Source organism: Pseudoliparis swirei, chromosome 14 (genome assembly GCF_029220125.1).
Source record: "Pseudoliparis swirei isolate HS2019 ecotype Mariana Trench chromosome 14, NWPU_hadal_v1, whole genome shotgun sequence".
NCBI lineage: Eukaryota > Metazoa > Chordata > Actinopteri > Perciformes > Liparidae > Pseudoliparis > Pseudoliparis swirei.
The window spans coordinates 10,409,641-10,481,729 of record NC_079401.1 but is presented as its reverse complement, the minus strand read 5'-3'; the positions used below and the strand labels follow the sequence as shown (position 1 = coordinate 10,481,729).

The 72,089-nt window shown below is 43.9% G+C and overlaps 1 long non-coding RNA gene across 3 annotated transcripts; it reads left to right on the top strand.

The window, feature by feature from the left end:
* The first annotated feature begins 58,495 nt into the window (after nucleotides 1–58,495).
* On the top strand, nucleotides 58,496–61,539 carry LOC130204543 (uncharacterized). 3 transcript variants are annotated; one of them, XR_008833705.1, is made up of 5 exons: nucleotides 58,496–58,791; nucleotides 59,602–59,626; nucleotides 59,866–60,028; nucleotides 60,164–60,245; nucleotides 61,224–61,539. It is a non-coding gene; the product is annotated as an uncharacterized LOC130204543 (long non-coding RNA). The 3 variants fall into 3 exon arrangements; XR_008833703.1 differs by having other exon boundaries at nucleotides 59,705–60,028; XR_008833704.1 differs by having other exon boundaries at nucleotides 59,705–60,028; nucleotides 60,157–60,245.
* The last annotated feature ends 10,550 nt before the right edge of the window (nucleotides 61,540–72,089 follow it).

Genomic DNA, 72,089 nt, shown 5'->3' with positions numbered 1-72,089 from the left:
ATGTCATGTGACCAGATGAACAATAGACGTCATGACCAGATGAACAATAGATGTCATGTGACCAGATGAACAATAGATGTCGTGACCAGATGAACAATAGATGTCATGTGACCAGATGAACAATAGATGTCATGTGACCAGATGAACAATAGATGTCATGTGACTAGATGAACAATAGATGTCATGTGACCAGATGAACAATAGATGTCATGTGACCAGATGAACAATAGATGTCATGTGACCAGATGAACAATATATGTCATGTGACCAGATGAACAATAGATGTCATGTGACCAGATGAACAATAGATGTCATGTGACCAGATGAACAATAGATGTCATGTGACCAGATGAACAATAGATGTCATGTGACCAGATGAACAATAGATGTCATGTGACCAGATGAACAATAGATGCTATGTGACCAGATGAACAATAGATGTCATGTGACCAGATGAACAATATATGTCATGTGACCAGATGAACAATAGATGTCATGTGACCAGATGAACAATAGATGTCATGTGACTAGATGAACAATAGATGTCATGTGACCAGATGAACAATAGATGTCATGTGACCAGATGAACAATAGATGTCATGTGACCAGATGAACAATAGATGTCATGTGACCAGATGAACAATGAATGTCATGTGACCAGATGAACAATAGATGTCATGTGACTAGATGAACAATAGATGTCATGTGACCAGATGAACAATAGATGTCATGTGACCAGATGAACATTAGATGTCATGTGACCAGATGAACAATATATGTCATGTGACAAGATGAACAATAGATGTCATGTGACCAGATGAACAATAGATGCCATGTGACTAGATGAACAATAGATGTCATGTGACCAGATGAACAATAGATGTCATGTGACCAGATGAACAATAGACGTCATGTGACCAGATGAACAATAGATATCATGTGACCAGATGAACAATAGACGTCATGTGACCAGATGAACAATAGATGTCATGTGACTAGATGAACAATAGATGTCATGTGACCAGATGAACAATAGATGTCATGTGACCAGATGAACAATAGATGTCATGTGACCAGATGAACAATATATGTCATGTGATCAGATGGACATTAGATGTCATGTTACCAGATGAACAATAGATGTCATGTGACCAGATGAACAATAGATGTCATGTGACCAGATGAACAATAGATGTCATGTGACCAGATGAACAATAGATGTCATGACCCCAGATGAACAATAGATGTCATGTGACCAGATGAACAATAGATGTCATGTGACCAGATGAACAATAGATGTCATGTGACCAGATGAACAATAGATGTCATGTGACCAGATGAACAATAGATGTCATGTGACCAGATGAACAATAGATGTCATGTGACCAGATGAACAATAGACGTCATGTGACCAGATGAACAATAGATGTCATGTGACTAGATGAACAATAGATGTCATGTGACCAGATGAACAATAGATGTCATGTGACCAGATGAACAATCGATGTCATGTGACCAGATGAACAATAGACGTCATGTGACCAGATGAACAATAGATGTCATGTGACCAGATGAACAATATATGTCATGTGACCAGATGAACAATAGACGTCATGTGACCAGATGAACAATAGATGTCATGTGACCAGATGAACAATATATGTCATGTGACTAGATGAACAATAGATATCATGTGACCAGATGAACAATAGATGTCATGTTACCAGAAGAACAATAGATGTCATGTGACCAGATGAACAATAGACGTCATGTGACCAGATGAACAATAGATGTCATGTGACCAGATGAACAATAGATGTCATGTGACTAGATGAACAATAGATATCATGTGACCAGATGAACAATAGATGTCATGTTACCAGAAGAACAATAGATGTCATGTGACCAGATGAACAATAGACGTCATGTGACCAGATGAACAATAGACGTCATGTGACCAGAAGAACAATAGATGTCATGTGACCAGATGAACAATAGACGTCATGTGACCAGATGAACAATAGATGTCATGTGACCAGATGAACAATAGATGTCATGTGACCAGATGAACAATAGACGTCATGTGACCAGAAGAACAATAGATGTCATGTGACCAGATGAACAATAGACGTCATGTGACCAGATGAACAATAGATGTCATGTGACCAGATGAACAATAGATGTCATGTGACCAGATGAACAATAGATGTCATGTGACCAGATGAACAATCGATGTCATGTGACCAGATGAACAATAGATGTCATGTGACCAGATGAACAATAGATGTCATGTGACCAGATGAACAATAGATGTCATGTGACCAGATGAACAATCGATGTCATGTGACCAGATGAACAATAGACGTCATGTGACCAGATGAACAATAGATGTCATGTGACCAGATGAACAATATATGTCATGTGACTAGATGAACAATAGATATCATGTGACCAGATGAACAATAGATGTCATGTTACCAGAAGAACAATAGATGTCATGTGACCAGATGAACAATAGACGTCATGTGACCAGATGAACAATAGATGTCATGTGACCAGATGAACAATAGATGTCATGTGACTAGATGAACAATAGATATCATGTGACCAGATGAACAATAGATGTCATGTTACCAGAAGAACAATAGATGTCATGTGACCAGATGAACAATAGACGTCATGTGACCAGATGAACAATAGATGTCATGTGACCAGATGAACAATAGACGTCATGTGACCAGATGAACAATAGACGTCATGTGACCAGATGAACAATATATGTCATGTGACCAGATGAACAATAGATGTCATGTGACCAGATGAACAATATATGTCATGTGACTAGATGAACAATAGACGTCATGTGACCAGATGAACAATAGACGTCATGTGACCAGATGAACAATAGACGTCATGTGACCAGATGAACAATATATGTCATGTGACCAGATGAACAATAGATGTCATGTGACCAGATGAACAATAGATGTCATGTGACCAGATGAACAATAGACGTCATGTGACCAGATGAACAATAGACGTCATGTGACCAGATGAACAATAGATGTCATGTGACTAGATGAACAATATATGTCATGTGACCAGATGAACAATCGATGTCATGTGACCAGATGAACAATAGACGTCATGTGACCAGATGAACAATAGACGTCATGTGACCAGATGAACAATAGATGTCATGTGACTAGATGAACAATAGATGTCATGTGACCAGATGAACAATAGATGTCATGTGACCAGATGAACAATCGATGTCATGTGACCAGATGAACAATAGACGTCATGTGACCAGATGAACAATATATGTCATGTGACCAGGTGAACAATAGATGTCATGTGACCAGATGAACAATAGATGTCATGTGACCAGATGAACAATAGACGTCATGTGACCAGATGAACAATAGATGTCATGTGACCAGATGAACAATATATGTCATGTGACTAGATGAACAATAGATATCATGTGACCAGATGAACAATAGATGTCATGTTACCAGAAGAACAATAGATGTCATGTGACCAGATGAACAATATACGTCATGTGACCAGATGAACAATAGATGTCATGTGACCAGATGAACAATAGATGTCATGTGACTAGATGAACAATAGATATCATGTGACCAGATGAACAATAGATGTCATGTTACCAGAAGAACAATAGATGTCATGTGACCAGATGAACAATAGACGTCATGTGACCAGATGAACAATAGATGTCATGTGACCAGATGAACAATAGACGTCATGTGACCAGATGAACAATAGATGTCATGTGACCAGATGAACAATAGATGTCATGTGACCAGATGAACAATAGATGTCATGTGACCAGATGAACAATAGACGTCATGTGACCAGATGAACAATAGATGTCATGTGACCAGATGAACAATAGACGTCATGTGACCAGATGAACAATAGATGTCATGTGACCAGATGAACAATAGATGTCATGTGACCAGATGAACAATAGATGTCATGTGTAGAGAAGGAATCATTATAGAGTAACAACACATTCAATGAATATGACTATGAGACGTGAAGTCACAAGGACTCCGGGGAGAAAGCAGAGTTAGTAACGTGTGATTGAGAGATGAACATTCATCCCTAAGGAGAGAGGAGAGGAGATAGGTACTCAGTGCATCCTAAACGTCCCCCAGCAGCTATCAGCCTATAGCAGCATATCAAGGGGCTGGACCAGGTGAACCTGATTCAGCCCTAACTATAAGCTCTGTCAAAGAGGAAAGTCTTCAGTCTACATGAGGTGACTGTGTCTGCCTCCAGGACTGAAGGTGAAGCTGGTTCCATAAAAGAGGAGCTTTTTTACAGAGATGAGTCCTCTATCTGCTGCCATTAGGAGGTCATTTGTAATTTTCACCAGTGCATTTTGTTGGTGTGGTATTTTATTTATTATATATATGATCGGTCTTCATTTAATCTCTATTTCTTTTCATGCATGTGTATTTCCAATTTCACTTCAAAAAGCGTCCTTCTCATAATTACATTCTGAAATGTGTGTTTCAAGTCACAAACTGGTGTTTCTCAACAAGCGCGTTGCAGAATGTGAAACAGTGCGACGCCGTTGCCTTTGTTTGAGACTCACACAGCAGACCATCCGGACGCTTACAGATCAACAACCTCACCATCCTGTAGAACAGCACAGTGACGTCATCATTTAAATGACTCTTTCATTCTGTGTGTATCTTTCTATTTCTCTCACACATCCTTCTCACATTTCCATGGACACAAAAACAGAAAAAAAGTCCAGAAAAAAAATATACACCAGTTATTTTTCTTTTTCCAACAACATCAAGTGAAAAGTGGAGTACCTTTGACTGTAATCAATACAACATGTAATCGTAAACTCACCGAAACAAACTTGGACTCAAATGACAGCGTATTGGTAAAAAAAAGAAGACAGTATTTTACTGGATGGTTTATAGATCAGGTCCGTGAGGGTCTGCCGCTCTCGTCCTATCATCTCTCTGCTTTTTATTTTTTAGATTGTTTGTCAAGTTCTAATGAAAGATTTCTAATTGTTGTTTTGAGGCTCGGACGGTTTGGGGGTCCAATTGTATGTTTTTTTGTGTATTTCTTCTTCCAATCATTACCAGATATTTAATTATTGAACTCGCGTCTCATGTAAAAAAAAAAAGGATGTAGTGTTTTGCAGAATTGCAAACAATTGTGGTGGATTTGGATTAAACGATAATTCATACATTGAATGTGTAAGTTTGAATTTTTATTCATAGATTGAATGTATGGGTTTGATCTATAATTCATATTAAGACTTTATCATTGTGCGACCAATCAAAGCTCTTCATCCACTCACACACTGATACAATGGGCCACCTGCCCGTCCGTAACGCACTCTCATTAACACACACACACACACATATACCGGCTAAAAGGCTGAGGACATCCTGGTCCGTGATCGCCCTCAGACCCCCTGGAGGGCGGACCACCAGCCCACAGTCCACCAAGAGGCCTGGTCCCCTCTGATGGGGATCCAGAGATGACTCAACCTCCTCATCAGTGGGCCGCTGGTTCAGAAGACCCCCAAAGGAGAGGTCTGTGAGGCCATGTGAGGAGTGAGGCACAGTAACCTTTAGCACAACAACACATTTTGTTATATTGAACTGGAGGGACTGCCGTTGGTTCCCATTCACAACCATGAGTCAGCGTTTTCTTTGAGACATTAAACAGATAATTCCATGAAAACAATATTTGTCCTGAACAAAGTAGTTTTGCAACATAATCCTTTCCCATTATGTGGTCATATTGACATGTGTTTGTTTTTATACATAAATTACAAACTACCCCAAATAGTAGGGGGCAAAAGACAGTTCTGGGGTATGTTTTTTTTAAGGCGGAAGCAGCATGTTGGCACTTAGAGACAAATAAAATGCACATGCCTGTAAATTCCAAATATCTTCCATAATAAAATGTCCCATCGAGCTCAATCCTCTCACGTATCCTTGGCCATTTCTTGGTGGTAGATGTGGATCCCTCACTCAGTCCAGAGCTCCAGACTACTTCAGCTCCAGTGTTGACGTTCCGGAGACGCCTGTCGGGTTCCGATTATTAAATGCATGCAAAACGTACGTGTTCACAGGAAGTGAAGAGTTTAAGCTTATTTCATGTGAACAGAATCCTCTAAAATGAACCTTATACATCGGTTCACATCTTTTTAGGTTTACTTTAAACATCTCGATGAGTTTTAGCATGTTTTCGTTTAGGATTAAATCTGCAGCCCCTATGTGTGTTACTTTGTGTAACTAGTATTGATACGCAACGGCCGCAGAAGCTAAGCAATAAAACAATAAAATGATTCAATGATGTCAGCTGGGATCGGCTCCAGTGCCCCCGCGACCCTAATGAGGATAAGCGGTATTGATAATGGATGGATGGATGGATTCAATGATGAGTCAAACATGTGAGACAAACGGGTTTCCTGGGTGAAAGTCTTTGTTTGGACCATTTGGAAGTGATTCCAATAGTCAGAAGAACATTGAGCGGTTGTTGGATATGAACAAAAATGTGACAACTTTCCAATTCATATTTTTTGCTAATTAAAGTTGATTTGCATTTACAAGACTTAAATACACATTGTTCTATTTATGTATGGTCATTCATCATATTTCTTGTTTTCAATATCTCAGATTTGTAATTGTTGGGGTTCAATGATTTGTTTTCTTGTGTATTATTAGGTATTTTTTTATTTTGAATAGAAGCGTTCTTCTAATCGCGATAAGACGTTTAATTATTGAACTTGCGAGTCTCATGTTTTTAAGACCCAGGATTTTTAAAATAAATGGTTGAGCCGAGGAAGCAGACAGCAACTCGACTGCAGCAGCACGTCTCTTATGGTCCTTTGAGATCTGCCCTCTGAGAAGATTTAGGATGAACAATGAGACATCAGAGAGCTCTTTGGATGACAGACCATCTCTGTGAAAGGTCGTTTCACATTTTTAGGGACTCGTTCCTGATCCGATGTGAGGTCAAAGGTCAGGGATGACGCCCATGTACAGATTGTAAAGCCCTCTGAGGATAACTCGTAATATTGGGCTAGAAAATAAACTGAATTGAGAAGATTTCAAGCATCTTCTTTTGTTTTATCCAAGGATCTGTCTGTGATTATACCTCTCAAGCTTATGGGCATCATCGAGTCATGCTTCGCGTTGTCATGGTGATGCCTGCTCCGTTGTCTTCGTCCTCCTGAGCCGCAGAGTCTCTTCTGCTGGCTCCCGTTGTCGCCGATCCATTCTCCGTTTTCATTACTCACTCATCCACTGCAGGGGGCCGACTCCTCGCCGGGTACCACCTGCACAGGTCACCAGCCTACCACACGGTCTTATAGAGACAACCATCCACACCTACCGGCCGTTATCAACACTAACTAATTATATACTCCAACTAATTATTGACACTAACTAATTATCAACACTAACTTATGATCAACACTAACTAATTTTCAACACTAACTAATTACCAACACTAACTTATGATCTACACTAACTAATGATCAACACTAACTAATTATCAACACTAACTTATGATCTACACGAACTAATGATCAACACTAACTAATTACCAACACTAACTTATGATCTACACTAACTAATGATCAACACTAACTAATTACCAACACTAACTAATTATCAACACTAACTTATGAGCTACACTAACTAATGATCAACACTAACTAATTACCAACACTAACTAATTATCAACACTAACTAATTATCAACACTAACTTATGATCAACACTAACTAATTACCAACACTAACTAATTATCTACACTAACTAATTATCAACACTAACTAATTATCGACACTAACTAATTACCAACACTAACTAATTATTTACACAAACTAATTAACAACCCTAACTAATTATCAACACTAACTAATTATCTACACTAACTAATGATCAACACTAACTAATTATCTACACTAACTAATGATCAACACTAACTAATGATCAACACTAACTAATGACCAACACTAACTAATTATCAACACTAACTAATGATGAACACTAACTAATTACCAACACTAACTAATGATCAACACTAACTAATTACCAGCACTTCTTTGAGAGTGTTGCCTTCATGTCGCCGTGTGTTTGTCCCCGTTCTGTTTCAACGTGTCTCTATGCAACAACAAATGCTTTCCCCCAGTTGGCCGTTGGACATCTTGGCTGACCCGACCTCAACGCCATCCAGAACCTTCTGGACCGCATGTGAGCCAGAAGCAATTAAAACCCTCAGCTGGGTTCCAACGTCTGCTGAGGGCCAGAAGAGTGAAGGCTGTCTTAGCAAGACAGTAAATCATGTGCACTGATTGGACGCCAGGAGCCCACACAAACTCATCTGGACATGACGATGTCAACAGTTTTCTTAAAAGAAGTTCAAAGTGGGGAAGGATAGAAATAAGATTCATCATATTTAAACATCAAAGTTTGGCGTTCTTGTAAATGAGCATAGTTTGTAAAAATACAATTTACAATTAAACCCAAGATAAAAAAGGACTTAAGAGGCACGTGCCTTTTAATGTCCTTCCTTCAATCTATTGGCGGCACCGTCAGTTATTGGACTTTTCAGAATAAGAGAGCTCTTGTAAGAATCCATCCGTCCGTTTAATCCGCGGTCGCAGAGGAAGCAGGGCCCAGCAGGCTGACCCAGACTTCCCTCTCTAGTGCATTCTGGGGGATCCCGGCCAGCTGGCAGACGTCGCCCCTCCAGCGTGTCCTGGGTCTTCCCCGGGGTCTACTCCTAAGAACAGACCTGGCCCCATCACATTTAAAACTGCACATGACACTCTACATCCACACGATGTTACACACAGAACTACACATGCACTCACTGATCGTCTCTAACGTCACCTCAATTTGGATGCACATAAATCATGCAACGTAATTAACTATTTTAACTGATTTAGAGACTCGCCGCTGTGGACGCCACTCCGCCGACAGCTGTTTAAATGAGGTTGTATTGATGTGGAGTTCTATCGACACGTGAGCAGAACAGCTACAACTGTAGGTACAAACAGAGCAACCACAACTCAGATGTAAGCTCCTAAACAAACCATTGAGGTTACGCTGCTTTTTCCATGATGCGTCAACTCACAACTTCCCTCACATGCAGAATGAAGGTTGAAGCATTGGACTAGAACCCGCTGAAGACAGATCCTCCACCCGATGGACCGGCTGCTGCAGCTCCACCGTCTGCTGTCTGACGTTACCATCAGGGTCAATACATCTGTAGCGTCTGATATAAGACGCTACGCCTAGTGTCCCTGTGCACGGCGTATACCTTCATTACGTCACATAGATGCGACAGTCGTGATGTCATCGGGATGCATCGGCTGGGAACCATGAATCTTTCTACAAGTTGAACGGCAGCCACAGTGGATGAGCCACGGGGGCTTACCGAGCGCCCAGGGCTGCGTGCTTTGAGCCGGCTTGAGAGACCCATGACTCCAGCTCTGGTTATCCTTGAATGCCTCTTTGCCGAGTGTCATTTGGGCCGCTGCAGACGGTCATTGATAGGCCGGACCTGGGGAAGCTTCTGGAAGGCGCTCTCAATATATCATCATTCAAGCAAGCCCTCAAAACGCACCTCTTCCAACTGGCCTGCACCCTCCACTAGATAACTCACTCCACAGATTCTCCAGGTTGTATTGATTTTGTACCCAACATGTTGTGTCTGTTAGTTTGGTTTGCTCCTCGTCTTTCTATTTAGTTGTGTTCCGTTTGGCTACGCGGTGGCGGCTGGCACATAGAGGGCCACGGGGCCAGACCCCAGCCACCTTGAGCCCCAACAATGAATTAAAAAGTATTATTAATTTCAATATTTGTGTTTTGGAGAAATGGAATATACTCAGTATTATTAGTAAAAAAATGATATTTTCTTTTCATGCACTTCCTCTCTGCCTCTCTCTCCGCCTGCACGCCTCATCTGGGGCCAGATCATTCTGTCCCAAAAGAGGCGGGTCTAAGAAACCGTTTAGCCTATCACTGATTAAAGGCATATATGAGTGAGATACAATTCAGCCAATCAGCATCCTGGAATAAGCTCAGCTTTGGGCCAAAGTCACCTGGACAGACCCACATGGACAGACCCACATGAACAGACCCACATGGACAGACCCACATGAACAGACCCACATGGACAGACCCACATGAACAGACCCACATGAACAGACCCGCATGGACAGACCCACATGGACAGACCCACATGGACAGACCCGCATGGACAGACCCACATGGACAGACCCGCATGGACAGACCCACATGAACAGACCCACCTGGACAGATCCACATGGACAGACCTACATGGACAGACCCACATGGACAGACCTACATGGACAGACCCACATGGACAGACCCACATGGACAGACCCACATGGACAGACCTACATGGACAGACCCACATGGACAGACCCACATGGACAGACCCACATGGACAGACCCACATAGACAGACCCACATGGACAGACCCACATGGACAGACCCACATGGACAGACCCACATGAACAGATCCACATGGACAGACCCACATCATTTTGTTTTTATCATTCTTGTTCATAATTATCAAACTGCGTTTCAAAGGCAGTGAATATATTTTGCATTTTTTAAAGTTATAGAACTGTTTTAAAATGTTTTAGACACCACTACAATACGAGATCAAAGAGACTAAATAAGAGTCACAGACCTTTATTTTATTACATTCTATTGGAGGCACCGCCAGTTAATTTAGTGTCAAGAATACGAGAGTGACGGTTGTAGGAACCATTAGATTAATTTATAAAAACAGGTAACCGCGCCAACACTTTTAAAACTGTACCCAGGAGTACTATTACACCTATCAGTGGACATCATCTTGTGTGGCTAGTCGGGTTTTCCATTAATTATGTAGAAGTCACTCAGTTATTGCGCAAACCTGCATGGAACGAGAGCCACGAGTTGACATCATGATGATCCGTATCCATGAACACATATCCGCTAGTCGAATTATAGAGCCTCCAGGGCCAACACGGATTCATTTTCATCTCTCAATCACACGTTACTAACTCTGCTTTCTCCCGTCCTTGATTACGCCTCATGGGGTCATCGGACCCTATGAGACGGCATAGATCCTATCTCGCCTGATGGATCGCCTGGTCGTGGAATTCCTGCTCATGACTACGCACTGTCCTGTTGAGACTCGCCACTCCTCCTCCCCACCGCCATCTGCCTGATGGATCGTGGAGGTTCCCATCGTGAATATGCCTACTATGAACTATTCATACACTCTGTCATATTCATTGAATGTATTTTAACTCTAAATCTGTCCTTCTGTACACATTACATCTATTGCATCTGTCCATCCTAGGAGAGGATCCTCTCCTCTGTCTCTCCAGGTTTCTTCCTTTTTTTCCCTGATTATTTGGGAGTTTTCCTTTTTCCTGGTCCGTGAGGTTTTGGGCAGGGATGTCTATGTGTGTACAGATTGTAAAGCACTCCGAGACAAATTTGTAATTTGTGAAATTGGGCTATACAAATAAACTGAATTGAAACTGAATTGAATTGAATTGTGGAGCTCTTGAACGACTAGTGCTGGCCCACCTTCAGCATGTCCATCGAAGCTGAATAGTTCTGTGACCTGCAGAAGGAGCCACTGACCTCGCCGATGTCACGGTAGAGAACTCTAGGACAGGGTCGAAGCCGCCGAGAGTCATTTAAATTAAAAAGGTGGATGAGACGGAGGGAGCTGCCTGGGTCTGACAGCTACAACACCGGACACCGCTGTGGGTGTAGTTGGTGACGGGGGCTCAATCTGGAGTTGGCAGCGTTCTTGGGGCAATGTGGTGCTGAGGAATGGCCACGCATCAGAAAGGTCAAGGGAGACGATGAAAAAGATTACATGAGTAACGGCTTCTCGTCTGGAATTGACGAGACAGAATGACGAGGAGGAGGAGGACGCCGGGATCTTTGGCACCTCCACTCCACCATTTTAGCCAGTCTTCCATCACACACACACATACTCATCTTCCCTTCAACGATTGCCAATTATGAGATACGTTGACTTGGTTCCCTTCACTTGAAGCTGTCAGTCAATGCAGATGGAGTTAGATGAGCCCAATTATCCAACCCCGTCAGTCCTGTAGATGGGAAAGAACACCCTCTCTGTTTCCACCTGCGGACATTTCTCTCATATTTCCATGAGCTCAGAGGTTTGTCATTCATGAATACATCAAAGTCTGATAGTCGTTTTATACTATTATGAGTAAAGACAAAAACAACTTCCTGCACATCTTTGTGAGACATTGTTGCGAGGGGACCACATCCAATAAGAAACGTCCACTTATTCTTGGACAATTATGTATTCCATTTTTTTTTTAAATCACACTAGTTCATCTCTTTCAAGGCATGGATGTTATCAGGAAAATAAAAAAAGGCATTTAAGATAAGCGGTCAATGCAAAAAGTAACGCAAAGGGAGTTTAAAAGTGAAAGTGTAGGTCTTAAAACGTGGAAAACTGGAATAAATATCTTGTCATGGACAATAGTGTTGTGGGGTTTCAATTTATAAGACCACATTTCTTTGTGTCGTGGTCTTGGGTTTTTGTTAACCCTCGTAATGTCCTCCCGTTGGCCATACACCTTTTGTCCTCTGGGGTCAAAAATGACCCCGACTGGTTTGACCGTTATTTAAGGCATATCGTATAAATTGTCAATTAATTCTGTTTTACACCTTTAGTCTTACTTCAGTCCAACCCATAATCACACCTTTTTCTCTTTGTTTCGGCAATTTAGGGCCAAAATACCTTGTTTATAAAAAAGTATTCCCTGTTTTAGAACGGAAATGAAATGTAACACATTTTTTTAAACTTTATATTATTTTGACTATTTTAATTATTACAGAGCGGTACATGTCAACGTTTAGTGAGGATGCTGTTTTTGAATCATTTACATTTTTCTAATGGCAGCACATAATCACACCTGTTGTCCTCTGGGGTCAAAAATGACCCTGTCTGGTTTGCCTGTTATTTAATGAATATAAAGTGGATACTTCCCCCAATTTTGTGTTACACCTTAATAACAGCTTCATTTGAACACAATCACAGCATTTCTTTATTCCATTTTAAATTTAAGGCCAATAATACCTCCTTGAAAAAATAAATAAAATGATCAATTATTCTGACTATAGTTAACGATCAGTCTTCTGTGTTGATGGATCATCACAGACTGGTATATGTCAAAGTATAGTGAGGATGCTGGTTTTAAACCACTTCAATTCTTTGAATGGCAGCACATAATCCCAACTGTTGTCCTCTGGGGTCAAAATGACCCCGTCTTGTTTGACTGTTTATAAAGCATACGTTATAAATTATCACCCAACTCAGTTTCAATATCATATTTATATATTTGATGTGAAGTGAAGAAGTTGTCGCAGGTGATGGTTTTCCCGTGGAGACCTTCTGTCATGTCAAAGACAACTCGCATGCCCTGATTTCTTTCTGACTGGGCACCAGCAGTTTGCCGGTGTCTACTTGTTCCATGCAGAGCGAGACCTGGCATCGCATGCTGCCCATATTTCTATTCCATATTTCCCCGGTTTACTCAGGATGTACTGTTTGAATGGACAGCGACCTCTGAAGGGGACCAGGCGCTCATCCAGTCACATCAGAGCCCGGATCGGACATCAAAGGCAGGAGAGACACCCACTCGTCCCAAACGTCTCGCATGGGAGCGAGTTGGTCTCGTGTACGACGATCTGCTCTGGTGTCTTTGTGTCAAATCAAATCACTCTTGAGATGTGATGGAACATCTTGAGTGTCATGGCAGCACGGGAAACGGCCCTCCCAGACTCGGCATGCCATGAACTAGCTGTAGCTTCTTTACTGGATCGGTGCACGCCAGCGAGAATCAACAAACCCACATCTGCCCGCAGATCCATTGGATCCATCTTCCTCCCCTTGTTGGTCATGTTCGGCCTCTTCGATAGACACAAACAGGTCAAAGGTGGACTTGATGTCATGGATACGAGACGTTGCGTATGCCGTGGTGGCTGGTCTCTCTCGGCCCTCTCTGCTGTCAGCATGTGTCGTCACTGGGAGGGATGGAAGACCAGATCAATGGCTCATCCTTTGACTGGAAATATTCTTCTATCGCAACTGGGTCCTCTTCCTCAGATACTTTGTCATCAGTTGATTCTTCTTCCTCATAATTAGTGTAGTCCTCCACTCCTGACACTTTTTCCATTTCAGATTCTTCCTCAGCAGTTGTTTCTATCCTCTTCATCATGATAAGTGCATTCCTCCACTTCCTCCAATTCTTCCACTTCAGCTTCAGATCCTACCTCATCATGTTCCTTCACTTCAGACCCTTCTTCCATTTCTGCAGTGGCTTCTTCAGGAAAAGAAGGAGCATGTGGTCTGTATGTTGGATCCATCACCTCACCATTCATTTCCTTCTATTCTGACCTTGAATCTTCCCCCACCGTTGATTCTTCCTCCTCATGATGTTCAGCATTGTCCTCCTGGTCATTATTTTCCTCCTGTGCAGTATAGCGCTTCTTCTGCCTGTCTCTAGAAATGAAATGTGTGAAATGGCATCTGCTGCCCAACACCTGTGAGAAAAGACCTATTGTTGTTGTTGTGTTGTTGTCGTAACCATTGCTTGACCCCACGCATCAAACATCAAGATCAAAGTTGTTCTGAAAGCCGTCTGGGGGACAAGTGGACCATTGCACCACTTTGTGCTGCTAGAGGACAACAGGCGCTATTAATTTCAATAAATCACCCATAATTCAATCAAATTATCTAAAATATATTTCAATCATGAAGAGCAGAGTATCGATCAACCCCCGTTATTTTCAGACCTATTGATGAATAAAAAACGTATTTTGACGGAAAGAACAGTTACATTTTTTAATTTGGGGTCATTGTGACCCCAGGACAACAGTCTGTTTTCAGTTTGTCGTAAAGCCAAACACACTTGTTTGGTCATTGAGGGAGGAGGAGGGGGGGGGGGCTCGGTGTACGGGCGATGCACTCTTTCCATCATCATCAATGAGTACTCTGTCAAACTGCTGGCTCAGAGAGGGAGATGGAGACTCGTCAACCCAACATGCATCCACCAGCTCCGTGGGCCTCTAGAATGAAGTCCATGCCTCGGTTAGGCAGTCCTGGACCCCATAGACATTTAAATCCATTCCCATTCCCTGCATCAGAATGATATTCAGGGGTCAGAACCTAAAAAGGCAGTATATACAATTCACAATGAATTAATTCAATAACCCCACCTCCCTGTCTCGTCACTCTGGTACCTTGACCGCACGGCCCTCTAATGACACATGGCGGACAGAGCCACTTCAGAGTCCACGTGTTCAACGGTAGACATAACACAGGGAGAAATAATAGGACTGACATTTCAGACTCGAGCCGGAAGACTGACATGTCGACTTTATCTCTGACAACCCACTTTAAGCGCTGGACTTAACAGGGCATCTATCATGCGCCCTGCCCTTTCAGTAAATGGCAGACTTCAGCTCACCTTAAGCCGCAGCTGACTGCATCGGGGTTCATGGTGAAGATAGGGCCACCATTGGGCTATCATAGGGCCACCATTGGGCTATCATAGGGCCACCATAGGGCCACAATAGGGCCACCATTGGGCTATCATAGGGCCACCATTGGGCCATCATAGGGCCACAATAGGGCCACCATTGGGCTATCATAGGGCCACCATTGGGCCATCATAGGGCCACCATTGGGCCATCATAGGGCCACCATAGGGCCATCATTCGGCTATCATAGGGCCACTATTGGGCCATCATAGGGCCACCATTGGGCTATCATAGGGCCACCATAGGGCCATCATTGGGCTATCATAGGGCCACCATAGGGCCATCATTGGGCTATCATAGGGCCATCATAGGGCCACCATTGGGCTATCATAGGGCCACCATAGGGCCATCATTCGGCTATCATAGGGCCACAATAGGGCCACCATTGGGCTATCATCGGGCCACCATTGGGCTATCATAGGGCCACCATAGGGCCATCATTGGGCCACCATAGGGCCACCATTGGGCTATCATCGGGCCATCATAGGGCCACTATTGGGCTATCATAGGGCCACCATAGGGCCATCATTCGGCTATCATAGGGCCACTATTGGGCCACGATAGGGCCACCATTGGGCTATCATAGGGCCACCATTGGGCTATCATCGGGCCATCATAGGGCCACCATTGGGCTATCATAGGGCCACCATAGGGCCATCATTGGGCTACCATAGGGCCATCATTGGGCTATCATAGGGCCACTATTGGGCCACCATAGGGCCACTATTGGGCTATCATAGGGCCACCATAGGGCCATCATTGGGCCATCATAGGGCCACCATTGGGCTATCATAGGGCCACTATTGGGCCACGATAGGACCACCATTGGGCCATCATAGGGCTATCATAGGGCCACCATTGGGCTATCATAGGGCCACCATAGGGCCATCATTGGGCTATCATAGGGCCACCATTGGGCTATCATAGGGCCACCATAGGGCCATCATTGTGCCACCATTGGGCTATCATAGTGCCACCATAGAGCCATCATTGTGCCACCATTGGGCTATCATAGGGCCACCATAGGGCCATCATTGTGCCACCATTGGTCTATCATTGTGCCACCATTGGGCTATCATAGGGCCACCATAGGGCCATCATTGTGCCACCATTGGTCTATCATTGTGCCACCATTGGGCTATCATAGGGCCACCATAACAGTTTAGCTCCACACCTTCCTTTTAATAGTTGTTTTCATCCTGTCTGCCTGTTTCACTAATTCTGATGTCGTTCCAGATCCTGCTTCCCATCTCGTTAGTCCAACTCCCTTCACCTGCCTCTGATCACTACCTCGTTAGTCCCTCATTCCCTTCACCTGGTCCTCTTGCCCGTCTCACCTGTTGCCCATTCCCTCATTAGTTCCTGTCTACTTAGGTCCCCTCACTTGTCCTCTGCCAGATTGTTTTGTGTTCTTCCTGACTGTGGCAGCTGGGTGTGATTTGGCCTCGGCTGCTGGTGATTGGCAATCACTCAGCAGCCGAGGCCACCCTTATAAAAGCTCCCACTTGAGAGTGGAGAGGGAGAGGTGAGCAGAGGCGTGTGATTTGCGGTCTGCTCGGTGTCGTGTGTGCGGAATAAAACATGTCTTTGAACAAAACCTCTTGCTGTCTGGCGGATCCTTGGTGCTGGGGGGGGAAACCCACGGGTGGCGGCCTCAGGCCTGCTACATTGGCCAATGTTTTATTCCGCACACACGACACCGAGCAGACCGCAAATCACGAGCCTCTGCTCACCCCTCCCTCTCCACTCTCAAGTGGGAGCTTTTATAAGGGTGGCCTCGGCTGCTGACTGATTGCCAATCACCAGCAGCCGAGGCCAAATCAGACACAGCTGCCACACTCCCCACCACTCGATTTAGGCCGGGGCTCCATCCGGCCTAACCTACTCCCCCTCCCCCCCCCCCCATGAGAGCTTGGGCGGAGAAGGGGCTCTGGGGGACCGGGCTCGGGAGGAGGGGGCTCTGAGGGACCGGGCTCAGGACGTGGGGGCGCTGGGGTTCGGGACGGTGGGGACGGGGAGCTGACGCCCGCCGGGCCGGGGAACGGGGAGCCGGGACCGGCCGGGATGGAGCCGGAGCAGCGGTAGCTGGTACCTCCGACAGGGCCCGGGGATCCGGAGTCGGCCCTCCACCGACGGGTCGGCTCGGGGGTCGGCAGCTCCGACGGATCCTGGACCTCGGGGTTCGACGGCAGCTCCGACGGGTCCTGGACCTCAGAGGTCGGCAGCTCCGATGAGTCCTGGGGCTCTGGGTTCGGCAGCTCCGACGGGTCCTGGGGCTCGGAGGTCGGCAGCTCCGACGGGTCCTGGACCTCGGGGTTCGGCAGCTCCGACGGGTCCTGGACCTCGGGGGTCGGCAGCTCCGACGGGTCCTGGACCTCGGGGGTCGGCAGCTCCGACGGCTCCTGGACCTCGGGGGTCGGCAGCTCCGACGGCTCCTGGGCCTCGGAGGTCGGCAGCTCCGACGGCTCCTGGACCTCGGGGGTCGGCAGCTCCGACGGCTCCTGGGCCTCGGAGGTCGGCAGCTCCGACGGGTCCTGGACCTCGGAGGTCGGCAGCTACGACGGGTCCTGGACCTCGGGGTTCTGCAGCTCCGACGAGTTCTGGACCTCGGGGTTCTGCAGCTCCGACGAGCCCTGGGGCTCTGGGGTCGGCAGCTCCGACGAGTCCTGGACCTCGGAGGTCGGCAGCTCCGACCGATCCTGGACCTCGGTGTTCGGCTGCGGCGACGGGTCACGGGAAATGGGAGTCTGCCACAGCGCCGGCGGGTTTTGGAGGGTCCCAAGGAACCGGCGGCTCTCCTCCGCCTGTGCCCGCCCCATCTCCTCGATTCTGGCCAGTATCCGGCCCAAGCTGCTCATCAGCTCCTGCTCCTGTTCTGGCTCCATCCCTTTCAGGCACTGGGTTCCAGGGGGCCCCACGTTGGGCACCAATGTGACAAGTGTCTCGCCGTCACTAGTAGGTTCCCCCTTCAAGCACCATGGAATGAGTAGTCGGATTGTTATTCGTAATGTATTTTATTGTTCCGGACCGCAGACCGCGTCTCTGCTCAGCACTCCACCTCCACTCTCAAGTGGGAGCTTTTATAAGGGTGGCCTCGGCTGCTGAGTGATTGCCAATCACCAGCACCCGAGGCCAAATCAGACACAGCTGCCACACTGACCAAGCCCTTTAGAGTTATACATTGTATGTATCTGTTCCTGCCTGTTTTGTTCCTGCCGGTACTTGGAGTAAAGATAATTATTTTCCAGTTCTGTCTCCTGAGTCGTACAATTGGGTCCACCCTAATACTCCCGTGATACCATTGGGCCACCATTGGGCCATCATAGAGCCATCATAGGGCCACTATAGGGCCATCATAGAGCCACCATTGCAGGCCGATTACTAGAGTGAAAGATGTCGGTCTGAGGAGCGTCTATAGAAGTATGAGACTCCCTCAAGAAGCACATGGTGGGTGATGGTTCTCAGAGCTGGGTGACAAACGAAATCGGCGAACTACGAGCTACCAAGAAAACACGAGTGGACCTAGTAACACATCTCTCTAAAGCACAAGCCACAGCAGACCATTACCAGGCTAATGAGCCATACTCATAAAGAACGCAGATAAACTATGAAATGTGTGTTATTTTTCTCAAGGGTATGCGTCATAAGTGTGTGTTTTTATATATCTAACAAAAAATACAGTATGTCTCTACCCTAACAAGGGTGTCTACAGGTGATTTTTTTGTATACATACATAAATACCGTATGTCTCCATCCTTAAAAAAAGTGTGCTGTTATACTACAGGTTTTGGTGTCATGAAGGAATGTCATTTATATCTCATAATACAAATATTGTATATATATATATATATCACTGATTGGACTACTACGTTTGTAGCCAATCAGAATACCCCTTTACCCACATGGACGACTGTCTCAAACCATAGAACGAAACAAAAATAAGTTTAATCTTAAAAATTAAACAGTTCTAAAGTCAGAGTACCGTTGCCTGATTACACAACCCTCCCTTATGGGTACCAACGTAGATCATGGTGAGGCTTTTAATGATGCAACCCAACCCTAATACGGTTATCTACTCCTATATATTAAAGCCATCACAACACTTAAAACTGCTTCGTCAGGTTGTGTATATTTCTGAAAAAAGCAAAAGAGATAATCATAATGTTGCTTCGTATGCAGAGGAATCTGCCGCTGTGGGGCCGATGTATACATCTTCACTGGTGGGAGGAGGGTCATTGTGAGTAATGCAAACACAGATCTGTGTGAGATGTTCCTCAATCTGTTGAGAGGTATAAATCCCTCCGACTGAAACAGTACGGTCTCTCAGAGGAAACAAATTATTAGAATAAAAAGATCAAAGTCACAAATAAGAAGAAGACGCTCAATCGGAAAGGCAGATTTGTATTACCTCTGTTAGGGGCTGCTATTTTTTTATATAGTTGGTCTTATCAACAGGGGTAAGTAAAACCAAAGAATGCCTTGACTCCTCCACGACCGCCCGGCGAGAGCCGAGATGACTCGAGTCTTATCGCTCCAACAGATACTACGGCTGATTATGATGATTGCCCCGATTCTTGGTAATGTTATAAAACGCATGACTAAAGAAAAAAGAAGCAAGAAACAGGCTGAATGTATTCTGGATACTTTAACCGATTCCAACAATGCCGTAACATGAACAGATAGGGGTGAGATCATCATCAATAATCAAACGGTCAGAGGGTCTCACTTGTATGATCTGGTGAAAACTTGTCTCTGCATCCCATAATGATTGAGAAGGTTCTAGACCAGCTTGCAGGTTTGAATGTGCCTCTATCCTACACCCCCAACACTCAGGTATGTGACCTTAATGTCCTTGCCACATCTAACCACGACCCTTCAAAGACTAGACGAGCTGTAGATGAATCGGAGTGAAAAGCAAGGTTACCGGAAGAGCCATATTTGGCTCGCGAGCCATTGGTTCCCGACCCCTGCTCTAGAGGAACAGTCAGGGGATCACAAGAGTAATGTGACTTTCGTCCTGCTTGCATGTCTAAAAATATCATCATCTACACTTTGAAATATCTCACAGGAATTTGGCAAATACAGCGAGACAAATTGATGAAAAAACACGCTTTAAGGATACACTGAGCACCTCTCTCCTCTCCTCTCCTTATGGATTCTTAGGATACACTGAGCACCTCTCTCCTCTCCTCTCTCCTTATGGACGCTTAGGATACACTGAGCACCTCTCTCCTCTCCTCTCTCCTTATGGACGCTTAGGATACACTGAGCTCCTCTCTCCTTATGGACGTTTAGGATACACTGAGCACCTCTCTCCTCTCCTCTCTCCTTATGGACGTTTAGGATACACTGAGCACCTCTCCTCTGCTCTCTCCTTATGGACGTTTAGGATACACTGAGCACCTCTCTCCTCTCCTCTCTCCTTATGGACGCTTAGGATACACTGAGCACCTCTCTCCTCTCCTCTCTCCTTATGGACGTTTAGGATACACTGAGCACCTCTCCTCTCTCCTTATGGACGTTTAGGATACACTGAGCACCTCTCTCCTCTCCTCTCTCCTTATGGACGTTTAGGATACACTGAGCACCTCTCTCCTCATGGACATTTAGGATACACTGAGCACCTCTCTCCTCTCCTCTCTCCTTATGGACGCTTGGGATACACTGAGCACCTCTCTCCTCACCTCTCTCCTTATGGACGTTTTGGATACACTGAGCACCTCTCTCCTCTCCTCTCTCCTTATGGACGCTTAGGATACACTGAGCACCTCTCTCCTCTCCTCTCTCCTTATGGACGTTTAGGATACACTGAGCACCTCTCTCCTCTCCTCTCTCCTTATGGACGTTTGGGATACACTGAGCACCTCTCTCCTCTCCTCTCTCCTTATGGACGTTTGGGATACACTGTGCACCTCTCCTCTCCTCTCTCCTTATGGATGTTTAGGATACACTGAGCACCTCTCTCCTCTCCTCTCTCCTTATGGACGTTTGGGATACACTGTGCACCTCTCTCCTCTCCTCTCTCCTTATGGACGTTTAGGATACACTGTGCACCTCTCTCCTCTCTCCTTATGGACGTTTGGGATACACTGTGCACCTCTCTCCTCTCCTCTCTCCTTATGGACTTTTAGGATACACTGAGCACCTCTCTCCTCTCCTCTCTCCTTATGGACGTTTAGGATACACTGAGCACCTCTCTCCTCTCCTCTCCTTATGGACCTTTAGGATACACTGAGCACCTCTCTTCTCTCTCTACTTATGGATTAATTTACGTCTCTCCATCACACATTACTAACTGCTTCCTTCTATATGAATCCTGAAGGATTCCTGTCTACTGTTTCAAGCACAGCAGACCAAAAAATCAAACCCACATTGAAACTGATGTTGTCGTCCACTGCTGGCGAAGAGGAGCTCAGTTCCCATTTCATTTTGCTCTGGCACTCTGTTATTGTGGTCGTCATGGTCGTGTTTTGAGCCATGATGGCAAGTTTAAAAGGTTGACAGCCATCAACAGGTGAATAAGCACATTCACCTGAGTGACAGGCAGCCTCTCTCTATGACTGTGCTATCTGCTTTGGTGGCATCCATTGGCCACAACAGGGCTGGTCCAGGTCACCGCCAACGGTCTGAAAATATAGATTATAGGTTCACCTCTTCAGCTAATTAATAGCACAGGTTTCTGAAAATTGCGAAGTGATGTACGCTGACATTCAAGCTCTTATACTTCAAGTTTGGTATTTCTTTTTAGACTTGTCATATTTGTACACAGGATAACTAAGCTTTAAATTACTTTGTTGCATCCAACACTATTTGTTATTCACTTCAAAAATGGTGGTTATACTCCCAACACCCATATTTCGTTCACGCCAGAGTGTCCTGAGAACTGCTGTATAATTAAGAGACTTCTGCCGCTTCTGAAACTCCATTACATATCTGTATGACGGATGTCTTCTTGAATCCGAAGCTATTATCCATCATGGGGCTCTGCTGGTGTCTGGAGAACAGCAATCACTCACCACTGGTCTCAGGTCAAGGAGTGTTTGGATTGCAAATAGCTGAGAATACAGTTTGTTGAGACATCTTAATTCATTTTACTCAAGGTTCCGGACACACGGCCCTGCAGAGAAAAATAAATAAATGGAAACGACCCAAAGAGTGGACAAAATATTGATTTTATTTTCCCTCCGGGTTCGTACGGTCATGGAAAACCTGGAGAAGTCAGAGTTTTAAACACGGTTATTTCCAGGCCTGGAAAAGTCCTTGAAAAAAAATTACAATCCCAAAAGTGTTGTAAAGGTCAAAGAAATGGGTTACATTCACATGTTCATTTCTTTAGTTTGATTAAAAGAATAAACATTTATAAAAATATTCATTCTTTTAATCAAACTATTGTCTCATTCATTTGCCTCATTTATACTTGTGTATACACCGACATTTCACTTCATGCTTGGTCATGGAAATTTGGTTTAAAGTCCTGAAAAGGTTTTGGAATCCATTGGTCAACATGTGTTCACCCCTGTGCGCGACTCGTGATGATTAACATTAATGTCCCTCACGTCCGTTTGGAAATGGGGAAAAGAGGTTTTAAGTTTGCTGCTCCTGCGGCTTGGAATTTGCTGCAGACAGACCTGGGTCTCCGGGAGCCGGTCTCCTTAGGAGTTTTTAAAAATAGATTGAAAATATTGGAGGGAAATTCATCTAGCTGTCGATGTTTTATATGACGGAGGTATGTGCTCCTGTGTGAGCTGGGTTGTGTTGGCTTGAGACTTAGTTTTGGTTTTATTCATGCTGTGATTTAGTTTTTCGTTTTATATATTGTCTGTCACTGTTTTATGTTTCATGTTGTATTGTAGAAACTTTGTGTGACGTGCTGCTGCTGCTGTCTTGGCCAGGACACTCTTGTAAAGGAGATTTTTAATCTCAATGAGGCATTTCCTGGTTAAATAAATAAATAAAATAAAATAAAAATGTTCAACACATTCCAGGAGTTAATTAATGGTCATTCGTTGGGAAAAGTCTCATCTTCAAAAGTCCTGACAAAGAGACGTATTATGAATCAGAATTTGCATTACACAAACAAGCTCTTTCCCGAGGGACGCTTCCTAGTTGTTCTTTCTCCTCTTTCTTCAGTTTCTTATTCATCTTAAGCCTACACTCCAGACACTTCTGCCGCTATAGCCCCCCCCCCTTGTTCCTACTTGTCACGGAATAGGGTGATCAGAGACAATCAGAGAGCTAGAATCAGTGCTTTGGAGAACTGTGAGCAAGGTCGGCAGCAGACAGCGCGTGCTGCTCATGGAACAACGAGGGGGAGTTAATAAACCTCCGTCGGAGAACACGCTTCACTCTTCTGGTGTTCTCGTGGATGGACCAGACACAAAGTGGTATGAGTAATACAGAGAGAAGGCTGGTGGCTGGATGCCTAATCGGGATTCTCAAATCAGTCGATGCTCATATTCAGACAGCGAGTGTCAAGGTCCAGCATTCAATTTTACTAATAGAATACATTGTCAATAATGGAAACTACCGACCCTGGATCTGCTACAAAGGATACAATAACGAGATCTTGTGAGCCACAGTTGACGATAAAAACAGCAACAAAAAAATATATATATATTTTCAGTGACACAGTATCACCTCAATTTGTCCCTTTTTTAAAGTTTTTAAAATAAAAAAAATCTATTTTAATTTGTGTATATATATATATGCTAAAATGTGCGTCACATACTTACATATTATGCTGCTTTATAGCACCTTTCCCTGCAGGTAGCTAATCATGATGGGCAAACCCCGCCCTCGGTAAACTATCAATGGATAATAAAAATGTAAAAAGTCAGGAGAAAAACAGAGAGTTTAATTCCGTGTTGACATTGATTTCCTTCACTGCCAACGATGCTGGTGGACTTGAATGCTCGATGTGGCTTTGAGAAGTTGGCAAACAAAATATTTAATTTTGAAAGTCTCTTCCAGATGAGCACACAGAATTTGCTGAAAAGTATCAAGTTGCAGAAGAGTGAAAAAAAGCAATTTCTCAACTAAATATACTTTCACAAAGTGGATCAAGTCTCCCAACTACTGCTGCTAGCGCATCAGACAGTGAAGCGTCCAGTAAAAAGGTTTCCTTCTTCAGGAGCGTTTCCAATCTAAAGTTGTTCCTCCTCTTCAGTTTGATATTGTTTTAATATTTAATGCATTCCATGCAATTAGTTCAGTGTCTTGCTCATGGACACTTGGACATCCAAACTATGGGGAGGGGATTGGGATCATCTATAATGTAGCTCAGCGAAAGTTCAGACAGGAAGACATTGGGTACAGCTGGTTCATTCACAAGTCTTGCAGCGATTACTCCGTTAGCTGATTGGGGGCGGGCCCGATGAATGAACCAACCATTTAGAGCCAGCCCAGTTGGGTAAGCCTATCACAGCGTCGTTGGTAACACTTTAAAGTTGTGTTCTCTGCTGCTGTCAGTTGTCGTTTCAGCTCCGGCAGTTCGACCCTCCTCCACCCCAGGCTCCTCCAATCGGCATTACGGCGACGCTTCTTCGACACCACCACCAGTGTCTGGACTCCATGGGGGGATTCTGCCTGCGCAGATATCAGCATCTCTACCCCTGGTTTATCCTACTTCAGGATGGAGTCCAATCGCCAAAAATACTTTGCACTATTGCAATAAATGACTGTTAAACTCTAAATACCCGTCTCTCCTGATTGCATTATTGTTATATCACTTCTAATTGTATTTGGTGGCACACAGAATGCAGGATGAAAGCCTTCCTGTGAATGTGATGCAGCACCATTCACTCTGACTGCCATACAACCTTCAAATATTAGGATTAGAAGGAAACACCAGATTATGTGTACAGTGTATCATAAGCAGTAGGTTGTGTAAAAATGACGATGGCTTGAGGTTTGCTACTTGGCCAAAGTCAGGGCTTCAATAAAAAAATGTCTTGCCATGAGTTCGATGATGAACTTCAATTAATTTGTCTGCATAATGCTAACTCCAACCGTGAGCTTAGCAAGAGCTATCCATCTAAAGAGAACACAAACCGGGCACCAGAGTTCACTCAAAACATGTTGGCATTTGTTTATTAGGCTTATAGGCTGCTGGGGGACGGTTAGGATACACTGAGCACCTCTCCTCTCCTCTCTCCTTATGGACGTTTAGGATACACTGAGCTACTCTCTCCTTATGGACGCTTAGGATACACTGAGCTCCTCTCTCCTCTCCTCTCTCCTTATGGACGTTTAGGATACAATGAGCACCTCTCTCCTCTCCTCTCTCCTTATCGACGTTTAGGATACACTGAGCTCCTCTCTCCTCTCCTCTCTCCTTATATGGACGTTTAGGATACACTGAGCTCCTCTCTCCTCTCTCCTTATGGACATTTAGGTTACACTAAGCATCTCTCTTCTCTCTCTCTCCTTATGGATGCATTTACTGTATATCTCTCCATCACACATTACTAACTATACTTCTACCCTGGAGTCTTTGTGATGTCACGTCTTATAGGGTCATAGGGATGTTTTAGGATACACTGAGCTCCTATGGGCACGATCACACCAGACGCGCCTCAAAAAACAGCCGCACCAAAAAACGCCTAGGCAAAAATACGCCGGGCAAAACAGTGCGGTGCGCCTGTGGAACGGACCTGCGTGCGCAACCAACCGTTGATTTTGGGTTCAAGATATTTTTAAAAAGAAAGGAAAGAGTACGTCGAACACCACCCTCTATTCCGCGAATTGTGTCGACAGCGAGGCTTTCAGTTGCACTTCCGACCGAGCAGGAGTCAGTGTGAGTCGTGTTTAGATTTAGAATTATAAAGCTCTTCGTAATAAAATACCGCTAATATGAGGTTCACGTCGCTAAAATTTTGGGGGCGGATTAGCTCAGTGGGGTAAGAGGGCCGTCCTGCAACCGCAGGGTCGTGGGTTCGATCCCCGCTCTCCCCATTAGTTGCAAGTCGAAGTGTCCTTGAGCAAGGCACTGAACCCCCAGTTGCTTCCCGGGCGCTTCACCGCAGCCCACTGCTCCTTAATAACTAAGGATGGGTTAAATGCAGAGAACTAATTTCCCCTTGGGGATTAATAAAAGTGTATATTCTATTCTAAAACAGGAAGGAAAGCCCGCCTCCTGCTTGATTTGATTGGCTGCCTTGGCCGAGTGTGACATTGATGAGCGGCGCTCCTCCGCGCCTCGCGTCTAAAGTTGAGAATATTTTAACTTTTAACCGCGCCTGAAAAACGCAAGAAAACCGTGCCGCGTGGCATTTAAAAGGCGCCTCTGAAAGTCGCGCCGTACCATAGGAAATCAATGGTTTTGCGGGCGACGCATTTTTGAGAGGCGCGTCTTGTGTGATCGAGCCCTATGACCTCTTCACTCTCTACTTATGGATGAATGTACATCTCTTCCTCCCCGGAGTCCTTGTGACTTCACGTCTCATAGGGTCCATTGGACCTGGCTGGGTCTGATGCCTCCTGCCTGGAGGGCTGGCCTCATAAATTATTGTGAAAATGACCATTTATGGTAATACTGTTTGGCCGTATAGAATAACTCCTTGGCCAGCCGTTTCCTCTTTTCCTTTCTCTGGATACATTGATCGCTCCTCACTTGACCCGGTAATCGTTGGCGTCTGCGATCATGAAGGATGTTTAATGCTGTTATTTATGCTCCCGGGAGCATAAAGAAAAGGATCTTTGATCTCCCCCCAAGAGAAGTCTTCACCGGACCAACAGCCCCTTCATTGGAAATCTCTAAGTGATTGAACACTGCAGTTGTTACAACTGATCTGACACTGCAGTTTTACACAGAAGTGAACAGAAAACATAAATAACGTAAGAGTTTAACTTTTATTTTTCTTTATTAATCACACAGGATTATTGGACCTTCTTCCTTCTAAAGGGAAAGTAGAGCTCTACTCTGCCTGTGATTGGCTCGTACCTGTTGTCTTTGTCATTATTAAGACTCCACTGTGTTGATGTCGACTGACTTTATCTGAATTTGTGACATGAAAAAGAAGTATCTTAATTAAAAAGTCATCGAGCAGATGAATACCACAGTGTGGGGGGGCGACAGGTTGGCTAATTGATGCCGCTACCAAAAATGTTTTAAATATACTTTGCCGGCGTATCGCCATCCCTCTTCACAAACTTTTGTCCTTTGTATCCGTAACGTTAACAGATTTGTCAATTCAAATTTTCCGCAAAGATAGAAGAGTAAGCTCATTCACGCTTGTTGGTTTAGTTTCAGCCGCGAGAACCGCCGTTACGTCACAGCGGCTGCTTCTTTAATGTTCCTTGAGTATTTTGAGTTGAAAACGAGTCTTTGTGTTAGATTTGCCTCTTCCATCGTCATTTGGATATTTCCTGTGTTTTTAGTAACAGCCTCGTTGAAGTCAGTTGTGAACTCTTAAATAAAGGTGTCAGTTGTTTTTTGGAGGATCAAGAAATCCAAGAGAAATTGGGATTTTGGCATCATCTATATTTATTCACATTTTGCGAATGCATTATGAATTTTAAACCCCCACAAGTACAAATACATTTTTATCCTTTGGACCCAATATGTCTCCGTTTCACTTGGACTGTACCGTCCTGCATTGGTATGTGTTGGTGACCACCTGCAGAGAAGAAGTATCACATATCATGCATAACTTTTCAGATTCAAGCACCACATTGTTGCCAGGGCAACAAGGGGAAGCACTGATTTGGATACATGACCGTGTTTACATGCATTCGAATAACTGGCTTAGTCGGACTGAAATCGAATTATCCGTTTCATGGAAACACCTTTGTTCGACTATGTGCGGTCCGACTACGATCCGATTAACACCCCTGGATAACTCGATCCGATCCGGTTGATAATTTGACTATCGCGGCATGTAACAGTGAATTGGATTAGGAACTGGATTTTGCGTCTTTGCGCATGCTTGAGATCCCGCCGCCCTCCTCCCTCCCTCACTCCCATGTCGTGACTCGGAAGTCAAAAGAAACGATAAGTTGTCACTGCCCTGAGCCTGGCCGGCAGAAAACAAACAAACAACGCTATGGAGAACACAAGAGCCACCACACATCTCTGGACCGGAGAGCAGACAGAATTTATGCTGAATGTATTGAAGGAGTTGAACATACTAAAGTTCATGGATGGGAGGAAGACCCAAAATGGTGAACTGTTTAAAAAGGTGGCACTGAAGATGGTAGAGGCTGGCTTTCCCAGGACCCCTGAACAGATCAGGATTCGATGGAAGAACGTGAAGAAGGCGTTCTTCCAGGCCAAACGGGACAATGGAGCAAGTGGCCGTGGTCGCACTACGTGCCCGTTCTGTGATGTCCGAGATGACCTTCTTGGGAGCCGGCCTCTGTCCCGAGTAGAGCACAACGGCGTAGATTCGGCTGTTCAGTTGCCAACTACCATGGGTAAGTTAATTTCAGTTGCATCACACAAAAACAAGTGGTAGATACCAGATGCTAGCTGATGCGGTTTGTGAGATGTGTTCGCAGTGCTAAATATGTGTTGAAACATGTGTACCTTCCCATAACTTGCGAGGAATTAAACCGACGATGAAAACAATGTACAATCATAAAACGTAAGGCTAACCTGAGTCCCACTTGCTAGCTAGCCCTTTGTCTTTGAGAAACGTGTAGACCTTCCCACTAACTTGCAAGGAATTCAATTTAGGATGAAGGCTAGTTACAAACGTAATAAAGTGTACATTACATAAAGTGTACTTTCTACATTTGTTTTTGCACTATATCTGAGATTTTATGTATCTTTGATGTCTATTTTTATGTGCATGTAATTTCTTTGTGCACGTAATTACACACGTATTTGCTGTAAAGCACTTTGAGCTGCATTCTTTTGCATGAAAGGTGCTATATAAATAACGTTTTATTATTGTTTGTGCTGTACCATCTTATAGATACTACAATGGACCCGGAAGAGACGCTGCTCGGAGGCTCACCTGGATCCTCCTCACCTAGGTCAACTCCACCACCTTCAAGTACTACTCCACTGCGTGCTACCTCCTCAGTTAGGTCGACTCTCCACCTTCAAGTACTCAACTGCGTCCTACAATTACAGATGATCTACCTGGTAAGTTCTGCAATATTATAACTGCATCAACATATGGGCATCACAAAGAATCTTCATGCGATGCATCCCCTCATCCTGTGTAGTCTAACAAACAGCTGATGTCAAGATGGTTACTACCACATGCCTCATCGGTAGGGATACAACTGACTTTATACCTGCCATTTCTTAAAGGAACAAGGACCCAGCAATCAAGGCGAATGAGAGACGTCGATGTGCTCGTGAACCAGATGCAAATCATGACTCAAGAATGGAAGGAGGACATGGCAAGAAGTGAGGCCCGGGAGGAGCGGTTGATCGCCAGCATCCTCCGCACTGACGGTATGGTTGAGAAGCTGATGCAGAGAATGAGACGGGAGAGAAAGAGATGGACTCGAGACAAACACTCTCCTCTCAGTTATTTACTGCCGGGTAGATTATATTAGCCACCTGTTGCTGCCTGGCATTCTGACAACGCATCCCCGTGAAGCAACTCAAACAAACCGCACTCACGTCACCTGGACCCAGGGAAGGGAAATGAGAATTAAGGAGATTATTGGTGGATATCAATCAAACACTCCGTCGACGGGTTTTTCCCAACCCCCCCCCCCCCCACACACACACAAACTCATCACTCTGAGCTGCTTTATTATTACATTTGCACATGGTGAATCAAAAAGTAAGCGAACAAACAACAGATGTCACGAATTGTTCATCTTGGTTGGTGCATCGATTGTGACACCCGTCTGATTTATCATCAATCTGGCAACCGACTAAACAAAGAAACGGGCGTCTGCATGCGTGGCCACACAGAAACACATCCCAGCCCCAATAATTATCCATCCAAATAATAAGTAGAAGTCGTCCGCATACATGACGGAAGCCATCAGACCCACGTTGCTCAGAGGGACGGTGACAGGTGGAGTCATTGTGGCTCTACACGGCGGTGCTGATGGACCGCTACACCACGACTCCCGATTGTAGGCGTATTATTCCTGCTGGGCGATGGCTCCACCCACTGTCATTTACAAGCCCGCCTCCTCTCCCCTCCCCCCCTGGAGGCCGCCGCAGAAGCAGCCGCCTCTAACCAGCTAACGGCGGAGGCTCGTCTGTGCACTCCGGCCCCGATCGATGATTGATTGGCGGATTGATTGATTATGATTCATGCGTTATAGTGTGTCTGCGGTGGCTGGCAGCTCATTTGTTAACATTAGAGCCAGCGTCATGGTGAAGCCACTTTGCATTTCAAGCGGATAGCGGGTTGCCGACCGGTCGCCGCTCACATGGTATGTCATCGGATCCGGAGTCCGTGGTGCTCGACGACGCATGGACGTCTTCTCATACGTGGCGGTTGGTGTGAGGCAGCCAGCTGCACTCCAGAACACTCCGGCTCGCTGACGCTTTTCAAACTGTTTGTACAAATGTGTTTTTCAGAAATCCGGGAGGAAATGTTTACGTTGGTAAAAACATAGGATCTCTCAAGTTTAAAAAAGTGGTTGGTTATATCGTCACATTGTCGGTAGCGGTTTGTTAAGGATTAAAAAATGAGTCCCCCTCGTCTCCAGCGGGGGGAGGGGGGAAGAGAGAGAGAGATCAGTGAAGGAAAAAAAAGAAGATTTGAATCGGAAGATTAAAACTCTATTTCCTGATAGTTTTAAAGCTGCCGGAAGGTGCCTGGATTTAAATGATTGTGTGCACAACATGTTTCATACAGATGGAGCCGGCTGTCTGCAGATGGGGATGTGCTGTTCAGCCACAGTTCTAGAAGTTTATTTTGAGTGTTTTTGTGAACATGTGGATCAGTGGAAATTTAAAAACGTCTCTCGTCAACAGAAGAGCTTTGACCCAACTGGTTCTGTTCATCTTCACCCACTTGGGGAAGCGAACATTGGGTGTGCGGGGCTACGGACACCACCGCAACACCAACAACAATTACCAGAAATTTCAATTCCAAATGGGTCAGTGGTGTAAGTTAGAACACACATGTGGATGAACCCTGTTCATTGGTTACCATGTGGATGAACCCTGTTCATTGGTCACCATGTGGATGAACTCTGTTCATTGGTCATGTGGATGAACCCTGTTCATTGGTTACCATGTGGATGAACCCTGTTCATTGGTTACCATGTGGATGAACCCTGTTCATTGGTCATGTGGATGAACCCTGTTCATTGGTTACCATGTGGATGAACCCTGTTCATTGGTCATGTGGATGAACCCTGTTCATTGGTCATGTGGATGAACCCTGTTCATTGGTCACCATGTGGATGAACTCTGTTCATTGGTCATGTGGATGAACTCTGTTCATGTGTATGAACCCTGTTCATTGGTCAACATGTGGATGAACCCTGTTCATTAGTCACCATGTGGATGAACCCTGTGCATTGTATATGAACTAGAAGTATGTAGCGTGCCGCTTACAGTAAGTACGGAGTAGGGACAAAACTATACGTCTAGCGTCAATGTATTAGAATAACTGTACGCAACAATGGTGGCCATTCATTTCAATGCAAGCGGTCCTCCAAGCAAATTTCATTGAACGCAAAGCTGTGCGTCATTTCTCTTCGAGTGGAGAGCAAAAACAACTGGATTTGGACTTCTCGACTTGCGTAGACATATTGAGATGCGAGCTGCTGCTCATTGGTCGGGCGATGAGACCGAGCCGGCGAGCCTCTTCAAGCCCTCCGCTGCCGACGTTTGACCTTTCAAGTCCTCTGCATCGCCTTCTCTTGAATTGTTCGTGAACTTTGGAGCGTATTCATCATTATTCTGCCGCTCTGCCTCGTGGAGCAGCACATCCTCTCCGCTCACATTCAAACGGAGCCCCCACCCTTCACTCACACACGGGTCACCATCGCGGTGAAAGTTTTCATTCCTGTTGTAGATTTGCATCGAACATTTCTTGGCCTATGCGTGTACCAGACATGTAAAAATGGAAGTGATACCCATCATGTTATCTGGTCATATGACCTACAGCGGTTATCTTGGTGGAGATATCCGTCACTTAGCCAAAAGGTCCACGTTATTCCGTTCCAGCTTTGCATTTAAAAAGGTTGAGTGAATGTCATCTCGGCTCCACTGATGGATGGTCGCCAGTTACCCGACAGATTTCTGCACGATATTAATCTCAATTTGAATGATGTGATATTGATCGTTGACTTTTTTGTAGATGAAATCAAATTAAAAGAACCCACTCACTTAGCAACATTCTAAAAGACTGAAGAAAAAAATAATAGTTATGTACTGGTTAGATAAATTGGGGTCAGCTCTTATGGATCATATGCCACAAACCAGGGCCTTCAAACTCACTTTCACCGTGGGCCACATCAGCATCGCGGCTGCCTCTTAAAGGGCCAGTTGCAACTGAACCACATCGTTATACAACTCTATTTGCATTTGATTATTGTGTATTTGAGTGTAGAAATATTGTACATAGAGACATTTTCTGATATAAAAAAAGTTGAAACCTTAAATGTTTTGTGGCAGCTGTGGAGGTGTGTGAGGGGTGTCGGATTGGCCTCAGCTGCTGGCTGATTGGTATTCATCCAGCCAATCGGTGAGCGTGTACCTGTCCCGATAAAGGACCAGTAGGGACTGGGGAGAGGAGGTGGAAGTGAGCAGAGCAGAAGCGCAGTCTGCTGAAAGCAAATAAATGTCAGGTTATTGTGACGGGGTGAGGCTCAGAATAACAAAAAAGGCACTCTTTAATGAGGCAAAACAGTTTACAAAAAAAACAAGATCCAAAAGGGGCAGGCAGAGAATCCAGGTTCAGGGCATGCAGGGTCAAACGGGCAGAATCAGGAATACGGACAGGACGACGGGAAAAGGACACGGAACTATAGACGACAATCCGACAGGAGACAAAGGAAAGACTGACACAATATATAGGGGGGAACACAGGTGTACGACATCAGACTAACGAGACAAGAGTGGCTGAGGGCAGGTGCAGGGAATTAAACAATGAAGAGAGAGAAGACACAGAGGAGCCATAGGAGACACGGAACACAGGATAAACAGAACAGGGTGTTACATTAATTGCAGTTTAACTAATTGTCGCTTCCAACTCTGCTTTCTCCCCGGAGTCCTTTTGACTTCACGTCTCATGGGGTCATCGGACCCTATGAGACGGCATATATCCTATCTGCTGATGGATCATCGAGGTCTGGGTCGTGGAATTCCTGCTACCAACTACGCCACTGCCCTGTTGAGACTCCGCCCACTGTTGAGACTCCGCCCACTCCTCTCTACCTCCATCTGCCTGATGGATCGTGGAGGTCTCCATCGTGGAATATGCCTACTATGAACTATTCATCCACTCTGTCATATTCATTGAATGTATTTTAACTCTAAATCTGTCCTTCTGGTCACATGACATCTATTGTTCTGTCCATCCTGGAGAGGGATCCTCCTCTGTTCTCTCCTGAAGGTTTCTTCCCTTTTTTCCCCCTGAAGGGTTATTTGGGAGTTTTTCCTGATCCGATGTGAGGTTTTGGGGCAGGGATGTCTATGTGTACAGATTGTAAAGCACTCCGAGACAAATTTGTAATTTGTGAAATTGGGCTATACAAATAAACTGAATTGAACTGCAGCTGTGGGCAGACTTTCACCCAGGAGATCCTCGTTCGTGTCCGATGGGAAAGCAAAAGTCAACGTTCACCGTCTGTAGCTTAATTTAGTATTCAAGCCAAACTATGATGTTTTAACTAGACCTATCTTTGTAGTTTGGTTTCAATGTAAAGCAAACCGTGAATGATCAGAAATTAAAGTTTTCCTCGAATCCTGAGAATACAGTGAAGGTCTGTGGTAATAATTTGGAAAGAAACGACTGGACAATGTTTTCCCACTAATACAACGGTTAGTTCCAATAATTTCACTATTATTGACTGCTATTGAAATCCCAGTGGACGTGCAATCAAGTTCTAATTATAAATCTATTTAAATTAAACTGTACCAAAATATTTTTGAAAAAAGCCACTTAAATTGCATGAAAACATTTTAGTCAAGTAAATTCGGCAATAATTTGTTGCGTATTTTATTCTATATTAATTGTGTTAGACATCATTATGATAACTAAATTGTCCCAATTATATGAATATCTCAATCATTTGCTTGACGTCTAAAATCTCAATTATATAAGCACGCGATCATAAATCTCAGATTTCACCCTAAATTATCTTGATTATGAACCAGCACTTTTGCAGAGTTGGGCTTGTTGCTTTAATACCAGATGCATTTTACATCAGCTTCAGACTACCACAAATATACATCTAGTTTGGTTCAACTGAGGAAGCAAATTATACTTTTAGTTCTGGTGTTTATATTTAAAACTGTTTTTAAAAAAAAGGTGTTTGTAGCAGCTCCATGGCCACTACCCATGGGTTTCCCCCCCCAGCACCAAGGATCAGCCAGGCACAGAGGTTTTGTCTGAAGACATCTTTTATTTGGCAAAACACCGCACACCGAGCAGACCGCCAAACATACGCGTCTGCTCCCTTCCCCTCTCCCTCCAGCTCTGCTGCCCTTTTATACAAGCGGCTGCTGACTGATTGCCAATTAGTCAGAGCAGCTGACTGATTGTCAACCAGCCAGCAGCCGAGGGCAGATTGGGGACAGCTGCCACATATCCCCACCACCCGATTTAGGCCGGGGCTCCAGCCGGCCTAACCTACTCCCCCTCCCCCCCCATGAGAGCTTGGGCGGAGGAGGGGGCTCTGGGGGACCGGGCTCGGGACGTGGGGGCTCTGGGATCCGGGACGGGGAGCTGAAGCCCGCCGGGCCGGGGAACGGGGAGCCGGGACCGGCCGGGACTCGGGACGTGGGGACTCTGGGGGACCGGGAAGCTGAAGCCCGCCGAGATGGGGACGGGCCCCGGGGATCAGGGGTCGGTAGCGGCGTCGGGTGCCGGGGACCATAGATCGTCGGCAGCGCCGCCGGGTCCTGGGGCTCGGGGGTCGGCAGCTCCGACGTGTCCTGGACCTCGGCAGCTCCTGGACCTCGGGGGTCGGCAGCTCCGACGGCTCGGAGGTCGGCCGCTCCGACGGGTCCTGGGCTTCGGAGGTCGGCAGCTCCGACGGGTCCGGGACCTCGGAGGTCGGCAGCTCCGACGGTTCCTGGGCCTCGGAGGTCGGCAGCTCCGACGGCTCCTGGGTCTCGGGGTTCGGCAGCTCCGACGGCTCCTGGGCCTCGGAGGTCGGCAGCTCCGACGGCTCCTGGGCCTCGGAGGTCGGCAGCTCCGACGCGTGCTGGGTCTCGGGGTTCGGCCGCAGAGCCGGCGGGTCCAGGAAGGCCTTGAGGAACCGGCGGTTCTCCTCCGCCTGTGCCCGCCCCATCTCCTCAATTCTGGCCAGCATTTGGCCCAAGCTGTCCATCAGCTCCACCTCCGGATCTGGCCGCATCCTTTCCAGGTGCTGGGTTCCAGGGGGCCCCACGTTGGGCTCCAGTGTAGCAGCTCCATGGCCACTACCCGTGGGTTTCCCCCCCCAGCACCAAGGATCAGCCCGGAACCACGAGGTTTGTTTGAACGACATGATTTATTTGTCAGCAAACAACGCACCAGTAGACCGCACACTCTGCGCCTCTGCTCCCTCTCCATTCCCTCCAGCTCTGCTGCCCTTTTATACAGGCAGCATCGGCAGCTGACTGATTGTCAACCAGCCAGCAGCCGAGGCCAGATTGGGGACAGCTGCCACAGTGTTAATATTAATTAGTAATTTGAGTCAATTACGGTATGAAGCTAGCACTCCAAGTGCATCCACCACAGCTCCTGACAGATCATTGAGGCGAGTTCACCCCCTGGAAATAATAAATGTGTATCATGCCGGCGTTCTCTCAATTATTTAACATCCCAAAATAATTCTGTCTCAAGGCTTCAGTCTCATTTTCAGATTTAATTTATTTTGTGGCTCAGTGTTGCATAATCTATGGGGGGAAAAAACAGCATCAATGTTTAATGAATGTTCTGCTCCGAGTGGGAGGATTGTCTTTGTTCCTGGAGATTAGTCTGTCCCACCGAATAAGCGTCATCACCAGGTGGCTGATTGGTGGCTGACTCGGGATCAGTTGCTCAGGAGTTCTGGACCCTTTCGAAATGTAAAAAAAAAGAGTTGATTTATTTGTCCCAAAACTTCTAGATGATGATATATACTTTATTAATCCCCAAGGGAAAATTAGTTGTCTGCATTTAACCCATCCTTAGTTATTAAGGAGCAGTGGGGTGCAGTGATGCGCCTGGGAAGCAACTGGGGGTTCAGTGCCTTGCTCAAGGACACTTCAACTTGCAACTAATGGGGAGAGCCGGGATCGAACCGACAACCTTGGAGTTGCAGGACGGCCCCCTTACCCCACTGAGCTACAGCCGCCCAGCACTTAATCAACATAGTTTCAAACCACGATCATTACTGAACCCCAACTAAGTTTCAGAATATTTTGCTAAACTAAACCAAGAAGTTCACTGTGAAGACAAAGTTTGTTGATTCCATGTAAATAGCACAAGTTGGCACGTGACCTTTTCCTGAAAACCACCCGATTTTAATGTTCTGCTCGAAATAACATACCCAAACTAAAAATGGTGTACAGCTCTGCAACCACAAAAGCTATTTGAATAATCTTGGTGATATAATAAAGGCAACACATGTGAGCTATTGTTCAGATGTGTAAACATTAGTATACATGGTACTGGTTAAGAGTAAATAAAAATGAAACACAGCAACAACAAAGTTTCAGGTTCGCCGAGAAAAAAAATCCCTTTCATGAAGAATCTCGTGGATGGATGCACAGCAGAGGCCTAAAATCAACCATATAACACAACTTGTGAACAGTCTCTCTGCAAAGTATGACAGAGAATTTAGGCAAAGTCTCTAAGATGTGCATTTGGGCACATTTGAGCAGCATCTGTGCCATTTGACTTTTCTCATGTATCAAACCATATATTTCACTTGCATATTACTTTTGGTGTTCAATACATCCAAATACATCAGTCTGTGGCTTTACAACAGTCTGTGGCTTTACAGCAGTAAACCAAAGATAAAAGAATGATAAACCAAAGAGGTGCTGCGCGTAAAGCAGGTTTTTGGATCAGTGACTGCGCAGCTGTTACGCACGCAGATATCTCCGCCGGGGAAGGGCGGATTTTAAAGAACGACACGTCTTTGGAATATCTATATGTATATATGTATATATACATTTATATATACAGATAGATATATATATATACATACATATATATATATATGTATATATATCAGAATCAGAATCAGCTTTAATATATATTTGCACATATATATATATACACTTTGCTATATATACACACATATATATACAATAAGCATATATATAAATATGACATTATATACAGTAGTCATATGTGCATATAGTGTATATGGAATATATGATTAATTGTTCATCATATATAGTAAATATATATATATATATGTATATACATGCATACACAGTATATAATAACATATATATAATATAAATATAGCTGGCTCTGAGGCACCAGCTGCACAGCCTGCTTTGCGGATGGATGTGTTGGAGGGGCCCTTCAGTCCCGGGAGATTGTGGATCCCAGAAACTTGAAGGTCTCCACCAGAGGAACAGTGCTATATTGAATATATGTCTGTGAAGCTCCTGAGTCACAGTCTTCTTCAGCTTCTCAGCTGGTTCTGTCACAGGAGAGGACCAGGAGTTCAGACCCACTCCGTCTGTGGCGCCACGTCTGTACCGTTCCACTGGGCCGATGACCGATGTGTAGATCGTGCGAACTTCAACTCTTAACCAGGCCGGTCTGAGGTGCAGGGTGCAATCGGTGGTGTAGAGGAGAAGAGGGAAGGAGAGAGCCTGGGGGGCTGGCAGTGCTTTATGTCCGGGGTGCTGGATGATGTGGTTTTTCACCTGCCTCCTCTGCGTCTGTCTGTCAGGAAGTTTGATCCACCGGCAGGTGGGCTGGGCCTGGGCGAACTGGGAGAGTTGGGTTGTAGAAACCTCGGGATGATAAATGCTGTGCAGAACGATTACAAATTTTAATCAAATTAATCACAGGTTTCTGTGGATTAATCATGATTAATCACATATTACCGAAATTCTCGGTATATTTTTGTGAGAACATAAAGATTTATGACAAAAGACGTAAACAAAAAAACAATGGTGCTGCAACTCAGCAGTTATTTAGTAGTTCTCTTCCATATGGAACATTAATATATCTTAATCCTGAACAGAATGTTTAAACAGAACATTTTTCTCTTTTTTGTCAACCATTAACTCCACCATGATCAGTGGTCCCCAAACTACGGCCCAAGGGCCGAATCCGGCCCGCCTCCACATTTGGCCCGGCCCCCTGAACAATACCAGAGACGCGTTCCGATATATTATTTTTTTCACCTGGCCTGCTGCCGTTGTGATTACAGTGAGACGCGGAGAAAATGTGAAGTGGTGCTCTTCACAATAAAACATCTTTGATGGGACGTGTCGCGTCTCGGCCAATCAGCGTTCAGATGTCGACAGCGTTTGGGAAGTTAGGTTAGCTTGAATGTTAGTCCGCTACATCTGCTGCTGTCACGCTGCACGGTGTATCAATACTAACAAAGTACCCGTACGTTAAAAACGATGTGATTTAGCATATTTTGAGTATCGATACTTCATTAAAAGAGCGATCAGAGCGCACGCGCTGCTCCGCTCCGTTAAATGCTGTCTGCACGCGCAGCGCTGACAGCGAGTGGCATCATTCTGCGCATGCGTTATAAAAACAAACTATTTAATCCTGTAATTTAATCATAACGCGTTAACGCGTTATTTTTCACAGCACTAATAATATATATATATGTGTATATATATATATTCTTTTTTTAATGTATATATAGATATATTAAACATGTAATTGCAAACAATTCGGTCAAAAGACACCACTATAGTTCAACGTTAAAGTTTAATTAAATTATTAAGTTATGAATCTTAAGCCTCAGTCAAACTGATGTGACGTTATCTGTGAATAAATAATAAACTCTTTGTGCTCGTTGGATCCTCCAAACCGAATTATATGTCATGTTTAACCGCTACGGAGACGTCAGAGCCAGCGGAGCACTTAAGAAATGTCCTGCCGAGATCAGGCTGCTCTCTCATATACAAGAATACAGTCTCAAGAAAACAGACCCAAAAATATAACAAAATAACTAATCAGTTTTTTTAACTCATTTCCTTGCATCTTGCTTTCCTGTAATGAAATATCCGTTTTTAAAAGCTGGAATATGACATATGGAGAACAGACCGGCTTGGGTAAAAACCTTGTTTCCCCATCTTTGTCTCCAATTGCAAATACGTGGAATTGATCTGCGTATTGAGTTGCTCTGTGGATGTTGTGTTGGCCTCAGCCTCTTCCGAGAAAATAATCAAATACATTATCTGTCAGAGTTATTTGTTGATCAACCAGTTCATTCATTGATTATCCATCATCATACATAATACACATTTGGAACCACTTTGTTCATTCCGTATGTATATTTTAGGAGCCAACGATTAATAAGCCACTGTGTCAGAGTCTGCTGTGGCTCCCCCGTTCCTGCCAGCGGGGGTGGGGGTGGGTGGGGGGGGGGGGGGTGGAGAGTCAGAGGGTATTATTAACATGCTCCTTGTGAGATGCCGGGCTCCTCTCCATCCTCGCCTCTGGTCAGTAAGAACAATGGACACGAGTCTTGGAAGACACATTTAGACCAGCTGGAGGATGGAATTATATTCATTGTTCTTCCCTCTCTGAAGAGAGAGATGTTGTCCCTTGGGGGGGGGGGGGGGGGGGTCTTTTTATTTCACCAGCCTGAAGATTTTAGATTTTAAATAGTCATGTTGAGGACTCTTGCATTCATAGTCTATTCATTACTCCGATTAAACCTCGGTTCATTTCTTATTCCATTACTGCCGTTATTAGTAGTACTAGTAATTTGTCCAGCATTATTCTGCCTCCTGCTCTCATCAAATGGATCCGTTATGTCACATTGTAGGATGACAGGAGGGAATGTCGTATGTGTACAGATTGTAAAGCGACATTTAGGGCAATAGAAAATAAATGTAATATTTTATAGCCCAAAGGCTCAACTAAACTACATCAAGCATATGACCCTCATGTCGCTCTGGGTAGTGGGAGGGGCATCACTCCACGTATGACTCTTCATGAACAAGCACATTGTAGAGTTGCAGTAACAGTTTGTCTTTACTTGCACATGTATAAATAATGTCCATGTTTAAATGAATACATGAAATATAGAATGAGGTGACTGTCTGCCTCCAGGACTGAAGGTGAATTCAGTTTCATTTTATTTGTATAGCCCATTTTCACAAATTACAAATTCCCCTGAGAGTGTTTTACAATCCGTACACATAGACATCCCTGACCTTTGACCTCAAATCGGACCAGGAACAACTCCTAAATAACCCTTCACGGGCAAAAAAGTGAAGAACCCTTCAGGAGAGCAACAGAGGAGGATCCCTCTCCAGGATGGACAGGTGTCATAGATGTCATGTGACCAGAAGGAATCATTACACACAAATTAAAACACAGTAACAACACAATGAATATGATAGAGTATATGAAGAGTTGGTAGTCGGCATATTCCACAACCCAGACCTCCATGATCCATCAGGCAGATGGATGAAGCTGGTTCCATAAAAGAGGAGGAGCTTGATACCTGGCATCCTACTTTTTAAGACTCTAGGAACCACTCGTAGCCCCGCAATATTTAGGTTGTGGTGATGGCGCAGCTACAATATTAGTGTAGGCATCAATCGTTTCGAACTGCGAAACAGGCATTTTAAAGTTTGCTTTGTGCCACCATGGATTCAGCTTGGTGACGTTAACAGAGCGCCTCCAGGTGGACAAACGATACATGGACTTGTAGTTATATTTTTCTTCTTAGTCTTCCCACCACTGAAGGGTTTAAAACATGTCAACACACCGACAGGCGGCCAAGCAAGGTGCCAACTGGCTGGATTCAATAAAAATGCTCACAGATGGAGCTACTTAGAAGCAGTTTGGTGTTCAGGGTCTTGCGAGAGGACCCTGACCCCTCAACCCCAACAGTAAGGCAGCCGATTGAGTTGGAAAGCAAGCGCTGAATAATTACGCCCAACCTCTAATTTGCATTGACTGGATTTATTCCTTTTTCTCCCCATGTTGCTGGAGGGTCTGGCAGGACATGGAGAACCATCCGGCAGTCAGTGAAGGCGGGGCTTAAATACCAGAGAGAGTAAGGGAAGCGGAGTGGACAGGTGGGTGTGGCTAACAGGTTAGAGTGATGGAGCTCATGAGGGGGGTGTGGCTAACAGGTGCACAGAATGAGCTGACAAGGTGGGCGTGGCTAACAAGTGAACAGAATGAGCTGACGAGGTGGGCGTGGCTAACAGGTGAACAGAATGAGCTGACGAGGTGGGTGTGGCTAACAGGTGAACAGAATGAGCTGACGAGGTGGGCGTGGCTAACAGGTGAATAGAATGAGCTGACGAGGTGGGTGTGGCTAACAGGTGAACAGAATGAGCTGACGAGGTGGGCGTGGCTAACAGGTGAATAGAATGAGCTGACGAGGTGGGTGTGGCTAACAGGTGAACAGAATGAGCTGACGAGGTGGGTGTGGCTAACAGGTGAACAAAATGAGCTGACGAGGGGGGTGTAGCAGAGTCGCAGGTGAGAGTGGAGGAGTTGAAGGAGAGGAGATGAACTAGTGGATGTGCTAGCTGAACAAGCACCAAAATAAAACCAATTACACGTAGAGATTAAGCTATACAAAGCAGAGGGAAAGAGCATCATCATGACAGATATCGGCAGGGTATGGCAACAGCGGTGGGACCAGGAGACGAGTGGGAGACACCTACAGTGTAGGATACAGGGGAGGAAACAGGAGAGGAAGTGCCAGTGGAAAGAATAAGACTTGGACACAGCAGTCTGCACAGAGGAATATACGAGAGTGGGAATCAAGTAAGATGGGAAGAGTCACAGGAGTGATGGAGCTGACATGGTCATGCAGAAAGTAGGCAGGAATCACCGATGGATCTAAAGACCCTCATCCAGATGGAGCCGGTTCTGCTGTCACCGTTCCATCCTTTCAGCATGAGGTCAGACGGAGACCAGCAGACCATCTGTCGGGGTAGTTTTAACAGCGCTGCAGTGGGTGGAGGAGGTTCAGACCAGTGAGGTCGTCGTCGTTATAATCACTCACATCTCATGGCAGGCAGGATTTAATCAATGAAATATACAAAACACTGTTCCGCCGTAGTCATCAGGGTAATGTGGTATCATCCATGTGGGAGCGGCTACATAGAGGGGTAAAAGGTAGACTAATGAAATAAAAAGAAACATTACTAAGGAATGGCAGAACAGGAAGACGTCTGTATGCTGTTCGGAAGGAAGGGGGGATAACCAAAGATATTAGATCAGATATTCCTTTATTAGTCCCACAGTGGGGACATGTCAGGATCACATCAGCAGTGTAAATTAGAGCATTAATAGAAAATAAAAATAAAACACAATAACGATACTATATACTAATACTAAATATACAGAGAAAAAATAAAGTGCTGAGTGCCACGACCTCCAGTGATCTACTGAGTGTGTAGAGCAGCCTGACAGCAGCTGAAGGACTTGTGGTTCCTCTCCTCACCGGGGAGGAACCAGCCGGTGACTGAAGGAGCGTGTATGAACCCGACTGAGGGTTGGACACGCAAGGCTGAAGAAAACCATGCAACTAATAAATAAACACCCACCGGTCCGAAGTGAGCACTGCAATGCAGCAGAAACTGTAGAGCATTGGATTTGCCATAGAAGAAGAAGAAGAAGAAGAAGGGTAAGCAAGAGGAAATGGAAGCTGAACTGTGACAATATGAGCAGCTGTTGAAATCTGTTTGAAAAAAAGAACACACACCTTTTTTATTTATTTAGAGAGGAGAGGAGAGAGGTGCTCAGTGTATCCTAAACATCCATAAGGAGAGAGGAGAGGAGAGAGGTTCTCAGTGTATCCTAAGCGTCCATAAGGAGAGAGGAGAGAGGTGCTCAGTGTATCCTAAGCGTCCATAAGGAGAGAGGAGAGAGGTTCTCAGTGTATCCTAAGCGTCCATAAGGAGAGAGGAGAGGAGAGAGGAGCTCAGTGTATCCTAAACGTCCATAAGGAGAGAGGAGAGGAGAGAGGTTCTCAGTGTATCCTAAGCGTCCATAAGGAGAGAGGAGAGAGGTGCTCAGTGTATCCTAAGCGTCCATAAGGAGAGAGGAGAGAGGTGCTCAGTGTATCCTAAGCGTCCATAAGGAGAGAGGAGAGAGGTTCTCAGTGTATCCTAAGCGTCCATAAGGAGAGAGGAGAGAGGTGCTCAGTGTATCCTAAACGTCCATAAGGAGAGATGAGAGAGGTGCTCAGTGTATCCTAAGCGTCCATAGGAGAGAGGAGAGGAGAGAGGTGCTCAGTGTATCCTAAACGTCCCTCCTCAGCCTCTCAGCCTATAGCAGCATCTCTAGGTCTGGACCAGGTATCTTTCTATATGTATTCATTTAAAGCATAAGACCTCTGCACATGTTATCAAAATAAACTATTACAACCTAACACTAGTCCTGTTCATAGTGGCTCATACCTAGTCCTGTTAATAGTGGTCTACACCTAGTCCAGTTCATTGTGGCTCATAACTAGTCCTGTTCATAGTGGCTCATACCTAGTCCTGTTCATAGTGGTCCTTACCTAGTCCAGTTCATAGTGGCTCATACCTAGTCCTGTTCATAGTGGCTCATACCTAGTCCAGTTCATAGTGGCTCATACCTAGTCCAGTTCATAGTGGCTCATACCTAGTCCTGTTCATAGTGGCTCATACCTAGTCCTGTTCATAGTGGTCCTTACCTAGTCCAGTTCATAGTGGCTCATACCTAGTCCAGTTCATTGTGGCTCATACCTAGTCCTGTTCATAGTGGCTCATACCTAGTCCAGTTCATAGTGGCTCATACCTAGTCCAGTTCATAGTGGCTCATACCTAGTCCAGTTCATAATGGCTCATACCTAGTCCAGTTCATTGTGGCTCATACCTAGTCCAATTCATAGTGGCTCATACCTAGTCCAGTTCATTGTGGCTCATACCTAGTCCAGTTCATAGTGGCTCATACCTAGTCCAGTTCATAGTGGCTCATACCTAGTCCAGTTCATTGTGGCTCATATCTAGTCCAGTTCATAGTGGCTCATACCTAGTCCAGTTCATAGTGGCTCATACCTAGTCCAGTTCATTGTGGCTCATACCTAGTCCAGTTCATAGTGGCTCATACCTAGTCCAGTTCATTGTGGCTCATACCTAGTCCAGTTCATAATGGCTCATACCTAGTCCAGTTCATAGTGGCTCATACCTAGTCCAGTTCATTGTGGCTCATACCTAGTCCAGTTCATAGTGGCTCATACCTAGTCCAGTTCATAGTGGCTCATACCTAGTCCAGTTCATAGTGGCTCATACCTAGTCCAGTTCATAGTGGCTCATACCTAGTCCAGTTCATTGATTGATTGATTGATTGATTGATTGATTGATTGATTGATATATTTATTTGTCGTTTGCCAGAGTACAGGTACAAAAGCATCGAAATTACAAGAAAGGGTGGATGAAAGATTACAGCATAACATGAGGGAAGAAGGCGAGAAAAAACACCAACCCCCCGACTATGCCCCGAGAGGGGTACAGTGTGGAGCAGGAAAAAACACCTTCGCACATAACCACATACATTCTAGCCATGACTTGCAACGAGTAGGAAGGGGAGGAGGTAATCCAACAACTGGGTGATCTAAGCCCATCCATTGGGGGCAGAAGGTAACCAGCACCGACAAGCAGCCAGCCGGTCCGGCGCCATCACAGCAGCGCCAGCCACAGCCCCGTCCGGTCCCACTGGGGGTAAAAAGCAGGCGAAGGCGTGGGATGGGGGGAGGGGGGTAGTGAATGCAATCAGTATTATTGAAAGTTCGTGTGTGCGTGTTCTGGTATGTCGTCCTCCCCCAGGCCACAACAGACAGAGTTCTCAGTCCGCAAGATGGTCGTTGCCATGAAAGGTCCTGGGAGAAAACAACCACAGGTGTCTGTGGATAGGGGGAAGGGAATGAGAGAGGTTCTCACTTCAGCGATCTTCAGGGGAGTTGTTGTTCCAGTAACGGCCTTGGCCAAGGCACCGTTCTGGTTGAGGGAGCCGAAAGCAGATAAGATTGGGATTGTTTGGTCTGCCAGCAGCTACATCCAATTTGCGCACCTGCTATTCCACCACTTTCCTCCCATTTTTCAAATCGATCCAATTTCGTCGGGCAGCCTTAGGGGGCTTTTAACGGCTATCACCGTTTCCTTAATTTTCCGATAAACCAGGGCAACGCCAAATCCAAACAGCAGAAATCCTGTAATCATAGTTCCGAATAGGTAGATGTCATCTACGTCCTCCACGGAAAGGCTGCTAGGCACACGACACGTCCATCGTGTAACCAGCTGCAACGTCCCGGCAGGACGGGCAGGTTCCCCCGAACCCAAGCTTCTCGTCGAGAAGACGGTGTCAATTGCGTTGAGAGACCAGTTGATCAGATGATCAGTTGATCGGTCCATGGTTTTTAGTTCGAAGAGCGATGAGGAGAGAGTCTCTCAAGTATAAAACAAGACAAAACATGACGAGAGAAGCCAAGCAGGGAAGGGAAGGTCATGGGGAGGAGAGGGAGAGAAAATGCGACCGCCTCCGAAGAGAGCCAAAGAAGAAATGTGGCTCATACCTGTACTGGTAATCCTGATTTGGGGCCATACCCATTCCTTTTCTTTTGATAACAGCTGTGCATGCTGAATATAAGAGCTTAACAGTTCACAGAGGCTTACCCTAATGGACTCCTCAACAGGAGTCAACATTTCAATATTCTCCAGCTATTTTCTGCTTGTTTTTGAGGCATTAAAGTATCTGCTAGACTTTGAAATTGGATTATCACGGTATTTGCTTGAATGTAACCCGAGCCAGTGTAGAACAGTGGCAGGAACCAAGTCGACTTATAGGATCAACAACTTGGAGACTGTCGCAGCAAAATATGAAAAGAATGGCCGCGGCATGGATCCTCACGCGATACGACTTCATGTCACATTCTGGAGAGCTGTGAGGAAACTGAGAAACAACCTTGAGTACAACTGATGAAGATTAAAAGCATTTAGGTCGTCATTTAAACAGATTTACTTTTTTAATTTAGAAGATTTTTCAAATTCCATGAAGGCAAATATATTAGGATTAAGTTAATATATAAGAATGATATATTTTCTTTATTTCTTATATTCTCTCTTGTAAAGGATATTTTTAATCTCAATGAGGTATTTCCTGGTTAAATAAATTTAAAAATAAATATTATCTATATACAGTATATTACTGTTTTTACTATTATTTTTTCTTTTTGTCATTTACAATTCTAAAGAACTATTTTGTTCAGTGAAAACTGGCAACAAATTTAAGAAATAAAGAGTACATTTTCTTTTAAAATATATACAAGGATGCTTGAAACTTTTTCCATTTTTTTATTATTCTTATATTTTAGTTTTTTGACTCATTCCATTGGTTACTATATCCACAACGTGTCCACCACGGTTTATTTCCCGAGCACAAGAACTCGATGTTTGAATCCAATTCCAATACTTTTGAGATTTCAACTGATTATTGTATTATTATTATATTACATATATTCAATAGGTATGAATGTGGTCATTTTCATGTCCAGAGCCTCAAGGAACTCACTGCAAACACATATACAGGACTGTCTCAGAAAATTAGAATATTGTGATAAAGTTCTTTATTTTCTGTAATGCAATTAAAAAAACAAAAATGTCATGCATTCTGGATTCATTACAAATCAACTGAAATATTGCAAGCCTTTTATTCTGATTTATTGCTGATTATGGCTTACAGCTTAAGAAAACTCAAATATCCTATCTCTAAATATTAGAATATCATGAAAAAGTATACTAGTAGGGTATTAAACAAATCACTTGAATTGTCTAATTAACTCGAAACACCTGCAAGGGTTTCCTGAGCCTTGACAAACACTCAGCTGTTATAAATCTTTTTTTTTACTTGGTCTGAGGAAATATTAAAATTTTATGAGATAGGATTTTAGAGTTTTCTTAAGCTGTAAGCCATAATCAGCAATATTAAAAGAATAAAAGGCTTGCAATATTTCAGTTGATTTGTAATGAATCCAGAATGCATGACATTTTTGTTTTTTTAATTGCATTACAGAAAATAAAGAACTTTATCACAATATTCTAATTTTCTGAGACAGTCCTGTATGTGACTTAGAACACATTGGTGTTTGTCTTTTATTGTATTGTTTTATGTATTTACTCTAATATATATTCATAAGCTCGGCCAGAGACACTTACGTTGATCTTTGATGGTGTCTTACAGTTTTTATTATTGTGTGTTTGATTCATATCTCATCAATAATCAATAAACACATGTGTTTTATGTCTGGCTGCCCTGTGATGACCTTATACATATTCCCACCACATCTTCATGAATAGTTTATTAATTACAACGCTTAATGGATTAAGCGTAATTCTTCGGGGGCTGTTGGGCTGCAGCTGGATTGATCATCACTTGTTATGGATTCATATCATTTCACATCTGTAACTGCAAACTAGATGTCTTATTAGAATGAAAGACACATGATCATTCATATATTTTCCAGTATTTGTACTGCATTATGGCCCAAGAGATGAAATACCTGGCAACATGTTGTTGTCACAATGTTTTCATCAAAACATTATTTATCGTTTATGAATGTATTTATTCTTGAGAAATGATTTTCTCTTTCTGATAATAGGCAACATCATTGTTATGCATCGTGGTATCTTGGTACATTATTTAATAAACCAATTATGTTTAGCTTCTCTTCCCTTTATACATTATTCATTATGAAGAGATAATAATTGATATTCTCTCAGACGACGTGAATGCAAAGTGGAATTGTCAGAAATATTTCTTAAACTTAAATTATAAACATTGTTGATAAGTGACGTCCCTCCAGCCGCATTCCCATTATTTATTTCTGTAATGCAGACTGAGGAATATAGTTTATATATCTGATTGTTCATTGTTAAGGTGCGTTCACACCAAAAGCGAAGCGATTTTTCGCGTCGCCCAAAACGCGTGAGTTTACTCGCTCGACCGTTCGCCGTGTTCACGCCATGAGCGTCGAGACGCTCCGCGAGGGGCGGGGCTTATCTCCGTGTCTCGTCTCCGCAGAGACCGTCATCATCTCCTTCATCCACCAGAATAACTAACCACTAGTTCTGCTTTATACTGGTTGTGGACGTCCCACACACCAACGCCCTCGTGTTTGGGTTCATGACATCACCCGTAGGCTCACTCAGCTCGGTCACTTTCACCGATGAAGTCACCGTTACATCTGAAAGACTTCCGCTTCCAGCTACGAGAGAGAACTCAAGAGCTGATTGGCCCAAGTTGCGAGATGACGCCTCAAAGTTGAAATATTTCAACTCGGGGCGAAAATTGTGCCGCTGTAAACGCGTCGCCCACATCGCGTCACCCCAAACGTGCCGCCAGGGAAAATATTGCATCCATCGCAGCCACACGCGTCCGTACGTTGACTTTTCATGGGATTCGGCCGTTCGAAAAAATAGTTTAGCTTTTGGTGTGAACGCAGCTTTCCATCCATATGTTGGCCTCACATGGCTGTGTGTCTGTGCTCTCCGACACCACGTCTCTGAGGCGTGGTTGCGTAAACACGACGTGTCACATGGTAGATGTAAATATGAACGGCCATATTCCATCTCTAATGCGTCATACGCACTCTGTGTACATTCACTGTGCCGTGGTGCAGCTCACAAACAAACAGGTAAACAGCACGGTGTCCTCTGGGAGATGACGGAGTGATGTTTACCTCACAAACAAACAGGTGGAACGAGGGCATAGTGATGTTTACCTCACAAACAAACAGGTGGAACGAGGACATAGTGATGTTTACCTCACAAACAAACAGGTGGAACGAGGACATAGTGATGTTTACCTCACAAACAAACAGGTGGAACGAGGACATAGTGATGTTTACCTCACAAACAAACAGGTGGAACGAGGACATAGTGATGTTTACCTCACAAACAAACAGGTGGAACGAGGACATAGTGATGTTTACCTCACAAACAAACAGGTGGAACGAGGACATAGTGATGTTTACCTCACAAACAAACAGGTGGAACGAGGGCATATTGATGTTTACCTCACAAACAAACAGGTGGAACGAGGACATAGTGATGTTTACCTCACAAACAAACAGGTCAACATTCATAACTGTGTGGCCCTTCTATGATTCATAACTGTGTGGCCCTTCTATGATTCATAACTGTGTGGCCCTTCTATGATTCATAACTGTGTGGCCCTTATATGATTCATAACTGTGTTGCCCTTATATGATTCATAACGGTGTGGCCCTTATATGATCCATAACTGTGTGGCCCTTCTATGATTCATAACTGTGTGGCCCTTATATGATCCATAACTGTGTTGCCCTTATATGATCCATAACTGTGTGGCCCTTCTATGATTCATAACTGTGTGGCCCTTATATGATTCATAACTGTGTGGCCCTTATATGATTCATAACTGTGTGGCCCTTATATGATTCATAACGGTGTGGCCCTTATATGATTCATAACTGTGTTGCCCTTATATGATTCATAACTGTGTTTCCCTTATATGATTCATAACTGTGTGGCCCTTATATGATTCATAACTGTGTGGCCCTTATATGATTCATAACTGTGTTTCCCTTATATGATTCATAACTGTGTGGCCCTTATATGATTCATAACTGTGTGGCCCTTATATGATTCATAACGGTGTGGCCCTTATATGATCCATAACTGTGTTGCCCTTATATGATTCATAACTGTGTTTCCCTTATATGATTCATAACTGTGGCCCTTATATGATTCATAACTGTGTTTCCCTTATATGATTCATAACTGTGTGGCCCTTATATGATCCATAACTGTGTTGCCCTTATATGATTCATAACTGTGTGGCCCTTATATGATTCATAACGGTGTGGCCCTTATATGATCCATAACTGTGTTGCCCTTATATGATTCATAACTGTGTGGCCCTTATATGATTCATAACTGTGTGGCCCTTATATGATTCATAACTGTGTTTCCCTTATATGATTCATAACTGTGTGGCCCTTATATGATTCATAACTGTGTGGCCCTTATATGATTCATAACTGTGTGGCCCTTATATGATTCATAACTGTGTTTCCCTTATATGATTCATAACTGTGTGGCCCTTATATGATTCATAACTGTGTGGCCCTTATATGATTCATAACTGTGTGGCCCTTATATGATTCATAACTGTGTGGCCCTTATATGATTCATAACTGTGTTTCCCTTATATGATTCATAACTGTGGCCCTTATATGATTCATAACTGTGTGGCCCTTATATGATTCATAACTGTGTTTCCCTTATATGATTCATAACTGTGTGGCCCTTATATGATCCATAACTGTGTTGCCCTTATATGATTCATAACTGTGTGGCCCTTCTATGATTCATAACTGTGTGGCCCTTATATGATTCATAACTGTGTTGCCCTTATATGATTCAACACTGTGTGGCCCTTCTATGATTCATAACTGTGTGGCCCTTATATGATTCATAACTGTGTTTCCCTTATATGATTCATAACTGTGTTTCCCTTATATGATTCATAACTGTGTGGCCCTTATATGATTCATAACTGTGTTTCCCTTATATGATTCATAACTGTGTGGCCCTTATATGATCCATAACTGTGTTGCCCTTATATGATTCATAACTGTGTTTCCCTTATATGATTCATAACTGTGTGGCCCTTATATGATTCATAACTGTGTTTCCCTTATATGATTCATAACTGTGTGGCCCTTATATGATTCATAACTGTGTGGCCCTTATATGATCCATAACTGTGTTTCCCTTATATGATTCATAACTGTGTTTCCCTTATATGATTCATAACTGTGTGGCCCTTATATGATTCATAACTGTGTTTCCCTTATATGATTCATAACTGTGTGGCCCTTATATGATTCATAACTGTGTTGCCCTTATATGATTCATAACTGTGTTTCCCTTATATGATTCATAACTGTGTGGCCCTTCTATGATTCATAACTGTGTGGCCCTTATATGATCCATAACTGTGTTTCCCTTATATGATTCATAACTGTGTTTCCCTTATATGATTCATCACTGTGTGGCCCTTCTATGATTCATAACTGTGTGGCCCTTATATGATTCATAACTGTGTTTCCCTTATATGATTCATAACTGTGTGGCCCTTCTATGATTCATAACTGTGTGGCCCTTATATGATTCATAACTGTGTTTCCCTTATATGATTCATAACTGTGTGGCCCGTATATGATTCATAACTGTGTGGCCCTTCTATGATTCATAACTGTGTGGCCCTTATATGATTCATAACTGTGTTGCCCTTATATGATTCATAACTGTGTGGCCCTTATATGATTCATAACTGTGTGGCCCTTATATGACCCATAACTGTGTTTCCCTTATATGATTCATAACTGTGTGGCCCTTATATGATTCATAACTGTGTGGCCCTTATATGATTCATAACTGTGTGGCCCTTATATGATCCATAACTGTGTTGCCCTTATATGATTCATAACTGTGTGGCCCTTATATGATTCATAACTGTGTGGCCCTTATATGATTCATAACTGTGTTTCCCTTATATGATTCATAACTGTGTGTCCCTTATATGATTCATAACTGTGTGGCCCTTATATGATCCATAACTGTGTTGCCCTTATATGATTCATAACTGTGTTTCCATTATATGATTCATAACTGTGTGGCCCTTATATGATTCATAACTGTGTTTCCCTTATATGATTCATAACTGTGTTTCCCTTATATGATTCATAACTGTGTGGCCCTTATATGATTCATAACTGTGTTTCCCTTATATGATTCATAACTGTGTTTCCCTTCTATGATTCATAACTGTGTGGCCCTTATATGATTCATAACTGTGTTTCCCTTATATGATTCATAACTGTGTGGCCCTTCTATGATTCATAACTGTGTGGCCCTTATATGATCCATAACTGTGTTTCCCTTATATGATTCATAACTGTGTTTCCCTTATATGATTCATCACTGTGTGGCCCTTCTATGATTCATAACTGTGTGGCCCTTATATGATTCATAACTGTGTTTCCCTTATATGATTCATAACTGTGTGGCCCTTCTATGATTCATAACTGTGTGGCCCTTATATGATTCATAACTGTGTTTCCCTTATATGATTCATAACTGTGTGGCCCGTATATGATTCATAACTGTGTGGCCCTTCTATGATTCATAACTGTGTGGCCCTTATATGATTCATAACTGTGTTGCCCTTATATGATTCATAACTGTGTTTCCCTTATATGATTCATAACTGTGTGGCCCTTATATGATTCATAACTGTGTGGCCCTTATATGACCCATAACTGTGTTTCCCTTATATGATTCATAACTGTGTGGCCCTTATATGATTCATAACTGTGTGGCCCTTATATGATTCATAACTGTGTGGCCCTTATATGATTCATAACTGTGTTTCCCTTATATGATTCATAACTGTGTTTCCCTTCTATGATTCATAACTGTGTTTCCCTTATAAGATTCATAACTGTGTGGCCCTTATATGATTCATAACTGTGTGGCCCTTATATGATTCATAACTGTGTTTCCCTTATAAGATTCATAACTGTGTGGCCCTTATATGATTCATAACTGTGTGGCCCTTATATGATTCATAACTGTGTCGCCCGTATATGATTCATAACTGTGTGGCCCTTATATGATTCATAACTGTGTGGCCCTTATATGATTCATAACTGTGTGGCCCTTATATGATTCATAACTGTGTGGCCCTTATATGATTCATAACTGTGTGGCCCTTATATGATTCATAACTGTGTGGCCCTTATATGATTCATAACTGTGTCGCCCGTATATGATTCATAACTGTGTGGCCCTTATATGATTCATAACTGTGTGGCCCTTATATGATTCATAACTGTGTGGCCCTTATATGATTCATAACTGTGTGGCCCTTATATGATTCATAACTGTGTGGCCCGTATATGATTCATAACTGTGTGGCCCTTATATGATTCATAACTGTGTGGCCCTTATATGATTCATAACTGTGTTTCCCTTATATGATTCATAACTGTGTGGCCCTTATATGATTCATAACTGTGTGGCCCTTATATGATTCATAACTGTGTGGCCCTTATATGATTCATAACTGTGTGGCCCTTATATGATTCATACCTGTGTTCATACTGTTGAATATCATATCCAAAACAAGGCATTTGCTGCCACATTAATAGGCGTTCTATTGGTCATGTGGAATGTTTTCCAGTTCCATTTCAATGTTATCGTAACGACGAAGACGAGGATGCTTCTCCCCAGTGGACCGCTGAGTTAACATGAAGCCTTTGAGGAAGCAGACCTTCGAGTTCCCATGATGCTCCACTGCAGACGAGAGGCACACGGTAAGCGACCATAAGGTTCCAGAGGTCACAGGCTCAGCAGGTGATTGGACTACACAATAATAATAATGACATCATGAATAATAACCCGGCTCCAGCTGCGCGGTGGCAGAGAAACAACACAATGAATGATAGATGTTTTTGGGGGTCTTGAAACGACGTCGTTGCCGCAGGCTTCCTGAGTGGTTGATCGTTACCGAGCTACATGTAAATATAGCAACATAAAAACATAGAGAACGTGTGGAAGGAGAGCAATAAACCCATTTTTAATTGACATTACAAACAACAATCCTGCAATAACTAAATATCACTCAGGGAAGTAACACAAGTGGCATTATGCATTGTTGATTATCTTTGCGCATGCGTACCTGAGTACCAGTTATGTGCACCCCTGCATATATATGTATATATATTAATATATATGTATTCATAGATATGTGTATTTATATGAATATTTATATAAATATGTGTATATATATGTATATATATATAAATATGTGTATATATATGTATATATATATATAAATATATAAGTATGTGTATATATATATATACAGTATATATATTCAATTCAATTCAGTTTATTTGTATAGCCCAATTTCACAAATTACAAATTTGTCTCGGAGTGCTTTACAATCTGTACACATAGACATCCCTGCCCCAAAACCTCACATCGGACCAGGAAAAACTCCCAAATAACCCTTCAGGGGAAAAAGGAAGAAACCTGGAGGAGAGCAACAGAGGAGGATCCCTCTCCTAGGATGGACAGATGCAATAGATGTAATGTGTACAGAAGGACAGATTTAGAGTTAAAATACATTCAATAAATATGACAGAGTGTATGAATAGTTCATAGTAGGCATATTCCACGATGGAGACCTCCACGATCCATCAGGCAGATGGCGGTGGGGAGGAGGGGGCGGAGTCTCAACAGGACAGTGGCGTAGTCATGAGCAGGAATTCCACGACCCAGACGATCCATCAGGCAGATAGGATCTATGCCGTCTCATAGGGTCCGATGACCCCATGAGGCGTAAAGTCAAAAGGACTTCCGGGGAGAAAGCAGAGTTAGTAACGTGTGATTGAGAGATGAAAATTCATCCTTAAGGAGAGAAGAAAAGAGGAGATAGGTACTCAGTGCATCCTAAAACGTCCCCGGCAGCTATAAGCCTATAGCAGCATATCAAGGGGCTGGACCAGGGCAAACCTGATTCAGCCCTAACTATAAGCTCTGTCAAAGAGGAAGGTCTTAAGTCTACTCTTAACGAGGTGACTGTGTCTGCCTCCCGGACTGAAATTGGAAGCTGGTTCCATAAAGAGGAGCTTGATAACTAAAGGCTCTGGCTCCCATTCTACTTTTAAGACTCTAGGAACTACAAGTAGTCCCGCATTTAGTGAGCGTAGCTCTCTAGTGGGGCAATATGGTACGACAAGCTCCTTAAGATATGATGGAGCATCACCAATCAAGGCTTTGTAGGTTAAGAGAAGAATTTTAAAAGTGATTCTTGATTTTACTGGGAGCCAGTGCAGAGCAGCTAGTGCAGGAGTGATGTGATCTCTTTTCTTAGTTTTAGTGAGAACACGAGCTGCAGCATTCTGGATCAACTGGAGGGACCTAAGAGATTTATTAGAGCAGCCTGCTAATAAGGAGTTGCAGTAATCCAGTCTCGAAGTAACGAACGCGTGAACCAATTTTTCTGCATCTTTTGAGACAAGATGTGCCTGATTTTTGAAATATTACGTAGATGAAAGAATGCAGTCCTTGAGATTTGCTTTACGTGGGAGTTAAAGGACAAGTCGCGATCAAAGATAACGCCAAGATTCTTTACAGTGGTGTTGGATGCCAGGGCAATGCCGTCTACAGAATCCACATCACCAGATAATTGATCTCTGAGGTGCTCAGGGCGATTAAAATTACTTGGTTTTGTCTGAGTTTAACATCAAGAAGTTGCAGGTCATCCATGTTTTATGTCTTTAAGACATGCTTGAATTTTACAGAGTTGGTTGCTCTCCTCTGGTTTTATCGATAAATATAGTTGAGTGTCATCTGCATAACAATGAAAGTTTATGGAGTGTTTCCTGATAATATTGCCCAAAGGAAGCATGTATAAGGTAAATAAAATTGGTCCAAGCACAGAACCTTGTGGAACTCCGTGATTAACGTTGGTGGTTATCGAGGCGTCATCGTTTACAAATACAAACTGAGATCGATCTGATAAATAGGATTTAAACCAAATTAGTGCCGTGCCTGAAATGCCAATCGACTGCTCCAGTCTCTGTAACAGGATGTCATGGTCAATGGTGTCGAATGCAGCACTAAGGTCTAACAAGACCAGGACAGAGAGGAGTCCTTTATCTGCTGCCATTAAGAGGTCATTTGTAATTTTCACCAGTGCCGTCTCGGTGCTGTGGTGTTTTCTAAATCCTGATTGAAATTTCTCAAATAAACTATTATGATGTAGAAAGTCGCACAACTGATTTGCGACCACTTTCTCAAGGATCTTGGAGAGGAAGGGGAGGTTAGAGATCGGTCTGTAGTTAGCCAATACCTCTGGATCCAGAGTGGGCTTCTTCAGGAGAGGTTTAATAACAGCCACCTTGAAGGAGTGTGGTACGTGGCCTGTTAGCAGAGACACATTGATAATATCTAATAGAGAGCCGCCAATTAAAGGCAAAACGTCTTTAATATATACACATTTAAACTCATTTTCTTAACCTACAAAGTCTTGATTGGTGATGCTCCATCATATCTTAAGGAGTTTGTAGTACCATATTGCCCCACTAGAGAGCTGCGCTCACTAAACACGGGGCTACTTGTAGTTCCTAGAGTCTTAAAGTAGGAGGAGCCAGAGCCTTTAGTTATCAAGCTCCTCCTCTTTTATGGAACCAGCTCCACCTTCAGTCCTGGAGACTCCGCCCCCTCATGTAGACTGAAGACTTTCCTCTTTATAGTCTTATAGTTAGACCTGAACCAGTTTCACCTGGTCCAGACCTGGAGATGCTGCTAGAGGCTGAGAGGCTGAGAGGCTGAGGGGGACGCTTAGGATACACTGAGCACCTCTCTCCTCTCCTCTCTCCTTATGGACGCTTAGGATACACTGAGCACCTCTCTCCTCTCCTCTCTCCTTATGGACGCTTAGGATACACTGAGCACCTCTCTCCTCTCCTCTCTCCTTATGGACGCTTAGGATACACTGAGCACCTCTCTCCTCTCTCCTTATGGACGCTTAGGATACACTGAGCACCTCTCCTCTCCTCTCTCCTTATGGACGCTTAGGATACACTGAGCACCTCTCTCCTCTCTCCTTATGGACGCTTAGGATACACTGAGCACCTCTCTCCTCTCTCCTTATGGACGCTTAGGATACACTGAGCACCTCTCTCCTCTCTCCTTATGGACGCTTAGGATACACTGAGCACCTCTCTCCTCTCCTCTCTCCTTATGGACGCTTAGGATACACTGAGCACCTCTCTCCTCTCCTCTCTCCTTTTGGACGCTTAGGATACACTGAGCACCTCTCTCCTCTCCTCTCTCCTTATGGACGTTTAGGATACACTGAGCTCCTCTCTCCTCTCCTCTCCCCTTATGGACGCTTAGGATACACTGAGCTCCTCTCTCCTTGTGGACGTTTAGGATACACTGAGCACCTCTCTCCTCTCCTCTCCTTATGGACGTTTAGGATACATTGAGCACCTCTCTCCTCTCTTTACGGCCTCCTAGCATGGCCCTGCTGATGTGCTTTTTTTAAATGAACCACTTTCTCCTCCAAGACACTTAATGTTTCTTGATGGACTTTTTAGATTTTTGATTGAAAGGGATTACCTAGGACAAATAAACCTTCTGATCGTGGAACGCCCCTCCGGACCGCCTCTAGGCACCGCCCATGACTCGACACATTATTGGACGTCACTGAGGTCCTTGCTGGACGGGGGAACCCCTGCCGTTCTGTTCTAAAATCTTTTGGAGAGCTTTTCCACAGGAGGATCTAGCTCCTATTTATAAGAACAACACTTGGGTTGCCATGATGCTGAAAATCCTCCTTCTGCAGCACTGTTGCTCTGTCCTTTTGAGGCCGACAATTTATCAGGAGGAATTTATCCAATGGACATTTCTTCTGTTCCAAAAGCCATTTTCTAACAACTAATGGAATGTTTACAACTGCACACTTGATGAATGGTATTATAATCATGTGTGAACTACACTGTAAAATGTAATAGTAAAGTTGAGTTAAAAAAATTAGTGAGCTTTACTCATTTCTGCTTACTTTGTTGACCTTACTTTAAGAAACTTAGTAAAGAACACTTTTTGGTGAGTAAAGTTATTAAACTTATTATCTCAAGTAAGCTTTACTTTAAAAAAATGAGTGAGGCGGACTCGGAAGAAACTCGGGTGCACTCGGCAGCACTCGGCTCGAATACGCATGCGCAGTCGACCACTGAAGACGTTCTTTGCCCGAGACGGATTGGCGGCAGCGAGAAGGCAGTGCAGGTGTGCGAGTTACTTTCAGGTAAGTTTCAGCGTCTCAATAACGTTTTGCCGTTCATGTCCTTAGTAAACATCGTCGTATCTTCGCCATATTGTTCGTAGTTGAATGTTAACTTTACGAAGCGTTTAATGTAAGCTAGCTAGACCGTCAAAACAAACGAGTCACAATGTTAATGGCGGACATCGTCGTGGCTGTCTCACTCGTGTGCATTAACGCAGCACTACGGGAGTCACACAGCGCTACTGTCACTGAGTTAAGAGTGAATGCAATGTTAGGTTGAATGTAACTAATGTAATGGTCCTACTTTATAGACATGCGGAGTGATACGAAGGCATGTGTGATCAGAGGGGGGGCGTGTAGTCGGCAGTCCGCTCTTGGAGTTACCCGAATCCAGTCAGTCACGGTGTTATGTATGGTTAAGCTAATAAAGATACTTGGAGATACAACGGGCTCAAAACCCTATTATTCCATAACACTACAGTAACGAGGAATAATTCAACCACAACCGTATGATGGAGAACTTCTCGGCCACAGCGAATGTGGTACAACGTTTTTTTATTTTTTACTTGAACATCATTTCTTATTTTGTGATATTTAATGGAAATGACATCCATTATAACCAATAGCAAGTTTGAAACTAAGCTCCCTGCCAACCTCCCTACAGACTATTTATGACTTCAATCTATCTATCTATCTATATCTAGGATAAGCATTTGTAATCATATTTGTCTGTGAAATCTTCCATTAAACTGATGGCTTTTAGCCGTAAAATGCATCTTGACGAGGGGTTATTTGCAGTTTGACTAATTGCTTTTGTTGTTTCTTTTGTAGGCTTTGAAAAACCTGGCAATGAATTGTAAGTATTGCTTATTTTCTTCTACACACTGCATAACACATGGAAGCATTGCCAGATTGAGTCCATGTCTTCACACAGAGTGTCTCCTGTGACGACCATGAAGGAACGATGAGGGGAGCTGATGTAATCTGTTCAATCTAGAAGCCACTAGTTTTCTGCCCAGTGTGATGTAGTATGTTGTAATGTGTTTACTGTAGGTCTAATATGACTAAATATTAATTTATTTCTCTTTCCGTTAGATTATGGCTGAGTTCTGTCGCTTATCAAGCAAAAATCTGAGTTGCAATCAGAGTTCTTCAAAGATCTCGACAAATACACTCCTCGCTTCCTGGAGAAGTTCAAAACCCAGAGGGGGAAAGTGTCGGACAGAAACTTGAATATCTGCAACAAGTCACACCTGGGGTAAGTTTCTCAAGCAGTCATTTTTCTTTATGTGGTTAATAAAGTAGTGTCACAGCATTGCATGCAGAGCTGTCAAATGATTGTCCTTTAACACTTGTGAATTGTGTGTGTTTAAAATATTTTTTTAGAGCACAGATGTGACTGGGAGGTGAACAGCAGTCCTCCGTGGCTCTCCCGTCATCCTTGGAGATGACAACGCAGACTTCTTCAAGAATTTGTAAGTAGACTTTTGTCAAAATTATTTAATTCCACACCACAGGATGCCCAATATATCTCATGTGTTCTGCCTGTTAATCTTTTGGTATTGGCTACTTCTCTTCCAATCAGTGCTTCTATACTTTTTGATTCACTTATCCCTGATTGGGGCCCCATTTAGTGGGATCTCCCGTCTTTCCAGTCGGGTCCAGTTGCAGCTCTCTAGTCGCCCCATTCAAAACCCAAAGGCCTTCAAAATAAAAAATTACAAATCATATCACACCTAAATGGGCATCTGTACACCTTCACATGTCTGCATGATGGTAGAGGGGTTCTACTAATATCTCCTGTTACCAAAAAAGGGTTTTCACTTGTAACATTATCGCTATTTCTTTGTTGCTTTTGGGCAATATGCTCGCTCTCCTGCCACAGGAGGTTCAGGAGCAGCCAATATGATGCAGGTGTGACGGCTGAAGATGGTAGGTACCTGTTCAGCCTCCTGTGGTAGGAGCACATTTCCCAGAAGCAGCAGTGACAAAGAAATGTGGATGTTTACCACGAATATGGTTGGTTGCCCACGTATTAAACTTTGGTCTTTCTTTATTGAAGGTGTGAGTTTAGGAAGGCGTGAAGCTTCGACTTGACCCCATGGAAAGACAGCAGAAGCCACCAACGGGTCCTGATCGGGGTGTGTTGTGATGCAACTGCATCCACCTGTTCTCAGGCCCTTCTACATTCTGTTGTTTACATTTGCTCTATTATTGTTGTTCCATTCAAATATCCCTATTTGTAAATATGATAATTCATATTCTTTATTGTTAGCTTTTGCAATCATTCAGTGAATCACATGATCAATGAATTAATCATCGCACTCACTCCTGAGCATCTTTCACTTGATTATCAAATATCAGAATCCAAGTAACCATTGTGTGTTCTACCATAGAAATGCAACGTGAAATTTGACATGTAATTGTGTTTTTTATGCTGCTCTTGTTATTAGGACTCTGATGACCTTCTGGACGTGTCCCACGCCTCCATTGGGACCCTGACGGTGCTGAAGACATCGTGGCCTCCTCACTCGCTGGACCTGGAGTCTACAGCTACTGCCGTTGTTTTGGGAGGAACAGTCGTGATGGGTGACCGTGATACTCTTCCCCGTGCCGTGTGGCTACTCTTCGGACTTATTTACCCCTGAATTTGGAGTATCCTCAACGAGTGAGGAACACCTTCTGAATTTATTCATAGAGTGCTTCTCACTTGGACCAAAAACCCTAAAATACAATCACTCAAAAATCTACTGATGCCATAAGGGACTGTCTTCATGATCTGCAGTCAGGCCCGAGAACTTCACCCTTCTATCTCCAATAGAACTCTTTTATAGAAAATGTCTGTTTTTGTTGTTTTTCTGTCGTGAAATTTAGCAAATGCCGAAAACGCTGTGTTCATCATATTTCTGCGTTACAAAACCTAATCTGGCAACATGTTCAGCGTTTTAAGCATGTTGTTTGAGTTTTAAAACATGTGTTCTTCTTCTAAATAAACGTTGTCTTCCATTGTAACTGTTCTCCTTCTTTTGTTTCAACAACTTACAGTTTTTAGTTCAGCTTACTTGATCATTTTAAGGCAATCGGTTTCCTCACTATTTCTAAGTAATGGGATCTCATTGACTAGTAAAGTTAACTAGTTCTTATTAGTAATGTTTACTTAATATAACTTGGATCTTTTAAGTTGTCTTTTTTAAGTTAACCTAGTAACTAATAATTGTTAAGTTAACTATACTAATGTTTACTGCAATTACATGAGTTGCCTAAACTTAGTTTCTTTTAGCTTTAAGAACTTAAAATTATTGAGCTACTTTACTTAGAAATGTTGAGGCAATCGGTTTCCTCACCTTTTTCAAGTAAAGTCAACTTATTACATACTTAAAGTTTTTTAAGTTACCTTCACTCGTATCTTTTAAGTTGTCTGAACTGACATATTATGAGTTGACTTAACTTATGTTTACTCCAATTACATCAGTTGCCGAAACTCATTTATTTTTAGTTTTAAGAACTTAAAATTATTGAGCTACTTTACTTAGAAAATTTGAGGCAATCGGTTTCCTCACCTTTTTCAAGTAAAGTTAACTTATTACATTTTACAGTGTATTAGTACATGACACGTTGATTTGTCAATTAAGCCATTGGTTACAAATGGCTTAAATTGGAACACGATTTACATTCTAAAGGTTTGCTGGTAAAACGACACATTGTCTTCCATAACTCATGGATTGTACCTTTTTTTAAAAACTTGTATTTATGTTCCATGCAGACCAAAGAACTTCGTGCTCAGAACATTGTGTCTGTGAAACCTACATATTGACAGGCCTAAGTCTGTGTCATGTTAAGAGGCGTGGCCTACACCTGTGACCTGGTAAAGAGGCGTAGCCTACACCTGTTACCTGGTGAAGACGCGTGGCCTACACCTGTATCCTGATAAACAGGCGTGGCCTACATCTGTGTCCTGGTAAAGAGGCGTGGCCTATATATATGTCGCGGTAAAGAGGCGTGGCCTATATCTATGTGGCGGTAAAGAAGCGCGGAGGGATGAGAGACCTCTGTAGTCCAGCGGGATTCAAACCACCTGCAGGGGGAGGAAGGTCGTGATTGGATTTGTTTGTCTGACCCTTCAGTTGTGGTGACTAACCTCATTGTGTCTGTCTCCCGGGGCCAGTGAAGGCACCACTCCCTGAGCCATAAATCATCCGTTCTGTTCCATCAGGCGACGGAGCGGCGGGCGAACCATCATGTGGCTCTGACCTCAACGTCCTCCATGCTGTGTTCCATCAGAGGGGGACGCACTCCTCTGCCTCCAGACACGGGCTCACAACACACAGCCGCAGAATATATATATATATATATATACATATATACATGTATATATAGATATATAGATAGATTTACCTGGAGCTGTTTATGTGTTCTTCTCTTTACTGGCTACCAGCTGGTGGTTGACTAATATCATAGTTCAGGCAGTAAAGATGCACATCCACCTAAACAGACCATAATATTGACAGCTTTACATTATTGCCATGCATTTCTTCGGCTTCACCACTATTTCTAGCGTTATTATATGTTTTCATGCAGCTGTTGCTTCGTTATTTTTCAACCATTCAAACATTATTAGAGTGCACTTGATTATGCACGACTTGGACTCCACACGTCGCACATGAAAGGCAGCAGAATATTATTTTCCCTGTATGAGGACGAGGCAGCTCTGGTTTTTAATAAGAGGAACAAATATACATAAACAATATAGTCCCAGAATATCTTTTCAGCAGCTTTTCATTCATGGTTCATAGCCAATAAAAAGCATTCAAAAAACCTTATGATTTATGCATCATGGCCTATAGGTTGACAATAAAGTACATAAGATAGAATAATGTGTATATATATATATATATTTTATATATATATACATACATATATTGGAAGAGGGACAACATTAATATCATGAATGTAATTTGTAAAAAAAAAAAAAATTATAATACTCCTTTTATATGATGCTTAAACGGTGGTTAAAAAAGACAATCCTTCATGTAAAAGTTGCATCTGTTTTGTAAATACGAGCTTCATCATGTGACTTCATACGGTGAACAGTGTGGTATGATGTTTATTGTATGTAATATATGCTGCTTTATTATTGTTCATCTGACCGTGAACTCCAGATGGCGCCGCGGACGGCCGCCTCGGTGTGTTGGTGCGCGATGTTTTTTGTTGTTTTCGTTTTAAATACTGTTTTCTGCTGTGATTCCCAGAGCTCTTTCACCAGAGAAGAGCTCATGAACATCAGGGGAACAACTCCAGCGGATTTATTTCCAACGTTTTTAACTTTTGTGGAGTTACTGGACATTTTTGTAAAAGGTGTGCTCACCTTCGCCCACGCGGTGAAAGGAGAGGGAACGCTCAGGGCGCTTGGAAACGGAGCGGGGATCTCGTACAGCGCTGCGGGCATATTTCTCAACGTCCGCTCACTGTGCAACAAACTGGACGAACTCCAGCTGCTGGTGGGAGAGACAGAGACTTCTCCTCATCCTCCGCCCTGTGTTTCACTGAATCATGGCTTAGTGGATCGATACAGATTCTGCGCTCCAGCTCGCTGGCTTCCAGCTGTTCCGGCGGACGGGACACAGAGCTCTCCGGAAAAGCAAAGGGTGGAGGAATCTGCTTTTACCTCAACAACGGCTGGTGCAACGACGTAACGGTGATCCTACAGCACTGTTCGCGGACCTGGAATCTTTATCATTCACTGCAAACCCTTCTACTCCCCACGTGAGTTCGCTTCATTCATCCTGGCGGAGTTTACATGCGAGGCACAGCGGACCCTCGCCGAACAGATACGGTGTGTGGGCGGACCTTCCCGGACTCTTTAGTTATTGTACTCGGGATTTTAACAAAGGAAACCTCAGCCACGAACTCCCTAAATATAGACAGTTAATTAAATGCCCTACTAGAGAAGAGCATTCTGGACCACTGCTACACAACAATCAGCAGGGCCTATCACGCCGTCCCTCGAGCTGCACTGGGAAACTCTGACCACGTCATGGTTCATCTGATTCCCTCATACAGGCAGAGACTAAAGCTCTGCAAACCTGTGGTGAGGAAGTTCAAGAAGTGGACCAGTGAGGCTCTGGAGGATCTCGGGCGTGCTTGGACTGTACTGACTGGGATGTCTTCAGGACTGCTACCAACAGCCTGGATGAGTACACAGAGGCTGTAACTTCCTACATCAGCTTCTGTGAGGACAGCTGTATTCCATCCAGCTCCAGGGTGAGTTATAACAACGACAAACCCTGGTTCACAGCGGAGCTCAGGAAGCTAAGACTGCAGAAGGACCAGGCATTCAGTAGTGGGGACAAGGACCTGTACACAGAGTCCAAATACAGGTTTAGCAAGGCGGTGAGAGATGCTAAACGTCTGTACTCTGAGAAACTGCAACAGCAGCTCTCAGCAAACGACTCTGCTTCTGTCTGGAGAGGGCTCAGGCAGATCACCAACTACAAGCCCAAATCAGGGCCATCCATGAACAATGTGCTTCTGGCAGACAGCTAAATGAGTTCTACTGCCGCTTTGAAAGACAATGGAGCAGTCCTGAGACCATCCCCCACAGCCCCATCAACAAGCCACAGACCATCAGCCCACCCTCCCTGAGCCCATCAGGGGCTCACACCTCTGGAGCACCCTCCATCAACTCAGCGACGGCCCTCGTCATCCTGGAGAGAGACGTCAATAGGCTGTTCAAAAGCAGAACCCGCAGCGGGCCCGGACTCCGTCTCCCCTCCACCCTGAAGCCCTGTGCTGCACAGCTGTCTCCAGAGTCCAGCGACATCTTCAACACCTCCTGGAGACATGCCACGTTCCAGCCTGCTTCAAGGCCTCCACCATCATCCCCGTCCCCAAAAAACCCAAGATCACAGGACTCAATGACTACAGGCCCATCGCCCTGACCTCTGTGGTCATGAAGTCCTTTGAACGCTTGGTCCTGTCACACCTCAAGACCATCACCGACCCACTCCTGGACCCCCTGCAGTTCGCCTACAGAGCCAACAGGTCTGTAGACGATGCAGTCAACATGGCCCTTCACTACATCCTCCAGCATCTGGACTCCCCAGGAACCTACGCCAGGATCCTGTTTGTGGACTTCAGCTCTGCTTTCAATACAATCATCCCGTCCCTGCTGCAGGACAAGCTCTCCCAGCTGCACGTGCTGGAGACTACCTGCAGGAGGATCACAGACTTCCTGACCGACAGGAAGCAGCACGTGAGGCTGGGAAACACGTCTCAGGCTCCCGGACCACCAGCACGGGTTCCCCAAGGCTGTGTTCTCCCTCTGCTGTTCACCCTGTACACCAACAGCTGCACCTCCAGTCACCAGTCCGTCAAGCTCCTAAAGTTCGCGGATGACACCACCCTCATTGGACTCATCTCTGGTGGGACAGGTGGGAGACTGACCACCTGGTGACCTGGTGCAGCCAGAACAACCTGGAGCTCAACGCTCTAAAGACAGTGGAGATGGTTGTGGATTTCAGGAGGAATGCAGCCCCACCCGCCCCTCTCATCCTGTGGGACTCCCCCGTCGACGCTGTGGAGTCCTACCGCTTCCTGGGCTCCATCATCTCCCAGGACCTCAAGTGGGAGCTGAACATCCGCTCCATCACCAAGAAGGCCCAGCAGAGGATGTTCTTCCTGAGGCAGCTGAGGAAATTCAACCTGCCAGGGAGAATGATGGTACAATTCTACACGGCCATCGTTGAGTCCATCATCTGCTCCTCCATCACCGTCTGGCACCCTGCAGCCACAGCCAAAGACAAGCGCAGGCTGCAGAGCATCATCCGCTCGGCCGAGAGGGTTATCGGCTGCAATCTGCCTTCCTCCAGGTCCTGTTCACTTCCAGGTCACTGAAGCGGGCCAGAAAGATTGTCGCTGACTCCTCCCACCCTGGACACTCTCTGTTCGAGTCCCTCCCTCGGGAGGAGGCTGCGTCCATCAGGACAAAGACCACCCGCCACACCAAAAGTTTCAGTCGGGCTCATCAATGGAACCCGGACTGACTGACTGTCACCCCCAGGACTACCACCTCTTCTTCCTCCTTCTTCCCGCTCCTTCCTCTTCCTCCTCCTCCTCCTCCTCCTCCTCCTTCTTCTTCCCTCCTCCACACACGTCACTTTAACATGCACTTTAACTAAAACACACCACTTGAAGCACACACCCAAACACTTCACATTATTTGTTGTCTTTCTGTCGTGTTGATTGTTGTTTGTTTGTCATGTCCAAATGTTGCACCTTCCACCAAAAAAAATTCCTCGTTTGTTTGTGAAAACATTCCTGGCAATAAAACTGTTTCTGATTCTGATTCTGATTCTGATTCTGATTCAGATGAAAATGAGCTTTTAGCTATATCTCTGTGTATTGGTTTGGATCTTAAAGTATGAACTAAACCTTCCTGGTCCAGCTGTGTCGTGCTTTTGGGTTCCGGTACTCGTAACTGATACTAAGTCGCTGTACAAGAAATGATGCATGCTTTGGGAATATTCACCCATCCTTCCTTCCATCCATCATCCCGGCAGATGATTTTCTGATGGCATGTTATTCATTCTACAGTCCCTGACCTTTGACCTCACATCGGATCAGGAACAACTCAGACCTTCAGCAGAGGAACAGAGGAGGATTTCTATCCAGGATGGACGGAACGATATGTCATGTGACTAGATGAACAATAGATGTCATGTGACCAGATGAACAATAGATGACATGTGACCAGATGAACAATAGATGTCATGTGACCAGATGAACACTAGATGACATGTGACCAGATGAACAATAGATGACATGTGACCAGATGAACAATAGATGTCATGTGACCAGATGAACACTAGATGACATGTGACCAGATGAACAATAGATGTCATGTGACCAGATGAACAATAGATGTCATGTGACCAGATGAACAATAGATGTCATGTGACCAGATGAACAATAGATGACATGTGACCAGATGAACAATAGATGTCATGTGACCAGATGAACACTAGATGACATGTGACCAGATGAACAATAGATGACATGTGACCAGATGAACAATAGATGTCATGTGACCAGATGAACACTAGATGACATGTGACCAGATGAACAATAGATGTCATGTGACTAGATGAACAATAGATGTCATGTGACCAGATGAACACTAGATGACATGTGACCAGATGAACACTAGATGACATGTGACCAGATGAACAATAGATGTCATGTGACCAGATGAACACTAGATGACATGTGACCAGATAAACAATAGATGTCATGTGACCAGATGAACAATAGATGTCATGTGACCAGATGAACAATAGATGTCACGTGACCAGATGAACAATAGATGTCATGTGACCAGATGAACAATAGATGTCATGTGACTAGATGAACAATAGATGTCATGTGACCAGATAAACAATATATGTCATGTGACCAGATGAACAACAGATGTCATGTGACCAGATAAACAATATATATATTACACTCAGATGAAGCTTCTACGATGCACTGTTATCAGAGTTCAATTTTAGCATATTCAGCATATTTTTGTATTCTAGGATATGGACCTGCATGTGTCACATCGTGAATGTTACGCTCCATCCACATTAGTATGTCTTTCTTTTGAATCGCCTAACTACTCCAGAGTTTTAGAACACCAACTACGAAGGCGTTTTTAAAACGTATTTGTTAGTTTGTCGTATTTGTTAGTTTGAACACTCTGAGGTCGAGTTGTCGGGCAGAAACGGAGACCTTCACGGATTGGTCCCGATGCTGGAAGAAGGCAAACATCAGCCTCGATTACCATTCGACGACCAGCGATGAATTCAACGAGGAAAAGAGGTCACAGGCTTCTGACCTCTACACAATGTTCTCCACACAATGTTCTCTAGACGATGTTCACCATACAAGGTTCCCTAGACAATGTCCTCTAAACGATGTTCTCTAGACGATGTTCACCATCCAAGGTTCTCTAGAAAATGTCCTCTAAACGATGTTCTCTAGACGATGTTCACCATCCAAGGTTCTCTAGACAATGTCCTCTAAACGATGTTCTCTAGACGATGTTCTCTAGACGATGTTCACCATCCAAGGTTCTCTAGACAGTGTTCTCTAGACAATGTTCTCTAGACGATGTTCACCATCCAAGGTTCTCTAGACAATGTCCTCTAAACGATGTTCTCTAGACGATGTTCTCTAGACGATGTTCACCATCCAAGGTTCTCTAGACAGTGTTCTCTAGACAATGTCCTCTAGACGATGTTCACCATACGAGGTTCCCTAGACAATGTCCTATAAACGATGTTCTCTAGACGATGTTCTCTAGACAATGTCCTCTAAACGATGTTCTCTAGACGATGTTCTCTAGACAATGTCCTCTAAACGATGTTCTCGAGACGATGTTCTCTAGACGATGTTCTCTAAACGATGTTCTCTAGATGATGTTCTCTAGACAATGTCCTCTAAACGATGTTCTCTAGACGATGTTCTCTAGACAATGTCCTCTAAACGATGTTCTCGAGACGATGTTCTCTAGACGATGTTCTCTAAACGATGTTCTCTAGACGATGTTCTCTGGACGATGTCCTCTAAACGATGTCCTCTAGACGATGTTCTCTAGACGATGTCCTCTAAACGATGTTTTCGAGACGATGTTCTCTAGACGATGTTCTCTAAACGATGTTCTCTAGACGATGTTCTCTAGACGATGTCCTCTAAACGATGTTCTCTAGACGATGTTCTCTAGACGATGTTCTCTAGACGATGTTCTCTAAACAATGTTCTCTAGACAATGTCCTCTAAACGATGTTCTCTAGACAATGTTCTCTATACAATGTTCTCTAGACAATGTCCTCTAAACGATGTTCTCTAGACGATGTTCTCAAGATGAAGTTCTCCAAACGATGTTCTCCAGACGATGTTCTCTAGACGATGTTCTCTAGACGATGTTCTCTAGACGATGTTCTCTTGACGATGTTCTCTAAACGATGTTCTCTAGACAATGTCCTCTAAACGATGTTCTCTAGACAATGTCCTCTAGACGATGTTTTCTATACGATGTTCTCTAGACGATGTTTTCTATACGATGTTCTCTAGGCGATGTTTTCTGTACGATGTTCTCTCGACGATGTTCTCTAGACGATGTTCTCTCGATGATGTTCTCTGAACGATGTTTTCTATACGATGTTCTCTAGACGTTCTCTAGACGATGTTGTCTCGACGATGTTGTCAAGACGATGTTGTCTAGATGTTGTTCTCTAGACGTTGTTCTCTTGATGATGTTCTCGAGACGATGTTTTCTATACGATGTTCTCTAGACGTTGTTCTCTTGATGATGTTCTCTAGGCGATGTTTTCTCTACGATTTTCTCTAGACGATGTTTTCTGTACGATGTTTTCTATACGATGTTCTCTAGACGATGTTTTCTCGACGATGTTATCTCGACGATGTTCTCTCGACGATGCTCGAGCCCATTACCGCGACATCGCTTTACTGCATATATATTATATATATATATATATATTTACATATATATAAAATCTTCACTGTCAATTTATATATATATATATATATATATAAATTGACAATGAAGATGTTTATTTTCCTTTATTAAGGCTCCGGCTAACCAGGGTAGATCCCTGCCGGTTGTGGCTGCAGCCGGTCACAGCAGGCTGAACGATCGATGCTCCTCTGTAATGGCCGCCGCGCCTGAACGACAGCTCTGGGACCGCGGCTGAGTGATGAGGCGCCGTTTGTCGGCTTAATTAACTTCCAGTCGAGTCGTCGGTATTCACGACCAGCTGCCGCGGCCCCGCCCCCCCCCCCCCCCCTCAACCACCCGCCAGCATCACCCCTCACCCGGCCCACCTCCACCTCCACCTCCATCACCCTCAGCATCAACAACACGCCAATTAAAAAGGTGCCAGAACATCCGCGCTGTTTTAGTCTAGAAATTGATATCCATCTCCGTGTGTGTATAACGCTTGTTTGCTGGATCATGTATTATGGATCAAACAATTTTGCTAATGAAAGAAAGTCCCCCCCCCCCCCCCCGCTTCCCCGTCTCCTGAAAATAATTTTTCTGCCTCTGCCTTTACTAATGGCGGGAGAGCTTTTTGCAGATGTCACAGGAGATTGTAAGGAGACATCCACCGCGCCTCAGTAACCACATATTACTATTAAAGATTTCAATTTTCCTGCCGTCACTTCAGTTTGAAGTCAAAATATAATTTGCTTGGCTTGTTGCAGAGGGGATCAATAGAGTGAATGGGGAGAACGGAGGCGGGGCTAGTGGAGAGTTCTAGACCCTTTGACTGCATACAGCATCCTTCAAGCCTGGATGAGAGTACCAGGGGAGACTCGTAACCACGGCAGCGCCACTTTTCTAGCTATTCAGCTCACAGGTGGTGTTTTCCCTGACGGAGCACAACAGACATTCACAAAGGCCAAAATAGTCCGAGAACTTATCTCTGCTGGCGGAGCCGAAACGGTTTCAGAAGCTTCTCGTGTGAGATTGACGGTATTGATCGAGTTCAACTAAATACTCACGACACAACCACATCGCTGAGGCAAGAGTCCACGGCCTATAATGAGGGTTTCATATCATTTATATATATATATATATAAATTCATATATATATTTGTGTATATATTTGTATATATATATATGTGTGTGTTTATATATATATATTTATATGTATATATATTATATATTATATGTTTTCAATTCAGTTCATTCTATATAGCCCAATATTACAAATTACAAATTTGCCACAAAGGGCTTTACAATCTGTACACACACACACACACATATATATATATATATATACACTATATATATATATACACATATACATATATACATACATATATAAGTATATGTACATACATATTTGTATATATACATACATATATGTATATATTCTGGACTTGGATATATATATATATATATAAATGTATGGTGTCCATGTAAATCCAGACTATGTCTTTAAAATAAACTTGTCCTGTTCATAACTGAATAATAATAGAAAAATATGAAAGCACAACAAGTAGACTCGCTAAATATAACCTGCAAAGACGCTTATATGCCACTCAAGTATTGTATAATCCTTTCTGAATAATGGGTATTGTGTAATAGCATCAGCTAAATATGACCTCATGAGTTCTTAATTTTAAGGATAGACTTAAACCAGCCCAGCTGATTCATGAGGCTTGACGGTGTCTAAAATGTGAGCGTATTAAAATAGGCAGTGAGAATGTATAGACGTGGTACGCACTCACTTGACAAAGGGTGGTTAGGGTTA